This window comes from Salvelinus namaycush, chromosome 4 (genome assembly GCF_016432855.1).
Source record: "Salvelinus namaycush isolate Seneca chromosome 4, SaNama_1.0, whole genome shotgun sequence".
NCBI lineage: Eukaryota > Metazoa > Chordata > Actinopteri > Salmoniformes > Salmonidae > Salvelinus > Salvelinus namaycush.
Window position 1 is genome coordinate 33,147,841 of NC_052310.1, and position 72,089 is coordinate 33,219,929.

The window sequence follows — 72,089 nt, forward strand, 5'->3', positions numbered from 1 at the left end:
GGTGTAGAGGTCCTGGATGGCAGGCAGCTTAGCCCCAGTGACGTACTGGGCCGTACGTACTTCCCTCTGTAGTGCCTTGCGGTTGGAGGCCGAGCAGTTGCCATACCAAGCAGTGATGCAACCAGTCAGGATGCTCTTGATGTTGCAGCTGTTGAACCTTTTGAGGATCTGAGGACCCATACGAAATATTTGTAGTTTCCTGAATAGGCTTTGTCGTGCCCTCTTCACGACTGTCTTGGTGTGTTTGTGGACCATTCTAGTTTGTTGGTGATGTGGACACCAAGGAAGTTGAAGCTCTTAACCTGCTCCACTACAGCCCCATCGATGAGAATGGGGGCGTGCTCGGTCCTTTTCCTGTAATCCACAATCATCTCCTTTGTCTTGATTATGTTGAGGGATAGGTTGTTATTCTGGCACCACCCGGCCAGGTCTCTGACCTCCTCCCTATAGGCTGTCTCGTCGTTGTCAGTGATCAGGCCTACCACTGTTGTGTCGTCTGCAAACTTAATGATGGTGTTGGAGTCGTGCCTGGCCATGCAGTCGTGGGCCATGCAGTCGTGGGTGAACAGGGAGTACAGGAGTGACACTGTGTGACACCTCAATCAATATATTGTCCATTGTTCTTTCATCGGCGTGGTGTCATCACTGTGTTAATGTCCTCCTGTTCCATAGGCAATATAAATAATAACAAAGTCCAATACTCAGCAATAATTGTAATAATGTTCCTTGTATCCACTTAAAGGGTCCTCATTGTCTAATGCTGAGAGCTAGGCTGTGTGAGTGTATGGATAGCATACCTGAATATTGAGCCAGTCATAATGGGGTTCCATCTGTCGACTTGTCCGCTTGTGTGTTAGGTTTGATGTAGTTTTGAGGTGATTCTAGAAGTGTTTAGCTTTCTTTGTCAGTGGAAAACGTGTGTTGTCTTCTGGAAGGTCAAGATGAGTTTTGTCGGTTGGATGAAGCCACATCTCAGATTTAGCTTGCATAGCTGGGATCTCAGCTCATTGTAGGTCACCCTCTGTTTTAGCAGTTCGGCACTCAAGTCTGGGTAGATGCTGATCCTCTTCTCCGCATAGGTCAGAGGCCCCGATTCTGCTGCAAGGCGAACAATTTGCCGTTTGACTTCAAAACAGTGGATTCGTTCGTACAATCATACAGCGAGAACCATTCCGGAGAGGACCGCGTGGTGCACAATGTTAATTAGCGGCATGGAACCCAACTTCTCCTGCCCGAACAGTTAATAGAAAATATTTCCCATGAATGAATTTGAGTTGCCTGCTTCCACGCAAGTTTCAAGTCCTTTAACCCGCACATTGAATTTACGGGAATGAATTTCAAGTGATTCCGTTTTATCTTTTTGTAGATTGATTGCCCCTTCTAGTTTAGCTCGCGCTGTTTCCAGGTCACGGGCCGCCTTCTCCAGACTTTACACTTTAGTTGAATAGGCATCCACTTTAGAAGAGAGCAATGTGAGTGATTCATTTACCGGTTTTAATTGCAAATCGAGGGCAGAGATAATCTCCTTACGAACAATCTATCGGATAGTAGCGGGCAGCTCTTTCTGTTGTCTGGTGAAAGCCGCCATGTTCCCACAGGTGAATTGTGGACGGGCAGATTATGCTATCTGTGGAGCCAAAAAGACCTGCAAATTTTTTTATGTTAAAGTCCTACACCTTAATTATGGGGTTAACAATTTACATTTTTAGAAAACAATAATTTTGCAACAGAAAGAAACGATAAGGCATGTCACCGGAACCGGAAACCTGCTTCACTTGTGGTCACATTTATGGTTTCCCTCAATGCTAGTTTTCTTACAATTACAATATGAATGCATTTACTTTCCAGTGCCTGCACCCTTTCACAACAATCTCTTTACTTGTGTGTTTCCACTCCCACCCCAATGTCTCTGCTTTGTGTTTGCAGGCCCATCAATACAGAGATAGTGCCACTCTACATTCTCCAGCCTTACCCTAGCCCACCTTCCAGTCCTATCTCTAGTTCCAGTGATGGGAGCATGTAGGAGTGTTTGGAGGTTGGGGGGCTGCGCCAGGGTGGTGTTGGCCTGGATCGGGGCTCTGTTGCTGGGGTCCAGCTTGGCCCTGCCTCTCCCTGCCACCTGTCCTAAGGGTGTCTCTCCCTTGAACCTGATCCAAACACAGTACCAGTCAATCCCAGGAGCAGATACAGGCTTCATGTCCGGGGTCGTCCAGTCCTTCCTCCACACCGTTCAGCCCAACCCCTTCCCCAAAGGTCAGTCTCGGTGCATCCATCTGGTCAAAAGTAGTGTACTATATAAAGGGAATAGGGTGCCATAGGAAAAAAACTGTAGCATAATCGGACAACGCTGCTTTTCTACAGCAGTGTTTTGATCATTTTGAGCTCATTTTGACCTAGCCAGGTGTGTGCAGCCACTATGTAAATCTCATATAAATACCTGGGCTTTCACCCATTTGCAGAGGGATTTCTGCATAGAGCATATTTAAGTAGTGAGTGGACAATATTCCACTGTAGTCCAGAATCTTTGTCACCTTTGTTATCGATCCTAAATTACTATTATTTCAGAGCTGGCTCAGTTTATTTGTGACTGCTTCCTTGTTAGAGCTAGTAGTGATTCTGATGGACAAACAACAGTGAAGGCCCCTTAGGTACACAGAGACACACAGAGAGAGAGAGACACACACACACACACACACACACACACACACACACACACACACACACACACACACACACACACACACACACACACACACACACACACACACACACACACAAAGTGTGTGTTAATTAGCCATTGACCTTTGCTCAGGTGAAACTCATCCTAGATCAGAGAGCTCTTGAGTTGCTGAGCAGATTGCAATGCACAGATTGGATAGTGATAGTCTCTTTGATCATGGCTTCTATCCAATCAGGATTGGAGGATGTTGTTGAAGCAACCCTTGTTTGCTCATGTTTTGGTTGAATGTTTGGCTAATGACACTAATATTTGTGTTGTGACAAGAAAGGGGTGGTTTACAGAAGATAGTCCTATTTGGTAAAAGACCAAGTCCATATTATGGCAAGAATAGCTCAAATAAGCAAAGAGAAATGACAGTCCATCATTATTTGAAGACATGAAGGTCAGTCAATCCGGAACATTTCAAGAACTTTGAAAGTTTATTCAAGTGCAGTCGCAAAAACCACCAAGCGCTATGATGAAACTGGCTCTCATGAGGACCGCCACAGGAAAGGAAGACCCAGAGTTACCTCTGCGGCAGAGGATAAGTTCATTAAAGTTACCAGCCTAAGAATTGCAGCCCAAATAAATGCTTCATAGAGTTCAAGTAACAGACACATCTCAACATCAACTGTTCAGAGGACACTGCATGAATCAGGCTTCATGGTTGAACTGCTGTGAAGAAACTACTACTGAAGGACGCCAATAAGAAGAAGAGACTTATGTGGGCCAAGAAACACGAGCAATGGACATTAGACCGGTAGAAATCTTTCCTTTTGGTCTGATGAGTCAAAATTTGAAAATTTTGATTCCAACTACCGTGTCTTTGTGAGACGCAGAGTAGGTGAACGGATGATCTCCGCATGTGTAGTTCCCACCATGAAGCATGGAGGAGGAGGTGTGATGGTGTGGGGGTGCTTTGCTGGTGACACTGTCTGTGATATATTTAGAATTCAAAGCACACTTAACCAGCATGGCAACCACAGCATTCTGCAGCGATACACCATCCCATCTGGTTTGCGCTTAGTGGGACGATAATTTGTTTTTCAACAGGACAATGACCCAACACGCCTCCAGGCTGTATAAGGGCTATTTGACCAAGAAAGAGAGTGATGGAGTGCTGCTTCAGATGACTTGGCCTCCACAATCACCAGACCTCAACCCAATTGAGATGGTTTGGGATGAGTTGGACCGCAGAGTGAAGGAAAAGCAGCCAACAAGTGCTCAGCATAGGTGGGAACTCCTTCAAGACTATTGGAAAAGCATTCCAGGTGAAGCTGGTTGAGAGAATGCCAAGAGTGTGCAAAGCTGTCATCAAGGCAAAGGGTGGCTACTTTTAAGAATCTAAAATCTAAAATATATTTTGGTTTGTTTAACACTTTTTTGGTTACTACATGATTCCATATGTGTTATTTCATAGTTTTGTGATGTCTTCACTATTATTCTACAATGTAGAAAAATAGTAAAACTAAAGAGGTGTGTCCAAACTTTTGACTGGTACTGTATATCTGGGTCCAGGATAAAGTAACTAATGGGGCAATTGAAATCGGCGAGGGGGCAACATTTTGGGGGTTCTTGCATTGGAATTATATTAAATTCTGCTTATATCACGTTATACTACAATAAACCTAAAGTTCAAATGCCCAAGCTCCAAGATCATTGAGTGCTTTTGAAGTGACAGTCAGGTTGTCACGAAATCTGTAGCCTATCTCCACTGCGCAATATCAGAACAATGGACAGTGCCTTGTGCCGTACACACTAAAGTAAGGCTGTTTTGGTAAAGAATACAGGCTACAAGATAGATAGGTTGTTTGTAATAGCTGTCTTACCAAAATAATGCAAACGAAACGCTGAAAGTAGTAGCCTAGTTATTCATGCATGCAAACAAAAATACTGAATAGCAGTTTGACGTAGAATACCGACACAACTGCGAATGTGAACGAACGAATGAATGCGAACTGAACAAAACAGTGGTACCAAGTAGTAGTAGGCCTAGTAAAACAAAATGTCAGATCGATAAATGCATGACACAATCTATATTTAGGCTAGTTACATTAACAGTAAACAAACACAGTAAAAAAAATGCGAATGGAGAGCCAAATAACCAAAACAGCCTACAACCTACTACAGTGGAATGCAGCCATGCTCATTTGTCTTCCCAAATAAATAGGGCTATAATGGCGCTTCAAACATGGAATATAATGCCGCTCGCTAATGAGTTCAGCAACACGTTGTGATACGGCAAAATATACGTCTGTAAATCAAATTCGACACACGTAATCAATTAAGCAATGGCCAGACTACCATAAACAAGTTTCCAATATGTACAGTTCCATTTACAACCACGAAAACCCTAATAGAATGTCTAGTTATTTGATTAAACATACGATCTGTAGCTATACCCTGGGGCATCATTTGGAATATTGCGTTGGAATTATATTGAATTCTGCTTATATCACGCTATACCACAATAAACATAAAAGTTCAAATGCTTTTGACCAATAAGTAACAGGTTGGCGCAAAATCTCCGCTGCGCTCTATCGGCACCATGGACAGCACTCTACACACTAAATAACGATTTGTATTAAAACTAACCAGCTAGATTTTGTCTTACCTTTTCAGAACAGTTGCTGCCTCCTTGATGCTCTGCGGATCTTCCTGAGTAATCAGTCATTCCATTCTCCCCGAAATCTTCTTGAAAGATCCCCCTCAAATACCAGTTGGCTTAGTTGAGCTTTTCTCGGGTGCATCATGCTTCTTCTGTGCTGACGGAACACATTTGTCAAAATGGAAAATGAGTTCTCGCATGTAGCTTCCTCAGTGACAATCTCACTCACGAGCCCTATGATTTCATTTTGAAAATCGCGTGATGTTTATGTGACATTGTGGGGTATGGTGCTAAACACCTTGACAAGTTCCTTGTCTATTCAGAGAGTATATTCCATCACGGACAGAAAAAGTATACTGCCCCCCTCTCCTCTTGACTCTATCGCGTCCAATACCTCCTCAGTGGTTGCTGGTTTGAAACAAGACATTCAATAATGTCCACAGTCGCCGAAACACATACATGCGATTTCTTAACAAGTGTTGACATCTCAGTACTCGCAATGCAGTGCATTTCAAACGCTCTTTGTTTGATGCGTGCCCAGAGAATCCTTTGATACTATCAATAGCATGCTTCCAGTTAGAATACCCGACTTGGGTGAAGGCCTTGTTTGCGTTAGCATTGGACCCAACACAGAACTTTCGACGTGGGAAACAAAATGTTGCATCTGCAGTAACAGAGTATTCCAGCCACTCTCTTCCTATGAACAAGTTGCTATTAAACGAACGTTTTAAGATAGAAAACTTTAGGCTATGGTAGGATTCTAGGCTAACCTGGGCTTGCTCCGCTGTTCCAAGATCGTCAGGCACAGTCTGCTGTGGAGGGGGCTGTGGAGCCATTATCCTGGCGGCATTTGTGGAAGAGAGGGAAGGCTCTGCACTCGGAGCTAGCTGGAGCTCGGCAACATCATCGCTGCTGGGCTTGGCAGCGGCGGTGGTTTGATACTGCTGCTCATTGCTCTCCATTGGCTTTGTTTGGGTACTTTGGCGCAGCCAATTTATGATATCCATTGTGGCAGTGGCAGATTAGCTGGTTCGAGCTAGCTAAATAGGCGAAGGCTAATAACACTAACGCTTTTTACAGCTGGATAAGAAGCTAAATAAAGTATGTAGTGGTGTGGGGTGTGGGGTGTGAGACAGAGTTGAGTGAAGCTGCTTCAATGGTAAACTTGACCCCGCCCTTATAAATCAAATATTACAGGCGGAGCGGTATCACTTTATTCACTTAGCCTACCACAGATGAAGCCTTTTTCCCAGCTTTTATTGAAACCCAAAGGGATCATACATAACCTGCCCCAGTGGCTTTCCATAGTCCCCCTACACACCTCAGCGCACTCTGTCCATTGTGCAGGGAGATACAGATTTTTCACCAACCTGTCAGTCAATCATTTGGAACTTTTTTGCTATTTTTTAATATAGGGACATAAAACAAAAACTTAGCTCCCTAGTGGAGGCGGGTACACCCTCCTCCCTCTGTCATTCTCTCTCCCTTTCTCTCTATGGCTGAATGCCTGGGTATCGGGATTCAGAAGTGGATTACTATTCTGTTCCTTAAGTAACGTACATGACAGTGTACCAGTTGGGGCTTTAACACGTCTTATGGCACGCCAGCTGGGTATCTGCTTTCAGGAGATTAATAAAGAAATGGAGAGAGACTATGAGAAAGCGGAATTTCCTCTTTCCCATCTAGACGATAGAGCTCCTCTGAAGTTTCTCTTCACAATGCCAGCTGGTGTTGTGTGAACAATAACCGGCCATAAGTGCAGGGTTAGACAAGACAGTGGAGTAGGAACAGTGTGGTAGTCTCAGTTCTCACATCCCTGGTATGGTTACTAATGGTTTCCTGATCCTGAACCTAGGTTACATCTAAAGAACATACAGTAGGTTTGATTTCTGCAAGTAAATTAAATAATGATAGAGAGTAATTGTTGTATTGTGAAGGTGTGAGATCTCACTGTTAGAGAGAATGAGGGAAAGAGAGAGAGAGGGCGATGAAGAAACTGAGGGCGAGAGAAAGTGAGAGGGAATGAGAGAGATACCTAGTCAGTTGTACAACTGAATGCATTCAACTGAAATGTGTCTCCGCATTTAACCCAACCCCTCTGAATCAGTGAGGTGTGGGGGGCTTCCTTCATCGACATCCACGTCTTCCGCGTGGGTTAACTGCCTTGCTGAGGGACAGAACGACAGATTTTTACCTTGTCGGCTCTGGGATTCAATCCAGCAACCTTTCGGTTACTGGCCCAATGCTCTAACCACTAGGCTACCTGCGAGAGAGAGAGATCAGAGGGTTGATGTAAAATGTGACACCTGATCTCCATACAGCCTTTGACAGTGTGAGGTCAGATCCTCTCACATGAACAAGCCAGATGATGTTTATATGTTGAATATATTTTTGTGGTGATATCCAATCATTATTGGTTGAATGTTTAATTTTAAAAATTAATTTAACCTTTTATTTCATCAGGGAGTCATACTGAGACCAAGGTCTATTTTACAGATGAACCCTGAATTACATAAATGAAAGAAAAAACACACATTAAAATATAAATACAGAATGCAAGCAGAAAGAAAAACATGGTCATAAAAAACAAACACATCCAGATCCTCCTCCATTCTTCTCTCCTAGATCTGCTGGTTAAATTAGTGGAGAAAGGGGGCAATATATACGATGACAAGAAGACCATCAACGAGGTAAGAAAAGATGGATGTGTGCATGTGTGTGTGTGTGTCATAACTTGGTCGCTAAATCCAGAGAAACTACGGACCATGTAAAAAAAAACTGTTAGTCTCTAAATCCGTCTAGAAGGACCAAGTAAAAACGGTTGGCTGGTATGCCCTCACCCGTCTGAGCGGTGGGCTGTGAATGCCCTCACCCGCTATATACTTATAACTGATTAGTTTGGTTCTGCCCTCTATAGTGCTGTCCGGTTAGAACATGATGTTGAGGCCCATCATTGTACTCTTGATAGTCACCACCACACAGACACAGCTGTTTCCATTTGAGGATGTTTATATGATTTTAGTAACCCGAAGGACTTGGAATCTTATTGTTGTGGTTCTATAAGACAAAGATATGCAAACATGTAAACAGTATTAGTTAATGTTTGTAACTATGCAATATACACATATGTACATGAATAAATGGCAAATGGCATTACCCTTACATGTCTATAAAGGGCTATAAACACAGCATCAATATAAACATAAACTTAAACATTCACCTCTTGGAGAGAGAGAGAAACTAATTACTTGGATTTACAGAGTCCAGATTTATGGCACCCTCTCTCTTCAGCCTTGTATGAGAATCTGCCAGGCTGACACCTGATCTGGCCTGGCACCACAAGGTTGGGAATTCATCTGTGCATGAGGAAGCTCCAAGAACTGTCTGGGATGACTCGAGAAGCTTGCCCATGGCAGCTCAATAAAACACCTTAATAAAGGCCACTATGGAAAATGCTGTGTTAGCATGTGCATGCAAAAGACTATGCTTACCAATACAACAATTAAACCACTTCTGCAAAAGTACTTGTGCAACCAATGCAATAATAACACTTATGGCAGTATAGCATAATACTACATAAAATAAACAATACGTAAAGCAGCATTGGCAACTCTAACATTAAATAATACTAACAGCCATACAGTAGATCATATGGCTGAAACGTATCAAAGTAACATGAAGTAATTAGTGGTAATGACCTATTGTTATACAGCATGTAAAAACCACAATAGAACACCCCTGCACCTTACATTTCGATGCACTGCGCTTGCAGTGTCCAGATGTGCATTTCCAAGTGCTCTGATTGGTTGGGAATGGCAGGGCTATAATGGGTGAGGGATATCTTAGGTAGCCTGAGCAAGTGCTCTGATTGGTTGGGAATGGCAGGGCTATAATGGGTGAGGGATATCTTAGGTAGCCTGAGCAAGTGCTCTGATTGGTTGGGAATGGCAGGGCTATAATGGGTGAGGGATATCTTAGGTAGCCTGAGCAAGTGCTCTGATTGGTTGGGAATGGCAGGGCTATAATGAGTGAGGGATATCTTAGGTAGCCTGAGCAGCCAAATTAACGGGACTTAAAAGAAACTGATGGGATCTTGAGGGGAAGTTAGGTAGATAGGAGAGGAGCAGGACAACCTTTTTTCACAGTGTGTGTGTGTGTGTGTGTGTGTGTGTGTGTGTGTGTGTGTGTGTGTGTGTGTGTGTGTGTGTGTATGTATGTGTGTGTGTGTGTGTGTGTGTGTGTGTGTGTGTGTGTGTGTGTGTGTCAGAGGTGTGTGTCAAGTTAAGCTCTGTGTACTAGCCACAGACACTCCCTCCTAAGTTACCCTTTAGGCAGTAACCTGTGAGAGCTTTATGTAAGGCACCCTACTAATTGTGTGTGTGTGTATCTCTGTGTGTTAACCTGTGTGTGTGTGTGTGTGTGTGTGTGTGTGTGTGTGTGTGTGTGTGTGTGTGTGTGTGTGTGTGTGTGTGTGTGTGTGTATGAATCTCCTCAGGTCCTTCTCTATGAAGTTGGTTTCCTAGTGTGTGCTGCTATAGGGATCGTGTACATTATCCTTATGCCCCTGGTGGGGTTCTGCCTGGCCTGCTGTCGCTGCTGTGGAAACTGTGGAGGACACATGTACCAGGAACAGACTAAAGCTGTCCACTGTCACAGGAGAGGATTATACTGGGCTACACTACTCACAACACTAGTCATACTGTAAGTGTGTGCCACCCTGAAAAAAACAGCATAGACCAGCATAGGTGGTGGTTTTGCTGGTGACCAGCCTTCGCTGTGTTTTCGAAGTTCCTTCGTTGTGCTTTCATGGTTCATTCGCTGTGTTTTCGTGTTGACCAGCCGTCGCAGTGTTTTGCTGGTGGCCAAAATATCACATAGGGCCCCCAAAATGCTAGGGTCGGCTCTGACTGCATGTGTGGGTGGGTCTACATATGGGTAAGCAGACCCGCAAGCCACTACAGCCGTTCATGATGAGTTCATATTTTCCACATCAAAGTTGCCCATCCCTGAGCTAGACCATGCTGGACCACCATACACCAGCTTGGTCACCAGTATACCAGCATCACTATCATAAACTAATATCACCATCATAGTTACATTATTGAGGAACATTTTACTTACTATGACTGTAATATGTGGTTGTTCCACCTAGCTTTCTTAAGATGAATAGCCCTTACACCTCCAGGCTGTGTAAGGGCTGTTTGACCAAGAAGGAGAGTGATGGAGTGCTGCATTAGATGACCTGGCCTCCACAATCACCCGACCTCAACCCAATTGAGATGGTTTGGGATGAGTTGGACCGCAGAGTGAAGGAAAAGCAGCCAATAAGTGCACAGCATATGTAGGAACTCCTTCAAGACTGTTGGAAAAGCATTCCATGTGAAGCTGGTTGAGAGAATGCAAAGTGTGTGCAAAGCTGTCATCAAGGCAAAGGGTGGCTACTTTGAAGAATCAAAAATATTTTTGGATTTGTTTAACACTTTTTTGGTTACTGCATGATTCCATGTGTGTTATTTCATAGTTTTGATGTATTCACTATTATTCTACAGTGTAGAAAATAGTAAAAATAAAGAAAACCCCTTTTTTTGACTGGTACTGTATAAGGCAGGGTATTTTTAGGGTATTTTCATACGTATCTGTTTTCCCGTTTAGAAACTTCTTATGGCTGCAATCCCGTTAACGGGATCGATATAACAACAGCCAGTGAAAGTGCAGGGCGCCAAATTCAAACAACAGAAATCTCATAATTAAAATTCCTCAAACATACAAGTATCTTATACAATTTTAAAGGTAATCTTGTTGTTAATCCCACCACAGTGTCCGATTTCAAAAAGGCTTTACAGCGAAAGAACCACAAACGATTATGTTAGGTCACCGCCAAATCACAGAAAAACAGCCATTTTTCCAGCCAAAGATAGGAGTCACAAAAAGCAGAAATAGAGATAAAATGAATCACTAACCTTTTAAAGATCTTCATCAGATGACACTTATAGGACTTCATGTTACACAATACATGTATGTTTTGTTCGGTAAAGTTCATATTTATATCAAAAAATCTCAGTATACATTGGTGGGTTATGTTCAGTAGTTCCAAAAACATCCAGTGATTTTGCAGAGAGCCACATCAATTTCCAGAAATACTCATAATAAACGTTGATCAAAGATCAAGTGTTATACATGGAATTTTAGATCCACTTCTCCTTAATGCAACCACTGTGTCAGATTTCAAAAAAGCTTTACGGAAAAAGCAGACCATGCAATAATCTGAGGTCGGTGCTCAGAGCCCAATCAAGACAAAAATATATTCGCCATATTGTGCAGTCAACAGAAGTCAGAAATTACATTATAAATATTCACTTACCTTTGATGATCTTCATCAGAATGCACTCCCAGGAATCCCAGTTCCACAATAAATGTTTGATTTGTTCGGTAATGTCATTTATGTCCAAATAGCTACTTTTGTTAGCGCGTTTGGTAAAAAAATCCAAAGTCACGAAGCGCGTTCACTAAAAGCAGACGAAATGTCAAAAAGTTCTGTTACAGTCAGTAGAAACATGTCAAACAATGTATTGAATCAATCTTTAGGATGTTTTTAACATAAATCTTCAATAATGTTCCAACCGGAGAATTCCGTTGTCTTCGGAAATGCGATAGAACAGAGCTCGCTCTCACATGAACGCGCATGGTCAGCGCATGTTCAGGTCATGGTAGACCTTACTCAATCCCCTCTCATTCGGCCCCACTTCACAGTAGAAGCATCAGACAAGGTTCTAAAGACTGTTGACATCTAGCAAAATGACCCATATCCAACTGTGTATTCGATAGGGGCTGAGTTGAAAATTGACCAACCTCAGATTTCCCACTTCCTGGTTGGATTTTTTCTCAGGTTTTTGCCTGCCATATGAGTTCTGTTATACTCACAGACATCATTCAAACAGTTTTAGAAACTTCAGAGTGTTTTCTATCGAAATATACTAATAATATGCATATATTAGCAACTGGGACTGAGGAGCAGGCAGTTTACTCTGGGCACCTTTTCATCCAAGATACTCAATACTGCCCCGCAGCCATAAGAAGTAAAAAATGAATGCACTTTATGTATCTAGACCCCCCATTTGAAGAAATCCTAAGTATTTTGACAAATTCAATTATTGTGTATTAACGTAGGGAAAAGTTTAGTATTTGGTCCCATATTCTTTGCACACAATGACTAAACCAAGTTTATGACTACAAACTTATTGGATGCATTTGTGGTTTGTTTTGGTTGAGTTTTCGATGTCTTGTGTGCCATTTTGGAGTCACTTTTATCGTAAGTAAGAATAGAAAGTTAATGTGTTCTACATTCTTGTGGATGCTACCCTGATTATGGATAATCATGGATGGATCGTGAATATTGATGAGTGATAAGGTTACAGAGGAACAAAGCTCATACCCTCCAAAAATCCAAACCTCCCATGTTATTGGTAATGGTGAGAGGTTTGCATGTTTTGTTGTAGCCTCTGTAGCTTTCTTACTCATTCATGGTTTTTCTTAATTATGGCCTTATCATGATTCATTTACAACCATCTTATCCACTCACTTAGAAAGAAAATGACTCCAGTCATCATTCACCATTCAGATACTATTGGGCAAAACATAACCCAAAACAAACTGCAAATGCATTCAATGAGTTTGTAGAGTCAGAAGTTTGATGTAGTTGTTGCGTGCAAGGAATATGGGACCAAATACTAACCTTTTGACTACTTTAATACCCTATAAGTGAATTTGTCCAAACTTCTTCACATGGGAGGACTAGATACATGAAGTGCTTTCATTTCTAAACGGCAAAACTGTTATGTATGAAAATACTCACAAATAAAAGGTACATTCTGTATTGTTGCTTAATATTAAACATTTGATCTGAAATCCAAAATGCTGGAGTATAGAGCCAAATAATAATGTTTAGCTTCACTGTCCAAATACATGTAGAGGGGAGTGTATTTGGATATGAAGTGAAACAAACTACATTTTCTGTGTGTTTGTGTGCGTGCATTCATGTATGTGTGTATGTGTGTGCTTATGTGTGTGTGTGTAGTGCAGGGAACATCTGCATGTTCTTCACTAACCAGTTACTGAAAGTGAGTGTCGAGGACAGCTCTGTAGAACTCAACAATAACCTGGACAACCTCCAAACCTACCTCACTGCTGTCCCACAGGTAAGTGTGTGTGTGTGAGAGAGAGAACGTTCCTATTATTTTCAGAAGGGAAAACCAAAATAATAAATGAAGTAGAAGTAAGACCAGTTTAGTTTTTTGGTTTATAAAACAATAGATATAGCTAAAAGTAGCAACTGGACATTTTTGAATGGGTACACACATTTATTAAAAACATTCCATATTCTCTTCTGTTAAGTCTCCTGTAATAAATTACTTGGATGGCATGTCACTTATCTTCTGTTGACACACAACCACCTATAGATCAGTTACTGACCTAACACTTCTATTCAGAGTTAGTACAAAAACCACCCCACCTACCATAAATCTCTCCATAGAGAACAGCCACACACACACACACACACACACACACACACACACACACACACACACACACACACACACACACACACACACACACACACACACACACACACACACACACACAGAGAGAGGCAGGTAGCCTAGTGGTTAGAGCATTGGGCCAGTAACCGAAAGGTTGCTAGATCGAATCCCCGAGCTGACAAGGTAAACATCTGTCATTCTGCCCCTGAACAAGGTAGTTGACCCACTGTTCTTAGGCCGTCATTGTAAATAAGAATTTAACTGACTTGCCTAGTTAAACAAAAGTTTAAAAAAATTGTTTGTCTCCCCTGTCCAGCCTGCACTGTGAACACTTGTATCTGATACAACAGAGGGAGATGGGACATGAGGGTGGGAGAAGGCAGGGAGGATGGAGAGAGAAAGGGAAAGGGGGATACCTAGTCAGTTGTACAACTGAATACATTCAACTTAAATGTGTCTTCTGCATTTAACCCAACCCGTCTGAATCGGAGAGACTCAGAGAAAGGGAGAGAGGGGAAGAGAGGGATAAGCTAATGGTCGGGCAGGGTTGTGTGGTAAATCGGAAGTGGCTTTGATGTTTCGGTGCATAGTTTGTCTTTCTATTTAAATGTGTTTGAGGGAGTGCAAGTCTTCTTGTTGTCGTCTCTCCTGTGTCTAAGTGTGTTTGTCTCCTGTGTCTCATCAGCAAATTGACAGTGTGCTGATAGAGAGCAATAAGACAGTAGATGAGGTTACCAGAAGCCTCAATGGTAAGTACTGTACCTGAGCTTTGAGATCAGGGTTCACGAACAGGCAAAAAAAACAGCTCCAAATGATTTTACATTTGGAAATCTGTTCTGAAGTATCCTCAAGCATCATAGAGAGACATGATTGTATACAGTCGTGGCCAAAAGTTTTGAGAATGACACAAATATTAATTTTCACAAAGTTTGCTGCGTCAGTGTCTTTAGATATTTGTCAGATGTTACTATGGAATACTGAAGTATAATTACAAGCATTTCATAAGTTTCAAAGGTTTTTATTGACAATTACATGAAGTTGATGCAAAGAGTCAATATTTGCAGTGTTGACCCTTCTTTTTCAAGACCTCTGCAATCCGCCCTGGCATGCTGTCAATTAACTTCTGGGCCACATCCTAACTGATGCCAGCCCATTCTTGCACAAACAATGCTTGGAGTTTGTCAGAATTTGTGGGTTTTTGTTTGTCCCTCTTGAGGATTGACCACAAATTCTCAATGGGATTAAGGTCTGGGGAGTTTCCTGGCCATGGACCCAAAATATTGATGTTTTGTTCCCCGAGCCACTTAGTTATCACTTTTGCCTTATGGCAAGGTGCTCCATCATGCTGGAAAAGGCATTGTTCATCACCAAACTGATCCTGGATGGTTGAGAGAAGTTGCTCTCGGAGGATGTGTTGGTACCATTCTTTATTCATGGCTGTGTTCTTAGGCAAAACTGTGAGTGAGCCCACTCCCTTGGCTGAGAAGCAACCCCACACATGAATGGTCTCAGGATGCTTTACTGTTGGTATGACACACGACTGATGGTAACGCTCACCTTGTCTTCTCCGGACAAGCTTTTTTCCGGATGCCCCAAACAATCGGAAAGGGGATTCATCAGAGAAAATGACTTTACCCCAGTCTTCAACAGTCCAATCCCTGTACCTTTTGCAGAATATCAGTCTGTCCCTGATGTTTTTCCTGGAGAGAAGTGGCTTCTTTGCTGCCCTTCTTGACATCGGGCCATCCTCCAAATGTCTTTGCCTCACTGTGCGTGCAGATTCACTCACACCTGCCTGCTGCCATTCCTGAGCAAGCTCTGTACTGGTGGTGCCCCGAACTTTAGGAGACGGTCCTGGCGCTTGCTGGACTTTCTTGGGCGCCATGAAGCCTTCTTCACAACAATTGAACCGCTCTCCTTGAAGTTCTTGATGATCCGATAAATGGTTGATTTAGGTGCAATCTTACTGGCAGCAATATCCTTGCCTGTGAAGCCCTTTTTGTGCAAAGAAATGATGACGACACGTGTTTCCTTGCAGGTAACAATGGTTTACAGAGGAAGAACAATGATTCCAAGCACTACCCTCCTTTTTAAGCTTCCAGTCTGTTATTCGAACTCAATCAGCATGACAGAATGATATTCAGCCTTGTCCTCGTCAACACTCACACCTGTGTTAACGAGAGAATCACTGACATGATGTCAGCTGGTCCTTTTGTGGCAGGGCTGAAATGCAGTGGAAATGTTTTTGGGGGATTCAGTTCATTTGCATGGCAAAGAGGGACTTTGCAATTAATTGTAATTCATCTGATCACTCTTCATAACATTCTGGAGTATATGCAAATTGGCATCATACAAACTGAGGCAGTAGACTTTGTGAAAATTTATATCTGTGTCATTCTCAAAATTTTTGGCCATGACTGTTACACATGCAAGCAAGGTTTGAAATGATTATGTTTAGTCAAATATTATATGTTTGGGCTTCTTGCTGTCAATTTGCAGTCTACAAATGATTTGTCATTATGTTCCGGCCCCCCGACCGCTCAAGAAAAAATTGTCCCACAGCTGAATCTAGTTAATGATCCAAGTTCTAGATATTCACACAATGCGTGCAAAAGTTCTGCAAAGTAGAAATGCACTGAAACAATTATGTTGATCATTGTTTTGACCCAGAAGAAACTGCCATCCACCATTTGAGAAACACTGGTCAACAATTACATACATCTCTACCTTCTCTCTCTCTCGTCTCTCCCCCAGACATAGGTCCTCTGCTGGGCAGAGAGATCCAGAGAAGTCTAGAGGGTCCCCTGATCCCTGCCCTGAAGTCTGTCAGAGATATAGCCAAAGGTACAACTCCATCCTGTGTGTGTGTTTGTTTGTGTGGTTGTGTGTATTCCTCTTCTGATATGCTAAACTGTGTGTGTGTCTTTGTGTGCGCGTGGGCTGTTTGTGTATTCCTCTTCTGAAATAGTTTCATTTTAATTCTCTACATGAATGGTTTAATAAAGAGCTTTCAAAAGTCAAAAATCTTCTGACATTTTAATCTGTGTGTATGTTGCATCTGTATCCTAGTGGTGAACCGTACCAGTGTCCTGCTGGTGGGGTTGAACTCTACTCTAACCCAGCTCCAGTCTGATGTGACTGTGGTCCAGGCTAATGTTTCCTCTGTCAGAGACCGCATCAACAGCACACTGAGAGACCCTGACTGTAATGGGTGTTCTGCCTATCAGTCAGAGCTAGAGAAACTAACATTTGACACCACTATCACTGTGAGTGCAATCGTGTTGTCGCCTCTCCTCTCTTTTCTCTTTGCTCTCCTCTCCTCCCTTTTTTCTTCCCTCCTTCTCATCTTTACACCATTAAATGCAAATTCCATGGTAGCTCTGATAACCCAGTTATCCCCTTGTACACACTGGTGTGTATTTTCATCTTACTGGTTTGTTCTTGATAAGGAACAATTCAGGCCTTTTGCTAAACACAATCGAGCTGAAACACCTGGCTTTCTCGTGTGTTCATGGTACAGTGTGTGTCTGGTCGTGTGGTTGTGGACAGTGTGTGTGGTCGTGTGATTTTGTGTGGTTGTGGTTGTGTGTGCTGGTCTTGCAGCAGAAGTTAATGGGGTGGATATGACACAGGCAAATTAGTTATGTGGAAATGTCTTATGACATCAGGTTTCAGGGTGTTCCTCCTCCTCCCACTCTACTGTTGCTGACGCACGCTGAGTCTGTTTGTGGGTTAACCCTCTCCCCTCCTCTCCCCCCTTTCTCAAACAAGCTACCACAAATAGAGGCTTGGGTTTCAGGAAAATGACAGTTCATAATATATATATATATATACGAACACACGCACACACACAGTATGAGGAACACAAGATAAGTTCCTTATCGAGAACAAACCAGTAGGATGGAGAACAAACAGTTAAAAAACCATGGATAAGATACCATGGTGTATGTTACTCTGATATGATTGTGGAAAACAAAGCAGTATTTAATTCACCCCTATCACTGTTCTACTTCTATAACAAGCATAAGGAAGGCAATACATGCCAAAGTAAAAACGTGAATTTGTCATCTGAGTGGATAGTTCTGGTTTTGCTGCCCCCTGCTGCCAAAGAATAAGAATGACACTTACTGCAGAGAAGTCATGAGCTGTTTGTAACCTAAAGTGTATGTGTGTGTTTGTGTATGTTCCATAGATCCCCAGTCTGAATGAGCTGCAGTCGGCTGTTGATGACGTCACCAGGGCTAATCTCAACTCAAAAGTGAAAGAGGTAATTCTGTCTGGACTAAATAGGCACACTAAACACCCCCCCCCCCCCCCCATTGAGAGAGAGAGAGAGAGAGAGAGCAGTCGAAATGGATTAGTGAAGTGTAACTGACATTCCACAGCATGTTCCTGTTTGTAAGGGAGGAATTGAGAGCCACTCTTGTTCCAACATTTTTCATCCATTGACTTCTATGCGTCATTTCTGCCGGGTACTCTGAAGTAGTTACAGAGGACGTTTCTGACCATGTGTGTTTCAGGGAGAATACTTATTTGCCAGTATTCCCCAGAGAGTGACCAACGACACCAAGGACATGGTACAGAGTGAGTATTTACCTTCAAGGTCACTACTAACTGTTATAGGAGTAGGACTAGTTCAGTTAAACTACTGGCTGTTATAGGTCATTCTTATTCACAGTGACAACTTCACGAGTATGATATCTACTAGCCGTATAGCCACATCTTATGCTTTAACCTAAATACCTTTAAAACTGACCTTGGATCAGTGTCTAGAGATATATTCATTCCTCCCCCTCTCCTTCAGATGTGAAGCAGCAGCTTGAAGTCATCAAGAGACAGATCTCTTTGGTGAAGGGATACATCCCTGTCTCTGCCCTCAGCAAAATCTCAGACACACTGGGAAAGGCTCAGAGATACATCGACATGTACTCACCACAGGCAAAGTGGGTAGAGATGATCAGGTAATGAGTACACACACATAGGCACGTGCACACAGTGACAGCGCTGAACAGATAAGGTAATTATCCCTCTGTGTTTTTGTCTCTCTAGGTGGGGTGTGGGTATTATCCTGAGCTGTGTAGTTCTCCTGGTCGTAGTGTGTAACCTTCTGGGTCTGTTTTTGGGTCTGGTGGGACTGAGCCCTCAAGACGACCCGACAGAACGATCCGGCACCGCCAACTGCGCAGGAACCTTCCTAATGGCGTAAGTACTGTCACTGTGTCTGTCTGTGTGTGTGTGGTTGGGTATGAGGATGGGCATAATTGACATTTGGTAAAATAATTATCTCAACGTATTTGTCTGTGTGTGTAGGGGTGCAGGGCTAAGTTTCCTGTTCTCCTGGCTCTTTATGCTGGTGGTGTTTATACTGTTTATACTGGGAGGGAATGTCTACACACTGGTTTGCCAGCCCTGGCACAGTGGACAGCTACTACAGGTAAGAACACACACTCTCATACATGCACAATTAATTAATTGACTCACTGATTGATTGATTGTGTCTCCCCCCTCCACAGTTTGTTGACACTCCGGGCCTGATACCTGGATTCGATTTAAGAGAGATACTGGGCCTGAAGAGCAACCTGCCTCTCATTGAAGTATACAAGTGTGTAGCAGCATTATAAAGGGTTATGTAAATTAAATATCTTCTTTCTGGTTTTCTAAATTATTATTATAAGTCACTTTGGAAAAGAGTGCCTGCTAAATGTAACTTTGTTTTTCTTCTGCTATTATGCAATGTAAGGATTAATGGTGCGCGGGTCAGCTGTTTGTTCACCGGCACCCGCCAGTAAAAATGTTTTTTCTCCAACCCTATTTAATGACGGCCTACACTGGCCAAACCTAGACGACTCTGGGCCAATTGTGCGCCGCCCTATGGGACTCCCAATCACGGCCGGTTGTGATACAGCCTGGATTTGAACCAGGGTGTCTGTAGTGACGCCTCAAGCACGGAGGTGCAGTGTTTTAGACCGCTGCGCCACTCGGGCTAATAACCCATTCGCAACCGCCTGCCAATATGTGATGAAGTGAAAATCTGAGGCCCGCACCCTAATCCGATAATATAGAAAATGCGCTGTAGGCTACAGTTAGAGACGGCAGACTTTTTTTATACGGTGTTCAGGATTTTTTTTGCCTGATTTAAATATGTTTCTGCTTATAATTTCCGACATTTTGGTAGGCTATTTTTTAGTCAACTTGTCCATCAGTGGAGGCTGCTGAGGGGAGGACGGCTCATAATAATGGCTGGAATGGAATCATTGGAATGGTATCAAACACATTCACTCCATTCCGGCCATTATTATTAGCTGTCCTCCCCTCAGCAGCCTCCACTGTTGTGTATAATTAGATAAATGCAGCTTTACTTCTGTCATTATATGTTGCCCTAGAAGACTAAATAAACACTTGCTCACCAGAATAATGTAATAAATCGATAGAATGAATGCTTCAATATAGTTGACAACGGTAAAGTTTTTTCTATCATCTCTGCTTCTTTCGCGGAGCAAAGACGTTTAGGGACCGGGTAGAAAATGCAATAACTCCAAAACAAAAAACTAGAACGTTTTTCTGTGCAAAATTTCCAAAATACATAAGTTTGACCGGCTGTGAAAATGACCCAATATGTTTCTGACAAGATTTCATTTCGGGCTTGGATGCATATTTTATGTGGTTGATAAAGATAGCACCTCTACAGATGGTAGGTATCTAACTGCGCATTCGCATTCTCTCAGGCTGCTGAAAGAAATAAATCATATTTCCCCACTCCTGTACCTGAGTCAAAATTCTGCCTACATTTGGTGTATAATTTTACTGCAAGAAATACTTAATTCTGCAGGAGTTCATATTAAGGCTATATGAGAGGTTACAGTTGGTGTCCAGAATTCAGTTTCCATTTAACCCATCTGAACAGTAGGCTCCAGTTCGTATTTGAAGTCCCCGTCTTGTGACTGTCGAATTTGTATAGCGCCTCACAATCATCACACATCTATCTATCTGCTATCATTCTCTTTTACCACTTCCCAAACATTTGTTATCTGGCACTCCCTTCTCTTTATTTTCAACTCTCCATTTTGCGTTTCGCAGCTTTTCTCTTATTGAATTAAACTCCAGCATTTTCCTTTTTTGCCTCCATGATCGACTTGAACATGAACTTTTTCTGCCCGTTTCCAAAAGCATTTGGCGGTTGGCGTGTTGGCTATTTGGCGCACGTACGGTAGGGTCCTAAAGCTTAGGCATTATGCACTAATGCCAGATAGCCTAAAATATTGAAAGAAAAACGTCAATGTAGCCTATAGATATACATTTCACAAGATGAATGATACATTTATGGATATTTAAGGTATTATTTTCTCTTCATTTAACCCACCCGCCCTTCATCCACACAATATTTCATGACCCTAAACCCGCCACACCACGGATGTAACCGCTGGGACTGCGGGTTATTAGTCAACCTCCACATCACTAGTAAGGATGTATTGTTGTGCGTGTGTTTGTAGTGAATGTGAACAGAACAGGCCTCTATGGACAACCCTCCACCTGTATGAGCTCATAGACCTCAATGATCTACTCAACGTGTCCAAAGTAAGACTGTCACGCTACGGTTTCTACTCTTATCACATGTGGTTTTGACTTTTTCTGTCACCATACACTGTCTACTGATGATTACTGGGAATCACTTTATATGGGTGGTTAATTCCCAAATCATGTCTTATGTTTCCACTTCCAAAGTCCATATTTCAAACCATTTGCTATACTAGCACAATGTTTCCGCTACTCCTTTTAATTATGTGTCCACCTCTCGCCTCCCAGTACAGAGAAGAGATTCAGCAACACTTTGACAGTAATGAGATCAAACTGCCTACCATCACCCTGCTCACACCTGAGATACGCAAACAGCTACACGGCTTCTCCGACATGGTCCATGATGCTGACTTAAGCTCTGTCACACAGCAGGTACAAAGTGTGTGTGTGTGTGTGTGTGCGTGTACACGTAGATGTGCTTGTGCATTTATGTGTGACCTTTGGTCTCTAATAGTTTGTAACGTGTTCAATTGGAGTGCATATTAGGACAACATGTAGCGTCACGTCAGTATGGTTACAAAGTCTTATCATAACTATTTCTATACCGGTTTCAGATCAACGTTATTTCCAGCATTAATCTGACAGAAATAGCAGGCATGTTAGACCAACTTGCTACTGTTCAAGTGAGTAATAAAACATGTAACATGGTTACAAACATATTCCCTCCCTCTGAGCACGCTCAGCCTCTTCCATCAATGAGACGATGTGAACATCAGTGTGTGCACTAGTCATATAGATGTTTGTATAAAGACAGTACTGTGATGCATGTCTCTCAACAGATTAATACAGGTATTCAAAATCAGCTGACACAGGAGGCTGGAGGCCTGAGAGGGATCCAGTCAGGCATTGTCACTGCCATCATCCCACAACTGGTACGTCTGACTGGCCTGGTGCTATCTGTTTCTGCTCTGGACAACTTCAGCAAATGTGCAAATGTCACATATGTGTGTTTGTACTAAATATGCAGCTATCTGAATGTCTGGATTATCTATGACTATTTTATAAATCCTTAAGAGGTCATTATACAGAGCAGAGTCCTATATATTGTAAATAGATATATTACCTGTCTGACTTTTGTGTTTCAGACTCAGTTGAACTCCAACATATATGCCCTCAGTGTCATAGCATCAGAGATCAATGTAAGTAATACTGCAGAATGTTCAGAAAGCATGAGCTGCAAGGGTTCTTTCATGAAACAATGAAAATATGTAGCTATGCAATGCATGCTCATCCCTCTCCCTCCCTACCTCTTTCTTCTTTAGGGCACAGTAGGAGATGTGTTGAATAAAGTGGGAACAGCTCAAGACTTCCTCAACACCAACACTACACAGATAGTCAAGGCCGTGAGTAACCACACACATGCACGTTCAAACGGATGCACAAACACAAGCATATCTAGTCACGAAAAAAAATCCTTTACAACCAGAAAATGACACCATATGCCACATTTCTCTCATTTGGGTTTCTTTCCTAGAAAGATAAACCATTTCATCTGGTTCATGACCTCAGGTGTTCTGTACAGTAAAGAAGGAGAGATGGTAGCACCACAGCCATTACTCACATCTTAGCCCACAGTCACACGGCACACTTCACATAGTTATAGGGAATTCCACCTGATTTTCTGCTGCAAAGCTCCACTGATTCTCATGACTTCTGAGTCAATAAATGTATGGAATTTACACTTGTTTTTCTTTCTTTTTCTCAGGCAAGTAGGGAGTTCCTAGACTGTCAGATGGGGTACTTCACGACGTATGCTGACTGGGCTAACCTCACGGTGGGTTCACTTAACATTCTACTACTACTGTATCATTGCATTGCTGTATCTTGTGTATGCGGTTTAATTTTAGGTTCCTATGTTTGTTTGTGTGTGTAGTTTAGCCTCAGCCTTATGTGTAAGAATGTGTGGTTGTGGTTGATGTAAAAAGGGCTTTATAAAATACATTTGATGAAATTTGATTGTGTGAGTGTGTGTGTGCGTGCGTGTGTGTGGGTATGTAGATCACTCAACAGATTGGTCTCTGTGGCCCAGTGGCACAAGCTGTGGACTCAGCGAAGGTTGTAGTCTGCTCAAATATGATGGAGTCTCTGGTAAGAAAATGATTTCACGCATGCACCCACGCACAGAAAATGATACACTGCGTTAATCTAATATTGTTTATTAACCTACATCTGTGTTTGTGTCCAGAATGCGTTCTGGTTCAGTCTGGGCTGGTGTATGATCTTCCTGGTCCCCAGCATCATCTTCTCCATCAAACTGGCCAAGTTCTACAGGAGGATGAAGCACAGCGATGTCTACGAGTGAGTAGCAAACATATTTACACACATACATCAGATGATTGTACTTAGGTACTGGGCGGGAAATACTCATTCAGAAATAAGACCAGGGCCTGGCTATACAGTACCAGTCAAAAGTTTGGACACACCTACTCAAGGATTGGACACACCTACTCAATAATTTTTCTTTAGTTTGACTATTTTCTGCATTGTAGAATAATAGTGAAGACATCAATACTATGAAATAACTCATACGGAATCATGTAGTAAGCAAAAAATCTAAATATCAAAATAATCAAAATATATAATCAAAATATATTTTATATTTGAGATTCTTCAAAGTAGCCACCCTTTGCCTTGATAACAACTTTGCACACTCTTGGCATTCTCTCAACCAGCTTCACCTGGAATGCTTTTCCAACAGTCTTGAAGGAGTTCCCACATATGCTGTGCACTTGTTGGCTGCCTTTCCTTCATTCTGCAGTCAAACTCTTCCCAAACCATCTCAATTGGGTTAAGGTCGGGTGATTGTGGAGGCCAGGTCATCTGATGCAGCACTCATCACTCTCCTTCTTGGTCAAATAGCCCTTACACAGCATAGAGTTGTGTTGAGTCATTGTCCTGTTGAAAAACAAATGATAGTCCCACTAAGCGCAAACCAGATGGGATGGCGTATCGCTGCGGTAGCCATGCTGGTTAAGTGTGCTTTGAATTCTAAATAAATCACTGACAGTGTCACCAGCAAAGCACCATCACACCACCTCCTCCATGCTTCATGGTGGGAACCACACATGTGGAGATCATCCGTTCAGCTACTCTGCGTCTCACAAATACACTGGGTTGGAACAAAAAATCTCAAATTTGGAATCATCAGACCAAAGGACAGATTTCCACTGGTCTAATGTCCATTGCTTGTGTTTCCTGGCCCAAGCAAGTCTCTTCTTCTTATTGGTGACCTTTAGTAGTGGTTTCTTTGCAGCAATTTGTCCACGATGGCCTGATTCACGCAGTCTTCTCTGAACAGTTAATGTTGAGATGTGTCTGTTACTTGAACTCTGTGAAGCATTTATTTGAACTGCAATTTCTGAGGCTGGTAACTCTAATGAACTTATCCTCTGCAGCAGAGGCAGTCCTCATGACCTGTGGCGGTCCTCATGTGAGCCAGTTTCATCATAGTGCATGATGGTTTTTGCGACTGCACTGAAGAAACTTTCAAAGTTCTTGAAATATTCCCGGATTGACTGACCTTCATGTCCTAAAGTAATGATGGACTGTCATTTCTCTTTGCTTATTTTAGCTGTTCTTGCCATACTATGGACTTGGTCTTTTACCAAATAGGGCTATCTTCTGTATACCACCCCTACCTTGTCACAACACAACTGATTGGCTCAAACGCATTAAGAAGGAAAGAAATTCCACAAATTAACTTTTAACAAGGCACTCCTGTTAATTGAAATGCATTCCAGGTGACTACCTCATGAAGCTGGTTGAGAGAATGCCAAGAGTGTGCAAAGCTGCCATAAAGGCAAAAGGTGGCTACTTTGAAGAATCTCAAATATTAAAATATATTTTGATTTAACACTTCTTTTGCTTACTGCATGATTCCATAGGTGTTATTTCATAGTTTTGATGTCTTCACTATTATTCTACAATGTAAAAAGCATTACAAATAAAGTAAAACCCTTGAATGAGTAGGTGTGTCCAAACTTTTGACTGGTACTGTATATACCAGACTTCGTGTGCTGATCTAGCATCAGGTCCCCTGCCCGCCCATAATAAAATGATTATCTTATTATTCGTTATGATCTAAAAGGCAAAACGGATCTTATGTCAGCACTCCTACTCTATGACTTTTTGTGAACATGTGCCCAGGACACTATGACTCTGATTGAAACGTTGTAATGAAGCTGGTATGGGAACAATATACAATCTCTCTTTCTGTCTTGTCTCATCTCTCTCCCCACAGAAACCACATAGCCATGAACATCCCCCCCCGAGCCAAACCCTACTGAGCTGGTGGAAAGAGAGGACTGACAAGGGCTGTTACTGCTCTCAGGGAATAGAACCAGGGCTCTGCCACCCCACCCTGACAGAGGGACATGAATGGGTCTAATGCTACATGTACCACCTGAATAGTGATATATCAAATAGGGTAGGTACAAGTTGCCGGCTTCAACATAACGTCTATAATCATGTCATTGTGTTGTTTGTCTACAATGTCATTGACTTTTTGTTATTTTTGATATATTTATTTTCTTCTAATGAATGATATTGATTGAAATATTTGATTATGCAATGATACAATTTTGTACCAGACAATGAGTAGGATATGTGTTACGAAGCACTTTAGTAGGTCTGTTTATATATGAAAAACATTTCTGACATGCATTGTGCAAACTACTGTGATTAAAGATTTGCTACAAATAGAGACTACTGTTTGTGTTAGCTAATTCTTTCTCAAATATATTACTGATATAGTACTTGTAGTATAATATGTTTCTGATAGGATAGCACTAGCAGCAGTGGCCAATAGAAACGTGTTCTGCATGTGATTGATTGCTGTTTACAGGATGCAGTCTAAAAATGGTACAAATCAATCAATGCGTTTAGGTTTACAGCACAGATCCACCTGATTCAGTGAAGACAACCTCTCAGCATCACGATGGGGGAAGTAGGGGAGCAGAGGGAAGTGTGGGTATCGGGTTGAATTTGACCTCAATGACCGATATGAAGTGTTCTGCAGTTTTCTAGCCTCTGGGATCAGCCTCATTCCCACTCTCTCCCTATGCAGCAGGATTATCTGAGACAGAGATAGTGAGTCCCCATTGTCTTCAGCTAGGTGACGTCACTCCAGAGAATCCTCGATCAACAGTGCAGATGAAAATCCAGCGTAAGACAATAAGCGGGGCCCTCCACCACCCTTTTCCACCTCTTCTCCCCCCCCCCCCCCCCACTCCATGGTTAATGATAATTCAACCTACATGATGATATCCTTCTCACACACCCCTGGGGAACCTGCCTGTCTGCTGTGAAACAAAAGAGACGCACGCACACAGTTCCGTGGCATTGTTTAGTAGACAGGCTAAGGAAGGACATTTTTCACACACACTGCATATATGCACATTAATCCTTTGACTGGTGCACACACTAAGCTGTGTGCAGCTCTAAAGAGATTTAGGCCTAGATTCAATCAGATCAAGTGTTAACCGGCGATTGCAGACATGCGCATAGCGGATGTTTTGCCGGTGTGAACACATTCCAGTGTTCAAACTTTTAAACAAGGCTGCATGGGATTTATCTTAATGCTACGGCATGCAGCTAATGGCAATGTCCGTTTTTTAGGTATAATGCTGGGAGCCACTTGTGGATTTGACAGCTCCACCTCAGACACTATCCACTAAGTTGGCTAAAGCAGATCTGATTGAATTGAGCCCTTGGTCATAGCTGGGCTATGGCCATATTGAGCTTAAATCCCAAAGCTATGGGAGCAGTGGGTCATCATGTGTCCTGAATGTAACTAGTAAATGTAGTGTTTCCTCGACTATAATGGGTTTAAACATAGCAAGACGGCACAAACAGACCTGGCTAACATATGGGACCAGGCTAGTTTAAACAAAAGGCAAAAATCACAATGTTTTTGTATCTAAGAGTAAGTTGGCAATGCCAAGGGCCTAACAAACCAGAACAACGTGTGGGAGCCATGCCTTATGGTGAGGATGAGAAACTATTCACAGAACAGAAACACAGGTAAAAACACAAGGGCATTTCTCAGTGACATACATATTGGGCACATTCTGCTCAGACCTGCATAGAATATCAGCTCTTTACCACATCACTATGATGTAATGATCTCGTAAACTGTACAGTCTTGCACATAATATGGCTATCTGGAATGCACCCAATTACACTCAACGAGTTAGCCTGGGTACCTGACTGTTTCTGATGTTAGCAATACTACATTGTTGCCTTAGCAGGACAACGACCAGTTAGCTAAATTAGAAATAGACTGGGTAAATACAACAAAATACTATCAAACAGTATATTCCAAAATAGCAAACAAACACCACCAAACAGAGACCATGTAGAAGTTTTAACTTGGGTTTAATAACACATGCATTTTGCATTCAATCATATATCCAAACATTTGATATCTGTGTGGCTGAAAGTGAAACACTGCAGAAGGCTGAAGTACTGTACATGGAATAGTCATCACAGCTGACCGGAAAAGACACAATTTGATAACAGGCAATAAAAAAGGGGAACTCCACCTGTCAAAGTGGAGCAAAGGCAAATTAACAAAGACTTCCTGTTCTGAGCACATTCACCTGTTCGGATTGAATAGGAGGATGCTTGGCAATGGTGTTTTATGTGATTTTCTTGTTATGCTAAGGCTTTATACATCCATCCATTCCCACATACTGCAGGGGTATCAAACTCAAGTCGATGGGTGCAATCCTACTGGTTTAAGTTTCACATATTGATCACCGACTGGCCAGAGAGAGTATACAGTCTGTGATTAAAAGTAATAAAAAAAACTGCCATTGCGGCCCTCCAGGACAGTAGCTGTGCACCCGACATACTAGGATAGTCTCGTCAGTTATCATATGCACAGTGAAACATCAAACTAACAGAATGTCATCACAAGTCACAGCATCCCAATTAGCAACCCTTTTCACTGGAGTGCACTCCTCCGCAGATTTAAAAGCATAGGGCTGGTGTTAGTATGGGTTATTACACCGATCCCATGCTCGGTTTGATGACATTCTGTTCTGTTTGTTCTACGTGCGGGATTTCCTTGAATCACTTCAAGGAAATGGGTGGAGAATTCCAGCATAGAGTAAGTCATCTTTGGCTCTCAGAGCATGCGACCAGTTTTAACTGGCCGAGTCACATGATCAGGCTAAACAAATTACCCCATGTCACTCACTCACACACACAACATCCCATGCTCCTGACGGCTGTATCTATAACAGCGGTGGTGACTGCATTAGAGCAGATATGTGACACTAGGTTGTGAATGAGGAGCAGCAGCTCCCTGAAGGAACTCAGTCATTCCAGTAGCATTCTGACTGTGTGCCTTAGCAGGCCGTATTTTGTGAGCGCAGTGTTCAGTCGGTTTTAACCAGGTTAGGCTTCACCAACTTCACAGAATATATCTGGATAGGACTACAGAAATGAATAATTTCATAAACAAGTTATATTCTTTAGAGGTGGTTCCACAGCTGTTAGCCTGAGTCCAAGATTTGTCTGTACTGTCATTGGCAAGACAGCACAAACATATCTGGGACTCAGACTACTGCACTGTGTAAAACATTTAAAGAATCAGTTTGATTCTAAATCTAAATGCTAAAGAACACTTTCTATAAAATAAAAATGTAGGCACTTTAAAACAATCATCTTTATCCATAGAGCTTAATTTACGAGGTTTGATCTCCAGACTTAAAATTTTTACTCAGACATGACAAGTAAACAATAGTAGGATGTTCTGTAATACTGACAATTGGGAAGCTACACATACAGCGTGTAGAGAATGAACTCCTCTGTGTGTGTAAATCATGGAGCAGAAAACAGAGGAGAAAGAGAGCAGAGGTGAAATGGAGACGGGGAATGTTAACAGGAGAAAGCGAGAATGCCAACAGTAGATAGAGAGAGAGAAAATGTTAGGAGAAACAGACAGAGGGTCTAACATCCATAACGACATTACAGTCATTTGGCCCATGCAGGGAGACGTGACCTGGTGCAGAGTGCCGTGTGTGTGTGTGTGTGTGAGAGAGATGTGCTTTGGTTTTGGCCTACCCCATCCCTACTAAGGACATAACAGCGTTACCCCAAATTAAATTACAGGAACTCGAAGACAGTGAGTCACCTCTCCTCTACAGGGCAGTTTGGTAGGAATGTACTGGGTGGAACTGGAGAAAGAGAGACTGGAGTGGACAGGGGAGAGACTGAAGAGAGGGTTGAGAAGATTATGAAAAGAGAGAATGCAACAAGGGTTTAAAGAAGTAGAAAGATATAAATATTAATCTACCCCTGAAAGAAAATGTACACTTTTTTACTGAACATTTTCCTCCAAAAGCAGCTATATATCTCTTCAATATCGTGTTTCACTATAGAACTTTTCCACTGCTGCTGGAAAAGGTGTCATTACATCAATGTTATTTTCAAACAGACACGTTCAGTAAAATAGTTCATGTTTGAGCGTGACGGTTGACTGACTTTATGAGGAACATACACTAAACCCAGAAGTCATGTCCCAGAGACGAAACCTTTACCCCCTAGAGCCAAGGGTTCAAAATATTCTAAACAAATAAACATTCAACACAGAGGTTCGTGGGTCAGGGTCCGATAACTGTATCACTATGGGCTGACAAAGGGCTTTCGATTCTTAGTAGGTTTAAAGTACAGTAAACCACCTGGGATATTATGACACACAGAGTTGGCGAAAGCAAAAAAAGATCCAGGTTGTGTACAGTAGGCACGAATTAGAAAATAACATTTTGAAGCACAAGAGGCACTGCCTGAACATGACCAATGAGAATGTTCACTGTAGCTTTTTAAACATTTTCTGTTGGAAAACATGTTCTGTTTTGTGCCTGCTGAACAAGACCCACAACAATGAATGAATATTGAGCAAGTTGATGATAATATAAAAAAAAGAGGACAGTTAATGGATTTCTACCATATTACATACAAGAATGGTAGCTCTGCGACATGCACACTTAATAATATGTTCATAATATCAATATATACTGTATATTAGTCTATTAATGTTCTTTCCATTAAGGCTGAGTTTATCGAATGCAAGGCAACTCTTAGCTAGCATTCTACTCTGTGTGCATTCCTGATCACACAATAACACTTAAATAACACCACATATATACACATTTTAACATACAAAATGAAAATCAAAAGAGAGGTATGTACAATGGTAAGATTTAGTAGTCATTTAATAACCTGGAATAACTTTAAGGCAATATTTTGTTCGGAAAGTAAACTGTCAGCTATGGTTATTCATCTGCTTATGATTGACAACAGAAAAGAGCCTCAAATGAAGCCTGCCTAAAGGAGGACATTTTGTTTTGTTGACTGATTTTGTTGTTCAGGCACAGTCCTGGTCCAGTGTAGAGGAAGCACTTAAGATATGCTGTTCAATAGCAGATTAGACCAATCTCAATCTAACAACCCACTACTACCTATACCAATCAACTGAAATCTCAATAATGGTATCAATAGTTTTTTGTTGTTGTTTTTATTCTGTTAAAATGTTTTCGTAGCCAACACTGCACATCAAGTAGAGTAACATGAAGATATCACCGCAGCCAAAGAGCACTTTTCCCTACAGAGCAGAAATAGACTGTGCATGTTTTGAGTATGGTAGAATTGACAGGTTGTGGGAGTGTCAGAAGAGGGTTATGGGGTGAGAGTCCAGTGTGTGTGTGCGCGTCTCAGTTGGGGTTCGGAGTGGAGGTTACCCTGCCCCCGGGGACAGTCCTGTGTTTAGATGGGTCGTGTTGATCCAAGATGGCCGCCATGTTGCCGATGACATCATTGTGCTGCTGATCTAAGCCTATGCTAGGCTCGGTGGTGGACCTAGGCAGTCCTTTAGCCCGACGAGGGGGCGTTGGAGGGGGGAACGAGGGCGACTGGAGGATGTCAGCATATCGCTGGTTGGGCCTGGTCTCTCTCTGTAGAACCTTACTGAGCAACGGCTTCAACAACCCAAAGGTCAACTGGCTGGACTGGGGGTCAGCAAAGGGAGAGGAGGGAGGGATATTTGAGGAGGGGGAGAAGGATGTAGATAAGGAAGATGATGGTATATTTTTCAGTACAATGTTAAGTATGGCCGTGACCGTGAGATCTTCAGGACACAGAGCCCAGAGGAGGTCTAGGTATGGATCCAGGTCTCGATGCTGGGCCACCTCACACAGTAAGGTAGTAAAGATCTCTTTGTTCAGTAAGGGACTCTGCCTGCAGAACCTCTGGGCCACTTGGGTTACCCTCTCCCACTGCCGTCTCCCCATCAAGATCCTCAGAGCCTGGAGGACAGCGTTTGGCCTACCACTCACCAAAAGGAGATCCACCTCCAAGTCCTGGTTTTGTTCATAATCTGGGTATTGTTTCAGGTCTGATCCGGGGCCAGGTAGAGGCAGAGCTGAAAGGGCGCGTTTATACAGGGGTAGGCTCTCTCCGTTCTCCGCAAATCCCCTACCTCCAGAGTAGCTCCAGGTGGAGCCACCAAGGCCTAGACCCATCCCCAAGCCTGCAGAGGTCTGCTGCTGCTGGGCTAGCTCCAGGAACCTGGGCAGCCAGCTGGGCTGGAAGCAGAAGACGGAGTGGCACAGGAGCTCGAAGACAGGCAGGGCCGAGTTAGCGGCAGGGGGGCTGGAGTTGGAGCTAAGGCTGGGGCTAAGTTTAAAACTAGAGCCAGTGCTGGGGCAAGGTTTGGGTGACTTGTGCTTAGACTGGCTGTTGCCATTGGTGTAGGGCAGATTGGCAGTGACAGTGGGGGCCTGTACAGGGCTGAGGACAGTCTTCCAGACCTCCGGGGACACTTTAGAGGAGATAGAGCCCTCTCCGTTGCAGCGTAGTTGCAGAGCGCTCTGCGTGGCCCTCCAGGCCTGACCGGGAAACAGGCTGAAGATGGAGTTGAGGTAGAGTAGAGAGTCTCGGTCGAGCTCTGACGACAAGAGGAGTCTCCCCACCTCCTGCTGCACTAGACTCTCACACACATCCTCCACCTCCCTCTCCTTCACCAATCCCCCCTTCACCTCCTCTAGGGAGACCAGCCCCTTCAGTTCAGCCTCCAGGGACTCGAGCAGCTTCTCTTGTCCTCTCCTGCCTCCTCCCTGGGGTAACTCCACTACCCTCTCCCCCCTGCTCTGGAGGTAGTCTCCGACGATGTTTGCCAGAGTGATAGGAGCCTGGAACATCCCTCCTCTCTTTAACTTCTCCACAGTGAGCCGAGTGCTGCTGAGACTTCTCTGTTGGTAATACTTACAGGCTTCCTCGAACACAGCCTCTACCAGTAGAGCCGCAGGGCTGATGCTCTCCCCTGTACCCAGGGACGGGGTCTTCTGCTTTGGGTCGGAGTCGTGGCCCCGGGGGTCGCCCTCCCGGAGCATCACTACAAATAGGCCGGTCTCTAACAGCAGGTGTGGTGCCTGCCTCTCGGTCCTGTTCACGTAGAGTAGCCCCTCTCTCTTCAGGGCTATTTTCTCCAGCTCCACACCACACTTAGTGTCAATCAGGTAGAGGGTCCGTCCGATGGTCAGAGCCAGGGTGTCCTGGTACACGTTCAGGCTGTTATGGGCACTGCTGCTGGCCAGGCAGTTGTCAGCTAGTTTGTAGATCTGTCGTAACACCCCATCCTTCTGTAGTAGACTGACCCAACCTGTGCTGAGCAGCAGTAACAGGCCTCCACTGCCAGTAGGGGAGTAGCCATAGATATCAGGGGGGCTAAGGGCTGATAGGTATCCCGTGCAGTCTGTTATCAACCTTCTAAAGTCAGATTCTTTAGTAGAAGGTGAGTCTTTTCGGAGGAGATTACCTTTACTGGTGCTGCTCACTCTGAATGTGTCATACTGGGGGGACCACATGAGAAAGAATTTGGAGAGGGACATGGTGGATTTGTCTTTCAAATCAGGTAGTAGGTAAACATTCTCACCTGAGCTGATGACGTTGTAGCGGGGGTTGTTGTGCAGAGCAATTTTCATGCCCCCTAAACTGACAGCCATTTCCTCCACCTCATAGGTTCGTTTGCAGATGCAGTACCTGAAGTTGTGGGTCTCATTGACAGGTGATGAGCTCTCCGACGGTGGCCTCTCCTCACACCAGAATATGTAGTTTTGACTGGCCGAGACAGAGATGACTTTAGCCCGGGGGCTGTTGCAAAGGTCCGCGGTGTGCAGGGGATGCCATCCCCCTTTGAGTTCCAGAAATTTCCAAAACTCTGCTTTTCCATTCTCGAATATGACAGCTAACAGCGCAACACCGCCGTCTCTGTTTTTGTCGTCAAAATATACAATATCCACAATGGGCACAGCCCGAGTCAGCCCCAGATCTAGGTGCTTTTGGCTCTGGATCTGCTGCGGTCTCTGATATTTGTCAAAAGTCATGAGACCAACCTTGGGTTTGCGGAGAATGACGTGAATGTGGCGTCCATCTGGGCTCACGCGCACATCTGATAGATTGTTTTTGCAACTGTTATTCGAATACGTCTGTTTTAGATACTCGTTTAAATCTGTACCTCTAGTAAAGTCCACGAAAGCTGTCACTTGTTCCAACATTCGTTGCATCATGTCTACAGAGCAGAGAAGGTATTCGATGCGGCGCTAACGCTAGCACAAATCTCAACTCAGACTGCCGATGTTGCTAGCTGGAACCCGTCAGCGGTTAAATCAACCGATTGTCGTGGGCTTTAGTAATCCCACTTCCGTCGATGAAAACCTCTCTAACCATGTAGCTAACTGTCGACATTTCAAAACAGTTTAAATCTTATGCGTAAAAGTAGTTAACTAGCTAACAAGCTAGTCATCTGGATGCTTAGCTACCTCCTGACATCACGAGTTTATTAATTTCCGGATACAAAGATTTTTTTCCTGAAAGGGGAGGAGTGGAGAGGGAAAAGACGTAGCATCAAAGACTGCATCACAGAACGTTGCACTGTGCAGGTTTTCCATCTTCAGCTTGACTTCGCATGTGAAATTGTTTAACAGCAGTACAACTAAATAAACGCAAATGGGTGGCATACAACACTTCTAAAATGACTCCTAAAATGTGTATTCGAAAAACGTTCATCAAAATTGTGATTATTAAGTGACTGAATGACAAAATCGTTGAAGTTGACTATCTTCTGTTCTTAAAAAGTATTTTATGAAGCTTTGAACTGTCAATCAAGGCACAACCGCAAGCTATCTTTCAAAGGGGGCTTTCGTCTGCCCAGGCGTTGCTAACGCATGCCAGATGTTACAGTGCATTTCCACATAACATGTTGGGGTGATAAAACAACGGAGCCCCATTCATTTTCAATTGAGGGAGTCAGTGAAGTGGGCGGAGGGACAGTTGGGCGATGTGAGCATGTGTGAGGGAGGGTGAACAGGGTAGGTTTTGGTAATACTCCAATACATTGTGGCACTGTCGACCAATCGAAGGTCACTATAGCTTCCACTCCCTACTGTAATGGCTGTTCATACCTAGCCTGCTTGCTAGCACCCACATGAGGACGAAGCTAATGCGCTATCCAAATGATCGTGTTACGTGGAAATTGGGCATCACCGTCCATTTACACTATACAAGCGGCACTCGCATAACCGCGCTAGCCTCGTCTTCATGTGGGTGCTAACAAGGTAGCAAGCTAGGTAGTGCTATGCATCAACAGCCATTGTCAGCCAATCCAGTAGGAGTTGGAGGTTATGGTGAGCTTCGATTGATCACTTGCATTCAGAGTATGTGAGCGGAACGGAGCTGGAGCAATTTATCTGGAGTGTGGAGTGAGTTTCCACTCCAGTTTCTCTCCAGTACCACTCCAGTAGCGCTCACTTCATGAGCTCAGGGCATGGCATGCCCTGCCCAGTATGCATTTGTATGCAACTTGTGTGCTGCTATAGCCCCTTGCTGTAGCTACTGTCATGGAGTTCGCAAAATATTTTTTATAAAGAATCTGATAAAACACACAGGTGCAAAATCAAGGTGACTTACAAGATGAGGAGGACCAAGCGCAAAAGAGGGAGTGCGGTGATATAGTGTCCAAAATTAAAGAATCGTTGTGGAATCTGAAAAGACAAATATCCCAAAAGCATGATGTTGTAAGTGAACATACAGAATGTAAGGAGGTGGGTTGCTAGCTAAGTATGTCATTGCAGAAAAGTATTTTGAAACCAAAAATCTGATCTCTTAAAAGTTTCATTAATTTTCGTTCTATTATCTATGCAATAGGCTATCATTTTGTTTTGGCCCAATAGGCCTGACATATTACCTCTTTCAAGGAGCTTTCCGTTTTGATAGGGTTATTTTGCCTAAAAACATTTAGGCCTACCTTCAAAATGTTTAAAAACAACTCCGCATCCCATCAAGCATGGCAAGAATGTCCCGAAGGGTGTATAGCATCCTCAGTTGCTCTGCAAGCACGGAGAGGGTCTATTCTCCGCTGCTGGCATTCTTTCCAGGCACCTTCGCATGAGCCTGAAGCCACAGACTCTGGCCAAACTCGTGTTTCTAAAAGTGAATTCAAAGACACTGTAGACTGAGCCTAATAAGGCATTTTTAGTTACATTTGTATTTAATTCTAAGTAAGTCACAGCCTATATGCGCAATGTATAGGCTATAATGATTTAATACAACAAAATGTTGTAAGGATCTCTACAGGATCAGTGTCCCACTCTCGGGACGGTTGAGCTAACATGTGCTAATATGATTAGCATGACGTTGTAAGTAACAAGAACATTTCCCAAGACATAGACGTCTTATATGGACAGAAAGCTTAAATTCTTGTTAATCTAACTGCACTCTCCAATTTACAGTAGTGATTAGTGAAAACATACAATGCTATTGTTTGAGGAGAGTGCACTTGTACTTGAAAATGTATATATTGACCAATTAGGCACATTTGGGCAGACTTGATACAACATTTTGAACAGAAATACAATGGCTCATTGGATCAGTCTAAAACTTTGCACATACACTGCTGCCATCTATTGGCCAAAATCTAAATTTTGCCTAGAGTCCTAAGTCAGATAATGGCCTTTCTCTTGCATTTCAAAGATGATGGAAAAAAAACAAAAAAACAAACGCATGTTTTTTGGTGTGTATTCTCTTTTACCAGATCTAATGTGTAATATTTTCTATATATTATATTATTCAATATATTATTGGTATCAATAATATACATATCCTTGCTTCAGGTCCTGAGCTACAGGCAGTTAGTTTTGGGTATGTCATTTTAGGCAAAATTGAAAGAAAAGGGTCCGATCCTTAAGATGTAATGCTGAGCACTTACTGTTCCTGACAGACTTTCAAATCCTTCACATTGTATTTCTTTGTAGGCTATAGCCTTGAAATAATAGGCTAATAATATAGCCTAAATAACTCATTTTCGTTCCTTCTTAGGCTACCTGTCTGGCTCCTGACCTATTTAGAGTGTTTATGTGCTGTTTAATATTACATGTAGCCTATTGGCCTATTAGAAATGATGAGCTCTTCTTACAGTAAACTTTTCATGTTGTTTATTAAAATACTTTTCATTTAAATAATATGGTTTGATTTCAATACTTAAAAACCAAATGGTAGGTCCACGTAGTCCCAAAAATAGATGGTTGTTGGTTAAATGGTGATTTTAACGAACGGACCGAATTTGAATAGTCCGTTTTTTTCCTGTGAGCAAGGAGCGTTTTTTAGCGAAGCGTTGAATGTGGAGCACATGAGCAGTGCAGGAGCAGTGCGAAAGCATCGCTCCATGATCGATGATTGGGATTTTCGACCACTCAACTCTGCTCACATACTCTGCTCGTGTAGCGATATCGCAGAGGATTTGCATAAAGTTCAGCTTTCCCCAACTTTAGTCCCGCCCTGTTCAGCTCCCTCGCATATGCTCGCATCTCTCAACGGTCCCCCATCCACTCTTCTCTCTCTTTCTTTTCATTGAAAGAATTGCTTCAGATGTTTCTCTGCGCTGCTGTTTACTATAGTGCAATTTGACTTTTTACAACACCTGGATATTTATTTTAAGTATCAGCTTACCAAATATTATGTTATAGCAATCTATCAGTTGAAGAGACAGTCGATGACGTTGCACGCAACCATTGCTTGATGCATGCAAAGTCTGAGCAGGGGAACACAACCAAAAAGAGCTGTGGGTCAGTGAGATTCTGTTAATTTTGTAATGACAGTAAACAATATTCCATTCTCATGCTGTGTTCATAACATATTTGTCCATATTATCAGGCAGGTGTGGTATTTAGCTATAAGCATTATCACCTGACGTAGTCCACCTGGTGCAGCATAGTGGCTATAAATAAATAGACTGAGGGTTGCCCATCTGAAATTATTACATTGGGCTAATCATTAGCTAGATCACAAACTCTAAAGTCTAAACACCAGGCTATCTTGTTGTTAGTTACAGCAACATATAGCTTAATAAAATGAGTCCGGAGAGGATGGCTGCCGTTTCATGGGCTCTTAACCAACCGTGCTATTGTTTTTGTTTTTTCGCATTGTTTGTAACTTATTTTGTACATAATGTTGCTGCTACCGTCTCTTATGACCGGAAAGAGCCTCTGGACATCAGAACAGCGATGACTCACCTTGAACTGGATGAAGAATTTCTCTTTAATGAGTCGGGCGAGAGGGATTTACTCCAGACACCCGAACAGGCCCTCATTCCCGTCATTCGCAGGAGAAAAAGACGGAAGAGGTATCACGGAAAGAGTTTGGGGTGCCTTGTGAGGATCCGCCGAAGAGTGGCTAATCTGCCTTTGCCATCCATACTACTGGCCAACGTACAATCGCTGGATAATAAATTGGACGAACTAAAAGCACTTATATCCTACTAACGGGACATTAAAAACTGTAATATCTTATGTTTCACCGAGTCGTGGCTGAACAACGACATGAATAACATACAGCTGGTGGATTATACACTGTATCGGCAGGATAGAACAGCAGCCTCTGGTAAGACAAAGGGTGGCGGTCTATGTATATTTGTAAACAACAGCTGGTGCACGATATCTAAGGAAGTCTCGAGGTTTTGCTCGCCTGAGGTAGAGTATGTCATGATATGCTGTAGACCACACTATCTACCGAGAGAGTTTTCACCTATATTTTTCGTAGCTGTCTACATCCCACCACAGACCGATGCTGGCACTAAGACTGCACTCAATGAGCTGTATACTGCCATAAGCAAACAGGAAAATGCTCATCCAGAGGCGGTGCTCCTAGTGGCCGGGGACTTTAATGCAGGGAAACTTAAATCCGGTTTACCTAATTTCTATCAGCATGTTAAATGTGCAACCAGGGGGAAAATAACTCTAGACCACATTTACTCCACACACAGAGACACGTACAAAGCTCTCTCTCGCCCTCCATTTGGCAAATCTGACCATAATTCTATCCTCCTGATTCCTGCTTACAATCAAAATTAAAGCAAGAAGGACAGTGACTCGGTCAATAAAAAGTGGTCAGATGAAGCAGATGCTAAGCTACAGGACTGTTTTGCTAGCACAGACTGGAATATGTTCTGGGATTCTTCCGATGGCATTGAGGAATACACCACATCAGTCGCTGGCTTCATCAATAAGTGCATTGACGACGTTGTCCCCACAGGGGGTACATACCCCAACCAGAAGACATGGATTACAGGCAACATCCTCACTGAGCTAAAGGGTAGAGCTACCGCTTTCAAGGAGTGGGACTCTAACCCGGAAGCTTATAAGAAATCCCGCTATGCCCTCCGACGAAACATCAAACAGGAAAAGCATCAATACAGGACTAAGATCGAATCGTACTACACCGGCTCCGACGCTCGTCGGATGTGGCAGGGCTTGCAAACTATTACAGATTACAAAGGGAAGCACAGCCGAGAGCAGCCCAGTGACACGAGCCTACCGGATGAGCTAAATTACTTCTATTCTCGCTTCGAGGCAAGTAACACTAAAACATGCATGAGAGCACCAGCTGATCCCAAAGGACTGTGTGATCACACTCTACGCAGCCAATGTGAGTAAGACTTTTAAACAGGTCAACATTCCCAAGCCCCAGGGCCAGACGGATTACCAGGATGTGTGCTCCGAGAATGCACTGACCAACTGGCAAGTGTCTTCACTGACATTTTCAATCTCTCCCTGTCTGAGTCTGTAATACCAACATGTTTCAAGCAGACCAACATAGTCCCTGTGCCCAAGAACACTAAGGTAACCTGCCTCAATGACTACCGACCTGTAGCACTCACGTCTGTAGCCATGACATGCTTTGAAAGGCTGGCCATGGCTCACATCTAAGCCGTTATCCCAGAAACCCTAGACAATTTGCATACCGCACCAACAGATCCACAGATGATGCAATCTCTATTGCACTCCACACTGCCCTTTCACACCTGGACAAAAGTAACACCCATGTGAGAATGCTATTCATTGATTACAGCTCAGCGTTCAACACCATAGTGCCCTCAAAGCTCAACACTAAGCTAAGGACCGTGGGACTTAACACCTCCCTCTGCAACTGGATCTTGGACTTCCTGACGGGCCGCCCCCAGGTGGTAAGGGTAGGTAACAACACATCCGCCATGCTGATCCTCAACACAGGGGCCCCTCAGGGGTACGTGCTCAGTCCCCTCCAGTACTCCCTGTTCACTCATGACTGCACGGCCAGGCACGACTCCAACACCATCATTAAGTTTGCCGATGACAGTGGTAGGCCTGATCACCAACAACGACAAGACAGCATATAGGGAGGAGGTCAGAGACCTGGCTGTGTGGTACCAGGACAACAACCTATCCCTCAATGTGATCAAGACTGAGGAGACGATTGTGGACTACAGGAAAAGGAGGACCGAGCACGCCCCCATTCTCATCGACGGGGCTGTAGTGGATCAGGTTGAGAGCTTCCTTGGTGTCCACATCACCAACAAACTAACATGGTCCAAGCACACCAAGACAGTTGTGAAGAGGGCACGACAAAACCTATTCCCCCTCAGGAGGCTCAAAAGATTTGGCATGGGTCCTCAGATCTTCAAAAGGTTCAACAGCTGCATTCTGATGGGTTGCATCACTGCCTGGTATGGCAACTGCTCTGCCTCTGACCGCAAGGCACCACAGAGGGTGGTGCGTACGGCTCAGTACATCACTGGGGCCAAGCTTCCTGCCATCCAGGACCTCTTTACCAGGCGGTGTCAGAGTAAGACCCTAAAAATTGTCAAAGACTCCAGCCACCCTAGTCATAGACTGTTCTCTCTGCTACTGCACGTCAAGCGGTACCGGAGTGCCAAGTCTAGGTCCAAGAGGCTTCTTAACAGCTTCTACCCCCAAGCCATAAGACTCCTGATCATCTAATCAAATGGCTACCCAGACTACTTGCACCCGCCCCCCCACCCCTCTTTTACGCTGGTGCTACTCTCTGTTATTATCTATGCACAAGTCACTTTAAAAACTCTACCCACATGTATATACTACCTCAATTACCTCAACTAACCGGTGCCCCCGCACATTGACTCAGTACCGTTACCCCCGGTATATAGCCTCGCTATTGTTATTTTACAGCTGCTCTTTAATTATTTGTTACTTCTATTTTTATGTATTATCTCTTTAAATTGCATTGTTGGTTAAGGGCTTGTAAGTAAGCATTTCACTGTAAGGTCTACACCTTTTGTATTCGGAGCATATGTGTAACGGCAGCCTTCCCTCTCTTCACGAGAAGAGAGAGTGTAACAGGGATCGGACCAACACGCAGCGTAGCCAGTGCTCAACATGTTTAATTAAACGATAAACAGTGAACACTTACAAATACAAAATAACAAAATGTGGCAAACCGATACAGCCCTATCTGGTGCAGAGAAAACACAAAGACAGGAAACAACCACCCACAAACCCCAACACAAAACAAGCCACCTATATATGATTCCCAATCAGAGACAACACAAAACATCTGCCTCTGATTGAGAACCATATTAGGCCAAACATAGAAACAGACAAACTAGACACACAACATAGAATGCCCACCCAGCTCACGTCCTGACCAACACTAAAACAAGCAAAACACACAAGAACTATGGTCAGAACGTGACAGTACCCCCCTCCTGAGGTGCGGACTCCGAACGCACCCCCTAAAACTCTAGGGGAGGGTCTGGGTGGGCATCTGTCCGCGGTGGCGGCTCCGGCGCTGGACGAGGATCCCACTCCACCATTGTCTTTGTCCCCCTCCTTAGCGTCCTTTGAGTGGCGACCCTCGCCGCCGACCTTGGCCTAGGAACCCTCACAAAGGGCCCCATCAGACTGAGGAGACAGCTCCGAACCGAGAGGTAGCTCAGGACAGAGAGGTAGCTCAGGACAGAGAGGTAGCTCAGGACAGAGAGGTAGCTCCGGACAGAGAGGTAGCTCCGGACAGAGAGGCAGCTCCGGACAGAGAGGCAGCTCCGGACAGAGAGGCAGCTCCGGACAGAGAGGCAGCTCCGGACAGAGAGGCAGCTCATGACTGGAGGGCAGCTCATGACTGGAGGGCAGCTCATGACTGGAGGGCAGCTCATGACTGGAGGGCAGCTCATGACTGGAGGGCAGCTCATGACTGGAGGGCAGCTCAGGCAGCTCCTGACTGACGGACGGCTCTAACGGCTCGGGACAGACGGGCGGCTCTGACGGCTCGGGACAGACGGGCGGCTCTGACGGCTCGGGACAGACGGGCGGCTCTGACGGCTCGGGACAGACGGGCGGCTCTGACGGCTCGGGACAGACGGGCGGCTCTGACGGCTCGGGACAGACGGGCGGCTCTGACGGCGCTGGGCAGGCAGGCAGCTCAGACGGCGCTGGGTAGGCAGGCAGCTCAGACGGCGCTGGGTAGGCAGGCAGCTCAGACGGCGCTGGGTAGGCAGGCAGCTCAGACGGCGCTGGGCAGGCAGGCAGCTCAGACCTGCTGAGGCGCACAGTAGGCCTGGTGCGTGTTGTCGGAACTGGTGGTACCGGGCTGAGGGCACGCACCTCAGGGCGAGTGCGGGGAGAAGGAACAGGGCACACTGGACTCTCGAGGCGCACTATACACCTGGTGCGTGGTACCGGCACTGGTGGTACCGGGCTGAGGGCACGCACCTCAGGGCGAGTGCAGGGAGAAGGAACAGTGCGTACAGGGCTCTGGAGACGCACAGGAGGCCTGGTGCGTGGTGTAGGCACTGGTGTTACTGGGCTGGAGCGAGGAGGTGGCGCCGGATATACCGGACCGGGAAGGCGTACTGGCTCCCTTGAGCACCGAGCCTGCCCAACCTTACCTGGTTGAATGATCCCTGTAGCCCGACCAGTGCGGGGAGGAGGAATAGCCCGCACTGGGCTGTGCTGGCGAACCGGGGACACCATAAGTAAGCCTGGTGCCATGTACACCGGCCCGAGGAGACATACTGGAGACCAGATATGTTGAGCCGGCTTCATGACACCTGGCTCAATGCTCAATCTAGCCCGGCCGATACGTGGAGCTGGGATGTACCGCACCAGGCTATGCATACGTACAGGAGACACTGTGCGCTCTTCCGCACAACACGGTGTCTGCCCGTACTCTCGCTTTCCACGGTAAGCCCGGGAAGTTGGCACAGGTCTCCTACCTGACTTCGCCACACTCCCCTTTAGGCCCCCCCCAAGAAATTTTTGGGGTTTCTTCTCGGGCTTCCAGCCACGCTTCCGTGCTGCCTCCTCATACCACCGCTCCTCGGCTTTAGCTGCCTCCAGCTCTTCACGAGAGCGGCGATATTCTCCAACCTTAGCCCAGGGTCCTTTACCCTTCAGAATTTCCTCCCATGTCCAGGAGTCCTGTGTAATGGGCCGCTGCTGCTGCTGCTGCTGCCCGTAGCCACGCTGCTTGGTCCGAGATTGGTGGGTGGTTCTGTAACGGCAGCCTTCCCTCTCTTCACGAGAAGAGAGGGTGTAACAGGGATCGGACCAACACGCAACGTAGCCAGTGCTCAACATGTTTAATTAAACGATAAACAGTGAACACTTACAAATACAAAATAACAAAATGTGGCAAACCGATACAGCCCTATCTGGTGCAGAGAAAACACAAAGACAGGAAACAACCACCCACAAACCCCAACACAAAACAAGCCACCTATATATGATTCCCAATCAGAGACAACACAAAACATCTGCCTCTGATTGAGAACCATATTAGGCCAAACATAGAAACAGACAAACTAGACACACAACATAGAATGCCCACCCAGCTCACGTCCTGACCAACACTAAAACAAGCAAAACACACAAGAACTATGGTCAGAACGTGACAATATGACAAATAAAATTTGATTTGAATATCTTGCATTTCCCCCAAAAAATGTTCCACTGGCAAACCAAGGATCATGTACTGTGAATATTATTATATTTAACCTGTATTTAACTAGGCAAGTCATATAATGTAGGCCTACCTGTTACACCTGACCCTTTTTACATTTAGCCCTGGTCTTCCCAATGCGTTCAACGCCATTGGCTCTCCCTGACACGCATAAACCATGCTGCTGCTAAAAACACTGGTTCAAAAATTTAGCATTTCACTAATTCTTAAGGTTTGACAAATAGGCTGAGTGTAACCTAGTAATAGTATAAAGCTAAGTGATCCTCCTCTTTTAACAATGGCCATCAAAACTACTTTCAAAGGTATGTTTTCCTGCAACTGCAATAACAATTTTGGAGTCTACTGACTGGGCATGCATATTTCTCTCCCTTTGCGGCACGAGCAATTTGAATGCTCCTCCAGAGGAATATTATTTTCTTGCATAGAATACGACAGGCTGAACAATTGAACAGGTAAACTATTCTACTATGGGGTTGTCTGATGTAGCTGTTGCTTACTCGTGTTGTTGGCTGTGGAAAATTACATGTGGACAACATTTTTCATTAGATAATTTGAATAGGCTCACGAAAGGGACCAGGTCTCAGCTCGGCCTGGCTCTCATTTGGATCATAGGTGCCAGGTCACGGACCCGGCGGGACCCGGACCAATTTAACCCACTAGTAATTACCAGTTGGAGGGGCGTTTAAGTGTTTTTTCCCAGTCGTATGCGGTAAATATCACCTTCCCACTAGGTTATGAATGCAGCATCATTCAATACAGTTTGCTTTGTAAATAAAACATTTTTGGGTGAGGATTGCTGATTCTACTGTTGCTGCCTGATACAGTTATTTCCAATCAAGTTGTTACACACATGGTTAGATACATTATTATATATATTTTTTTTAAATGTTCAAGATTTAACTTTTGTAGTCAGCTATATCAATAACATGTAAACTAAATTGTTTATATTACATAGCATGCCTACAGAAATGACCAGGTAGCTTACTAAAACATTACATTGTATAATTCAGCAGTAACAACATATGAATTGTTTGTTTGCTTTGCATTTGGGTAACTGAAACAAGGAGCACCACCAGGCATAGGCAGTGGCGATTTTAGCATGTAAAACTTGGTGGGTCAAAATTACCACCGCTACACCTGGCTATCAGCGGAGCCTTGTCTGGCAGCGAAACAGTTCATTCAGCCTTATTTACTGCCTTTTTAAAAACATAGCTGACACGGCTGACTTGCTTAAAAATCATTTTTTTTGCAATTTTCGCCTAAAATGACATACCCAAATCTAACTGCCTGTAGCTCAGGACCTGAAGCAAGGGTATGCATATTCTTGATACCATTTGAAAGGAAACACTTTGAAGGTTGTGGAAATATGAAATAAATGTAGGAAAATATTACACATTAGATCTGGTAAAAGAGAATACACACCAAAAAACATGCGTTTGTTTTATTTATTTTGTTCCATCATCTTTGAAATGCAAGAGAAAGGCCATAATGTAATATTGCAGATTAGGCGCAATTTAAATTTTGGCCACTAGATGGCAGCAGTGTATGTGCAAAGTTTCAGATTGATCCACTGAAGCGTTGCAATACTAGACAATATTTTGTATCAAGTCTGCCCAAATGGGCCGAATTGGTCAATTGATACATTTTCAAGTACATAACTATAGAGAACATACAAAAATGATATGGTATTACACATTTTTAGATTACACACTCCCAGGAATGTCATACATGATGCATCATTATCTTATACACTAACTTTCACACATCTAGATGGCCGGGCGGGGTGGGTGTGGAGCCAGACACAGCAGGGGTTCGAACTGTAGAACCCAGTTCCTACATTTGAATAGGGTTGCACAATTTGGGGAATATTCAGAGATGGAAACTTTCCGTGGGAATTAACGGGAATTAACGGAAATATATGCAAATTAATATTAATACCATTTAAATGTAGATGTTTTTTTGCATTGGATATATTTACAATATCATATGGAGACAGAAACATAAAACCTTTTACCTTATCATAAGTAGACAATTGCAAATGATTAAATCGTTCCAATAGAAATAAAAAAACAATTTAGTTAAAAATTTAACTTGAATTAAATCAGTTGACTCTTCACATGGGATGATTTCACTGAACAACAAAAGAAAGGGAATATTGAATGATCCCCAATGATCCATTGCATCTCCCAAAAACGTTTTCAACATACATCTGTAAAATGATAGTCTAGAAACTAAAGCTTTGGTTGTCTTCCTCTCAGGCTTCCATGTCTTCTCCCTGGACCTCCTCAATGTCCACCTGTTGATCATCAGACTCTGAGGCCTCATCTTTACTGTCACTTTCCAACCTTGTTGAGGATGGCTCGTTGTCAGGCTCAAAGAGCCTCAACTTTGCCCAGATGGCCACAAATTTTTCAACCCTTGTATTGGTCAGCCTGTTGCGTGCTTTGGTGTGTGTGTTCCCAAAAACAAGGACCAGTTGTGCTCTGAGGCGGCTGATATTGGTGGGATTTGGAGGATGATGGAGGCAACAGGGGAAAGAGCCTCAGATCCACAAAGTCCCTTCCACCAGGTGGCTGAGGAGATGTGTTGGCACGGCTGCCATATTGCATCTCCATCCCAAAGGCCTTGCTTGGAAGTCTACTTCGCAAGACTGCCAAGAACATTGCCCTCATCCAGGCCAAGGTGGCGAGACACGGTAGTGATGACACCATAGGCCTTGTTGATCTCTGCACCAGACAGGATGCTCTTTCTAGCAGACTTGGGGTCCAACATGTACGCTGCGGCGTGTATGGGCTTCAGGCAGAAGTCTTCACGCTTTTTGATGTATTTCAGAATTGCAGTTTCCTCTGCTTGGAGCAACAGTGAAGTGGGCAGGGCAGTATGGATTTATTCTCTTACATCTGCAAGCAGAGTCTGAACATCAGACAGGATGGCATTGTCTCCCTCAATCTGTGAAATGGCTACTGCTCCATGTTTCAGGAGTTCCCGGCTGATTACCACTCTCTCCCAAAGTTAAGCAGTTAGATGAAACAACTTTTTTGTAAGATACCTGTTTTAAAATGAAACATGTATGGAAACAGGTGAATTAACACTCCTCAGTTAGCAGGCTCAAGCAAGCTAAAACCCACATGGTAGCAAAAACTAACAAGCAGAAATTGTTAAGGAGTTAGAAATGATTTAATGACATTTCAATGAAACATGGTGAAGCCACAAAATTGCCCTCGCTAGAAGCCTGTGTTTCAGACATAAGGAAGTGGATGGCTGAAAACTTTCTACTTTTAAACTCGGACAAAACAGAGATGCTTGTTCTAGGTCCCAAAAAAAGAGATCTTCTGTTGAATCTGACAATTAATCTTGATGGTTGTAAAGTCGTCTCAAATAAAACTGTGAAGGACCTCGGCGTTACTCTGGACCCTGATCTCTCTTTTGACGAACATATCAAGACTGTTTCAAGGACAGCTTTTTTCCATCTACGTAACATTGCAAAAATCTGAAATTTTCTGTCCAAAAATGATGCAGAAAAATGTATCCATGCTTTTGTTACTTCTAGGTTAGACTACTGCAATGCTCTACTTTCCGGCTACTCGGATAAAGCACTAAATAAACGTCAGTTAGTGCTAAATACGGCTGCTAGAATCCTGACTAGAACCCAACATTTTTATCATATTACTCCAGTGCTAGCCTCCCTACACTGGCTTCCTGTTTTAGGCAAGGGCTGATTTTAAGGTTTTACTGTTAACCTACAAAGCGTTACATGGGCTTGCTCCTACCTATCTTTCCGAGTTGGTCCTGCCGTACATACCTACACGTACGCTACGGTCACAAGACGCAGGCCTCCTAATTGTCCCTAGAATTTCTAAGCAAACAGCTGGAGGCAGGGCTTTCTCCTATAGATCTCCATTTTTATGGAATGGTCTGCCTACCCATGTGAGAGACGCAGACTCGGTCTCAACCTTTAAGTCTTTACTGAAGACTTATCTCTTCCGTAGGTCATATGATTGAGTGTAGTCTGGCCCAGGAGTGTGAAGGTGAACGGAAAGGCTCTGGAGCAACGAACCGCCCTTGCTGTCTCTGCCTGGCCGGTTCCCCTCTCTCCACTGGGATTCTCTGCCTCTAACCCTATTACAGGGGCTGAGTCACTGGCTTACTGGTGCTCTTTCATGCCGTCCCTAGGAGGGATGCGTCACTTGAGTGGGTTGAGTCACTGACGTGATCTTCCTGTCTGGGTTGGCGCCCCCCCTTGGTTTGTGCCGTGGCGGAGATCTTTGTGGGCTATACTCGGCCTTATCTCAGGATGGTAAGTTGGTGTTTGAAGATATCCCTCTAGTGGTGTGGGGGCTGTGCTTTGGCAAAGTGGGTGGGGTTATATCCTTCCTGTTTGGCCCTGTCCGGGGGTATCATCGGATGGGGCCACAGTGTCTCCTGACCCCTCCTGTCTCAGCCTCCAGTATTTATGCTGCAGTAGTTTATGTGTCGAGGGGCTAGGGTCAGTTTGTTATATCTGGAGTACTTCTCCTGTCTTATCCGGTGTCCTGTGTGAATTGAAGTATGCTCTCTCTAATTCTCTCCTTCTCTCTTTCTTTCTCTCTCTCGGAGGACCTGAGCCCTAGGACCATGCGTCAGGACTACCTGGCATGATGACTCCTTGCTGTCCCCAGTCCACCTGGCCTTGCTGCTGCTCCAGTTTCAACTGTTCTGCCTGCGGCTATGGAACCCTGATGTCACGTTCTTTCAAGATCGAACCCAGAAGCAGACCAGGACAAGGAGCGTAGGAAGAAGGTGAGTATTTATTTACAATTAAATGTGAAAGGGTAGATATATCCAGATGGCGTAGCGGGCAGCGGTGGTGAATTGATGAGAGGAAATAGGTGAATCCAATGGAGTAGCGGAATCCTCCGTCAACCAGGCGGGAATGGGGTGAATGATCCGGGTGAGTAACTGAAGGCAAAACAAACGGAGGTAAGTTCAAGGCAAGCAATACGTAAACAAAAACAACAAAACAAATACTATCCAACTTGAGTCTGGTACTATGGCACAACATACTGTTCATGGCTAACGATCCGGCAGGGAATGGAAGTCAGGTCAGAGCTTTTGAAGGGGAGAGATGATGATCAGGACAGGTGTGCAGAATACTGATGGGACACAGGTGCGGGTGAACATCAATCTCCCAACAAGCTAATTCGCCCGGCAACCAGACAGGGTGCGTTCCAGGACACCTGAAACACACTCCAGGACAGACACACAGGCAAACCCAGACTCAGGAAGCGGGATTCGTGACACCTGACCTGTTCACCGGACGTGCTACCTGTCCCAGACCTGCTGTTTTCAACTCTCTAGAGACCGCAGGAGCGGTAGAGATACTCTTAATGATCGGCTATGAAAAGCCAACTGACATTTACTCCTGAGGTGCTGACTTGCTGCACCCTCGATAACTACTGTGATTATTATTATTTGACCATGCATTTATGACCTAGAAATACCAATTTGGAGCTTTTCTCAAACCACCAACCAGCTACTTTTAACCATCTATATAACACGTCCAGTCACAGTCACAGCTCAGAGGCGTGGCAATGGGATGAATTCACACACCTCAACCTCGCTTTAGACTGAACATTCTGTTTCTACAGGATCTCTGACCAGACCTGTGGTTGCTAACTACAGTAAGGTTTCAAAAACGTTGGGTTTTGTCATCCTTTTGTGTTTAATCACATTTATGAACATTTGAACATCTTGGCCATGTTCTGTTATAATCTCCACCCGGCACAGCCAGAAGAGGACTGGCCACCCCTCATAGAATGGTTCCTCTCTAGGTTTCTTCCTAGGTTTTGGCCTTTCTATGGAGTTTTTCCTAGCCACCGTGCTTCTACACCTGCATTGCTTGCTGTTTGGGGTTTTAGGCTGGGTTTCTGTACAGCACTTTGAGATATCAGCTGATGTACGAAGGGCTATATAAATACATTTGATTTGATTTGATTTGGTGTCCTGTGTGAATTTAAGTATGCTCCCTCTAATTCTCTCTCTCTCTCCCTCTCCTCCAGGAGAACCTGAGCCCTGGGACCTTGCCTCAGGTCTACCTGGCCTGATGACTCCTTGCTGTCCCCAGTCCACCTGGTTGTGCTGCTGCTCCAGTTTCGTCTGTTCTGCCTGCGGCAATGGAACCCTGACCTGTTCACCAGACGTGCTATCTTGCTGTTTTCGACCTGCTGTTTTCGACTCTCTCTCTCTACCACACCTGCTGTTTCTAACTCTGAATGCTTGGCTATGAAAAGCCAACTGACATTTACTCCTGAGGTGCTGACCTGTTGCACCCTCCACAACCACTGTGATTATTATTATTATTTGACCCTGCAGGTCATCTATGAACGTTTGAACATCTTGGCCATGTACTGTTATAGTCTCAACCTGGCACAGCCAGAAGAGGACTGGCCACCCCTCGGAGCCTGGTTCCTCTCTAGGTTTCTTCCTAGGTTCCTGCCTTTCTTGGGAGTTTTTCCTAGCCACCGTGCTTCTACATCTGCATTGCTTGCTGTTTGGGGTTTTAGGCTGAGTTTCACTTTGTGACATCGGCTGATGTTAAAAGGGCTTTATAAATACATTTGAATGATTGATTGATTGATTGAACCCTTCATGAGTGACAGAACACTAAACCAATCACAGCGCAACTAGAGAAGATTACCAACCCCTACGCTCTGTATTTTCCACTGGCTGCCTCTCCACCACAGAAAGGACTGAGCTAGGCTGAAACCCCTGCATTTTGGAGCTGCCTTACTCAGTATGCAAACTGATATATGACACGTATTAATGTCAAAATAACATGCAAAACTGGCAAACAAAATGACTGGTCTGAATGACGGGTCACCACTGGGCATAGGCTATTGTGAACTATTCCCTAAGTTTAAGATCAATGTAATAACCCACAGCACCACAACAATAGGCAGTAAGAAAGAGGGGGGAGAGAGGGGGGGAGGGAGAAAGAATATAGAGAGACAGAGAGAGAGAGGGAGAGAGGTGGTAGAGGTAGAGATGATTTTTGACTTTGTCCCTGAAACCCAGGTTAAAATCCAGAGCAACAAGACACAAATGTAATGTTTGCTGAGATAATGCTTTTTAATTATTTGCTCATAGCCTGACAGAGGCTGGTAGTATTCAGAAATACACAGTACAATTTAGGGCCAGCTATAGTAGATTTCACCACCATTCTTTATCTTATCATCAGACTCTTGTGAAATGCCTATATGATTGCCACAGAGTGACATACGGAAACGGGCTTCCGTAAACTTTGTATATCTATGGTCAACAGTCGACATTGTCCAACTCTCCTATCACCTCCATGATCTGTAACCATTGTAATGGTTCTTAAAGCGATAACTCAAAGTTTGATTGAGGCTTGCCGATTTCTCACACAGATAGGCTTACCGCAGCAGTAGTGTTGGTGAGATCATGTTGCGGATCTACACATCAAACATGTCTGTCTACTCTGGGTTTTGACTGTGCATTGGTGTATTCATGCACACAATGCAGCTATCAATAGCCCTAACAGACGTCTTCAGGACAGGCAGGTCGATACAGTGCTATTCTAGTCCCAGCTCGGGATCTTTTCATAGAGATAAAGGCCTGATAATAGTATGGATTTTTCTCTGTGGTTCATATATGAGGGAATGATGGAAGAAATTATTGATGCTCAGTAGTAATACTGATACCTTTTTAGATAACTTTATCTCAGTAGTCCTCATTTCCCTCCCTTCATCTGATTCTGCACTGATGTAAGAGAGCTGGAAAGGTGACCCTATTGCTTTCACATCTACTGGTATTTCAAATCAGTGAAGACAAAAGGAAAGGTGACGGAAGAGGAGGTTACTGTAGAGAATCCCCAGGAGTATTGGGAGGTTTGTGAGTTGGTAGACTTAATATCTAGGAGGTGGCAGTATTGAGTAATATCCTTCCTCCCCTGTCTCCTCTTTGCAATAGCGATCCATATTGGCAAGGGAAGGAATGGCAGGCCATGGGGATGTTTTACTTCTCTTTAATGAGATAAGAAAGGTGATAGATCTATACGAGGCTAAAGTTCTCAGGTAGGAATAAAGTTCAGAACTATGACCAATTTCTTCTTTCTACACTACATGACCAAAAGTATGTGGACACCTGCTTGTCGAATATCTCATTCCAAAATCATGGGCATTAATATGGAGTTGGTCCCCCCTTTGCTGCTATAACAACCTCTACTCTTCTGGGAAGGCTTTCCATTAGATGTTGGAACAATGCTGCAGGGACTTGTTTCCATTCAGCCATAAGAACATTAGTGAGGTCGGGCACTGACGTTGGACAATTAGGTCTGGCTTCCAATTCATCCCAAAGGTGTTCAATGGAGTTGAGGTCAGGGCTCTGTGCAGGGAGTCAAGTTCTTCCCCCTCGATATCAACAAACCATTTCTGTATGAACATGGCTTTGTGCACAGGGCTATTGTCATGCTGAAACAGAAAAGGGCCTTCCCCAAACTGTTGCCACAAAGTTGCAAGCATAGAATCGTCTAGAATGTACGTGTATGCTGTAGCGTTGAGATTTCCTTTCACTGGAACTAATGGGCCAAGCACGAACCATGAAAAACAGCACCAGACCATTATTCCTCCTCCGCCAAACTTTACAGTTGGCACTATGCATTCAGGCAGGTAGCGTTGTCCTGGCATCCGCCAACCCAGATTCGTCCATCGGACTGCCAGATGGTGAAGCGTGATTCATCACTACAAAGAATGCATTTCCACTGCTCCAGAGTCCAATCTCGTCGAGCTTTACACCACTCCAGCCTACACTCGACATTGTGTATGGTTATCTTAGCCTTGCGTGCGGCTGTTTGGCCATGGAAACCCATTTCATGAAGCTCCCGACTAACAGTTCTTGTGCTGATGTTGCTTCCAAAGGAAGTTTATAACTGGTGAGGGTTGCAACCGAAGACAGCCTATTTTTACGCACTTCAGCACTCGGTGGTCCCATTCTGTGAGCTTGTGTGGCCTACAACTTTACGGCTGAGCCGTTGTTGCTCCTAGACTTTTCCACTTCACAATAACAGCACTTACAGTTGACCGGGGATGCTCTAGCAGGGCAGAAATTTGACGAACTGACTTGTTGGAAAGATGGCATTTTATGACGGTGCCATGTTGAAAGTCACTGAGCTCTTTAGTAAGGCCATTCTACTGCCAATGTTTGTCTATGGAGATTGCATGGCTGCATGCTCGATTTTATACACCTGTCAGCAATGGGTGTGTCTGAAATAGCCAAATCCACTAATTTGAAGGGGTGTCCACATACTTCGGTATATATAGTGTTTATTTAGAAATGTTGAAGCGTTACAGATTCCACTCTAGAAATGTAAAGGTAATTTCCGATTGAACCGACATATGCAGCATTTACCATGAATGCAGTCTCCGCTAAAGCGGGAACATTGCCTTTAAATCGCAATCATGCTGTAAATAAATGTATATGCTCCAGTGGTGGCAGTTGAGAGAGACATTATCTTTTTAGAGACATTATCAAATACCACTGATACATATAATGCTGAGGATTATTTATTTCTTGCTCAGGATTTTAACTGCACAGTCAGTGATTTAAATAGAAACCACAAAGAACCTCATATAGCCTCAACGCCTTATTGTAACACATGAACTGTGTGATATTTGGCGGAGCCAACATGGAGGCACGAGACAGTACACATGGGCCCATTTGAGAGAGAACACCATCTCTCTTGCCAGGTTAGATAGGTTTTATTGTTTTGAGCATCAATCTCAGGTCTGTAAATCAAGTGTGATAACCCCAGTGGGATTTTCTGATCATTGTTTAATAACAGAGGTGGTGTTCATTAACGTTGCAAAACCCTAAAGCACATACTGGCATTTTAATATAACTTTATTGAGTGATGCTTACTTCAGGAAATGTTTTAGTTTTTTCTGGGAGAGGTGGAGGTCTTAAAAGGCGAGTTTTGTATCCCTTCAACAGTGGTGGGATACAGGGAAAATCCAGATTCAACAATTATGTAATCAGTACCCGATCAGTACCCGATGAATGTCACCAGAGATGTCACCAGATCAATGAATGCCCTAGAGTCTGAAATAGTGGAACTCCTGACATTGGTTGAGACCACGGGAGATCGAGGCCATACTCAGGCCCTCAAGAGGAAAAAAAGCTGCATTGGCAGACCTGCTGGGTATCAGAGCACAGGAGGCATTGGTGAGAAAACATTTTCAGGGAATATGTGAAATGGTGGCCTCAACCAAGTTTTTCTTTGGTTTAGAGAAAACGAATGGACAAAAATGAATTATTCATTGCCTCAAATCAGCTGTTGGACAAGAGATCACTAGCCTAGTGAAATTAGAAAGAGGTCAGTATAGTTCTATGCTGAGTACAAAGAGGATAAAACAGTGACACAGCAGTTCCATGATGGGCTTCCACAGGTGGCTGCAAAAACTCTGGTTGAGCTACAGCAACCATTGTCTTTTGCAGGAGCTATACACTGCATGGAAAATGGAAAGGCACCAGGCATTGATGGGCTTCCCGTTGCCTTTTTAAAGTATTTTTGGGCCATGTTGGGAGAGGATTGGGTAGCAGTAGTTAACGATAGTTTGACCGGAGGGTTACTACCGATAAGCTGCAGGAGGGGTGTCCTCACCCTACTGCCATAAAAGGGTGACCCTAGTGAAGTGAAGAACTGGAGGCCAGTGGCATTATTGTGCACTGATTATAAGATCCTGTTCAAGGCTTTGTCCAACAGGCTGAGGGAGGTGATGGGGCAAATCATACATACGGACCAGTCCTACTGTGTTCCCGGCAGGCATATAGGGGATAACATTTCCCTGATTCTGGATTTTTTGGACTTCTCTCGGGCTATTGGGTTGGATGCTGGTCTAAAATTATCCTTACTGTGCAATACAGGGTGCGCCAAAGCGAAGCTACCCAAAAAAAAATGGCGACATGCGTTTAACATTTTTCAACAGAACAACGATTTATCATCATAAATAGTTCTTACTATTAGCTGAGCTTCCATCAGAATCTTGGGCAATGTATCCTTTCTCCGGTCTAATCGTCTTTTGGTCGAAAGATGTCCTCTTGTCCTGTCGAAATGGCCACTAACGTTCGGCATGTACCGGAAAAGTGCCCAACTCTTGAAAGTGCGTCACATAGAAATGCCAGAAAATCGCAATAAACTGCTATAAACTGCTATAAGTCGGTTTAAATTAACTACCTTATGATGTCTTTAACACCTATAACGAGTAAAAACATGACCGGAGATATATTACTGGCTAAACCAAAGCTTGGAAGGAGGCCAGTCCGACGTCCATCTTGCGTCAAGCGCAGGGCAGAAAAGAAAGGTACTTCCGCATTTTGGTCTTTTATAAAGTCCCAGATTGCGCAATCGACCCCATTCAAATTGTCACCACTTACTGACATCTAGAGGAAGGCGTAGGCAGTGTTTGTAGCCCCACAGCATTCACAGGGACTTATAAACTGACCTGGGACCAGAGGCCAAGATTTCTGAAATCTCACTCCCTGGCAGGAAAAGTGCTGTAGAATGAGTTCTGTTTCACTCAGAGACATAATTCCAACGGTTTTAGAAACTAGAGAGTGTTTTCTATCCAATAATAATAATAATATGCATATTGTACGAGCAGGAATTGAGTACTAGGCAGTTTAATTTGGAGACCAATTTTTCCAAGATCGAAATAGCACCCCCCATAGGCTCAAGAGGTTAACTAGGCAAGCCAGTTATGAACAAATTCTTATTTACAATGACGGCCTACTCCGAACAAACATTAAGAGCAAATTCTTATTCACAATGACGGCCTACTCCGGCCAAACCTGGACAACTCTGGACCAATTGTGTGCCGCCCTATGGGACTCCCAAACTCCCACAGCCAGATGTGATACAGCCTGGATTCAAACCAGGTACTATAGTGATGCATCTTGCAGTGAGATGTAGTGCCTTAGACCACCGTGCAACTCGGGAGCCACTCGGGAGCCACTTGGCATTTTGAACATCAATACTTATGGCACACTTTTGAGGCGTTTTGTTTCAGCTCTGGTTTTATTTTCATGATCAGTGTGATATGTGGTGACATTGAAAGTGTACAGAAAGTTAACGGTGCTCCTTTTAAAGTGTGTAGAGGAATTAGGCAGGGGTGTTCTTTGTCAGGAATGTTATATGCCATCGCTATAGAGCCACTACTAAATAACATTAGAAGTCACATTGAAGGGGTGCACCTTTCAGAGGATATTCCTCCTATTCGTCTCTCAGCCTATGCTGATGATATAGTTATTTTTGTGAAAAATCAAACAGAGGTCGATCGTTTGAGTCTCATGGTTGATCGGTTTAGGAGAATATCCTCTGCAAAGGTAAATTGGGAAAAAAGTTGTGCTTTACAGATTGGAAAATGGTCTGGAGGGATCATGGTTTTGCCAGGGTGGCTGGAATAGTGTAAGGGAGGTTTTAAGTATCTTGGAGTGTACCTAGGGGATAAGGGGACAATGGGAAAAAAATTGTAATGGGGTGCTTGAAATGGTGGAAGGGAGGATGAGGAGATGGCGTTGGTTGTTATCTCATATGTCATACAGGGGGCGTACTATTATTGTTAACAATGTGGTTACCTCTGCACATTGGCATCGGTTTTCATGTTTAGAGCCACCTTCTGGCCTTCTGGCTAAAATACAGGGGATTATTGTAGATTTATTTTGGGATAAATATCATTGGGTTCCACAAAGTGTTTTGTATTTGTCAAAAGAGGAGGGGGGCAAGGTATTGTACATCTTGCTAGTAAGGCTGCTGCTTTCTGGTTTCCGTTTATTCAAAGGTTGCTTTATGGACCGGAAAATGTGGTTTGGAGAGGGGTGGCAGGTCTTGTATTACAGAAGGTCGGGGGATTAGGTTTAAGAAGGCTTTATTTTTGGTTGACAGTGGACATATTTCTAGGGAGGGAGTACATCCATTTTACAGAGGCCTTCTTAGGGTTTGGAGCATAATGAAGGTGTCCAGCTGAGTCAGTGCATTGGCTGCTGGAGGAACCTCTGGTGTATGGGGAAAGACTGTATTGTACAACTAGAGCTGTTCCACATTTGTCCAAGATTCTAGTGAAGGGCAAAATCATCACCCTAAAGCAGTTAATGGCCATGGCTGGGCCCACCTTAATGGATGGAGGACGGGTGGCTGAACATTTGTGGGTGAGGTCAGAAAGGATTGTTGGACAACTGCTGGGAAGCTGCAGGAAGGCTCTGTCAGTAGAAGAGTGGTTTATGCTTAATAATCACAAGAAGAAGGTTCAAGATGAAAATGTCCCATTTCCAAGACTTGGGATTACACCTAATATCCCAGAGTCAGAAAGAAAGGCGTTATTACTGGATTTGAGAGGGTTGGAAGAGTTGGGTTTGGATGAGGTGAATGGGACTTATATAGGGGTGTGTCAAGGTTTTGAATAAAGATAAATTGAAGATTAGAAAAGACACTCCTTGGAGGGTAAAACTGGGTATTGGTGACATGGAGAGCATAGAGAGCACTGTACAAGCCACTGTTACAAAAGGGCACTGGTGACATGCAATTGAGGGTTTTGCATGGTATCATTGCAGTTAATGCTTTTGTATCTGTTATTAACTCAGATGATGGAGATGGATGTCCTTTTTTGTAATATAAGAGAAACCATTTTCACTGTGTTATGGAGTGTGAGAGGATAAAGCCTCTCTTTGAAATGCTGGAGTCTTTGTTTACAGCTGTATTTTGGGGTTTTAATACAGTAAGCAACAGAAAAGAAAATGTCAACTGTTCAATTTTATTAAGCTAAGATGTCAATTTTTCTGAGTAGGAAATAAAATATTATTTTATTGAATGTATTTTTATTTAAGAATTACAAATTTGTTGTTTAATTTCTTAAAAGGCACAGTGTGGCATTATTTGTGTTAACTTCTTGTGGCTGCAGGGGCAGTATTGAGTAGCTTGGATGAAAGGTGCACAGAGGTGCCCAGAGTAAACGGCCTGCTCCTCAGTCATAGTTGCTAATATATGCATATTATTATTCGTATTGGATAGAAAACACTCTGAAGTTTCTAAAACTGTTTGAATTATGTCTGTGAGTATAACAGAACTCATATGCAGGCAAAAACCTGAGAAAAAATCCAAACAGGAAGTGGAAATTCTGAGGCTGGTCGATTTTCAACCAAGATCCCATTGAAATCACAGCGAGATATGAATGTTTGCACTTCCTATGGCTTCCCCTAGATGTCAACAGTCTGTAGAACTTTGTCTGATGCCTCTAATGTGAAGGGGGGCCGAATGAGAGGAGAATTAGTCATGTCTGCCATGACCTGACCATTCTTTGACCATGCGCGTTCACATAAGAGGGAGCTCTGTTCCATCGCTCATCTGAAGTCAATGTAATTCTCCGGTTGGAACGTTATTCAAGATTTATGTTAACAACATTCTAAAGATTGATTCAATACATTGTTTGACATGTTTCTACTGACTGTTACTGAACCTTTGGACATTTCGTCAGCTTTTAGGGAATGCGCTTCATAACTTTGGAATTGTTTACCAAACGCGCTAACAAAAGTAGCTAATTGGACATAAATAACAGACATTATCGAACAAATCAAGCATTTATTGTGGACCTGGGATTCCTGGGAGTGCATTCTGATGAAGATCATCAAAGGTAATGGAATATTTATCATGTCATTTCTGGTTTCCAACATTTGTGCTTTTTGTGACTCCTATCTTTGGCTGGAAAAATGACTGTGTTTGTCTGTGATTTGGCGGTGACCTAACATAATCGTTTGTGGTGCTTTCGCTGAAAATCCTATTTGAAATCGGACACTTTGGTGGGATTAACAACAAGATTACCTTTAAAATGGTATAAGACACATGTATGTTTGAGGAATTTTAATTATGAGATTTCTGTTGTTTGAATTTGGCGCCCTGCACTTTCACTGGCTGTTGTCATATCGATCCCGTTACCGGGATTGCAGCCATAAGAAGTTTTAATAAGTAAGTATAAAATAAAGGTCTTATAAAAACTCAAAACTCTCTCTCTCCTCTGACCTGTGGTACATTGAACAACCACAGGTGGGCAGTATATTCATTACAGATGAGGATGAGGTGATGTTAGTTCAGGTCACTGTGTGTGTGTGCTGCACCTGAGGTTGTTAGCTAATAGCAGACTGCCTTGTGAGGCCTTAGCAGAGATCAAAGGACAGGATTTAGCCCTGTCTGAGTGTGTCTTCCCCATCTCCTGTTAAAACAACCTCTCTGTATTACTCAGCCCTAGAATCTACCTACAGAGCTGCTCTCTTCTCTCTCACCTTTACAAATATCTTCTCTCTCTCTCGCTTTCTGAACCTAAATCCTCCGAAGCGATTTCTCATTTTCTCTTCTGAAATCACATCTGTTCTCCCCTCCTACCAGTGAACAGTCATAGCTGTAACCAGGGCCTCCTTTGATCATAGAGAATATTCACCAATAGAGACAGATCTCCTTCTTGTCTCCTCTTCCTTCCCTTTTCGTAATTTTGCGTTCCATTACCCAGAAACACGTTGATATTGTCACTTAACCCCCTCCCCCCGTGTCGATGTGGAATTCTGACTCAGGTTTGACAGAAACTCAGAGGAGATGTGTGTGCATGCGTGCGTGTGTGTTTGTTCATGGTAGTCATGGTTACTTGTCATGTCTGGCCCAGATTCCACTTGTGAGGCACCTGGAAGGTAACTGCTCACATGCACGAATACATGCACACACACACAGTCCATGCCTATATTTAAACAGAAACCTGATCATTATCCTTTCCTTCTGTTTAGAAGATAAACTAAGTTTTTTTAATTGACTAGATCTGCTGATGTATAGACAGTAAGTGTGTAGATGATAAACAAACTCACCATCCTGTCTGATTCCTCTACATTATTTAATTAATTATTACCTTGAAGAGCATCATCTGCCTTTATCGTAACACATCTACTTAGAGAGTGTATGTGTGTGTGTTCGTGCGTGTGCGTGTTTTCCTAAACGCAGAAGTAGTGACAGCTTATTAGAGCCCACCAGCCGTTGTGACTCATCAGAATGAACAGCCACGGTGAAGAATATATACACTAACGAAGCTAGTGTATTTTTCCTTCTTAGCTGAAGTAAATTTATGCAGCCCATCTCCTGTCTTTAGATACCTCTCTCATTACTCTCACAAGAGAAGACCTTGAGAAGGATAAGTGTCTAGCTGTTGCCTAGTCTGGGGGAAGATCTCAATTGTATACACCTAGCATACTCTCTCCTCTTTCCTTGTCTCCTTCTCAAAACCCATTGCAGGAGAAGGTCAGAGGGGCGGGACCTTCTCCTGCAATGGGTTTTGAGAAGGAGACAAGGAGAGAGGAGAGAGGAGAGGAGTATGCATTTGAGATCTTCCCTGGGAGTGAAGTCTTCTTAGCAAGAGTTTTTGACTACTAGTCAGTAGTCTGAAGTGCCTTCCTCTCTTCGTCTTCTTTCCTCCATCTGCACTGAAAAGGAACTGGACAGGAGAACAGCAGGGTCATGTTTGTTAAGGCCGAAATGGAAAGCGCTTTAAAACATTTTGGAATGGGAAGTGAAAGGGAACGTTTCTTATTGGACAAGTCTAGATAGTCTCTCCCTGTTTCAGTCCACTCTTCCGTTTGTTGCCTATCAGTGGAGGTTCCTCAGAGGAGGAAGGGGAGGATAATCCTCCTCAGTGAATTTCATAAAAATAAAAATTGTAAAACATTTAAAAAGCTATCCTTTTTAGATAAAACTATACTAAATATATTCACGTCACCAAATAATTGATTAAAACACAATGTATTGCAATAAAGGACTACAGTAGCCTCAACAGCACTCTGTAGGGTAGCACCATGGTGGAGCCGGAGGACAGTTAGCGTCCGTCCTCCTCTGGGTACATTGACTTCAATACTAAACCTAGGAGGGTCATGGTTCTCACCCCCTTCCATAGACTTACACTGTAATTATGACAACTTCTGGAAGACGTCCTCCAACCTATCAGAGCTCTTGCAGCATGAACTGACATGTTGTCCACCCAATCAAATGATCAGATAATGAAACTAGTACTGAAAGCATAAGCTACAGCTAGCTAGCACTCTAGTGCTTAAAATGTGGTGAGTAGTTGACTCAAAGAGAGAGAAAGACAATAGTTGAACAATTTTGAACAAATTAATTTCTTCCAAAATGAAGGAGATTCAAGAGAGAGAGATAGATTGTCATTTTTCTTTCAGTTTCACTTACTTAGCTAGCAAATACAGCTAGCTAGTTTAGCCTACTCAAACACCCTGCCGAAACAGAGTAATGCTATGTTAGCTAGCTGCCTATCCAACATAACGCTGGAACTCTTTGAAGTCAAGGTAAGCTTTTGGTTTTACTAATTTATTGCCACCAGGGCCCACTGGTGTAAGTGCTAAACTGTTTACTGGCTGTACACTGTAACGTTACTGCCTGATTGTAGTGGGTTAACTAACTTGTTAGTTCTATTAGCTATGTTGACTATGACGCTACTTTAGCTAATACGGTGACAATGATGTAGGCTGTGTGTAGCGCTTATGATATGTTTTTTTCCCACCTGGTCACATACAGCTGATGTGTTGTGCCTTGAAGTACACAAGCGAAGGGAAAAGGTGAGAGGAGGAAAGCGCTTAGATACGAGAAGGATACGAGAAGGAATACAACGGGGCTGCTATGAAAGTTAACTGTGTTTATGTGTGATCAGGAATCACATTCATTCTGCGGATTCTGTTGAAAAACATTTCTTAAATGGAACAGGGATAAACATACCTGAATTTGTCTAGTAGAAACTCTCGTTTGCAACTGTTGGACTAATGATTTTAACTTTTTAAGAGTGTGTAAGAGTGTGCAAGGTGGTATTGAATGTGTCACTGTCTGTCCATGTGTCCCTGTCTGTCACCTCAAATTTTTCTCTCGACTTTCAGTCTCATAGGCTAGGTTGTAGCAACCTCATAATAAGTATAGGGAAAATTTGATTATCATGTAGTAGCCTAAACCTATCACTGTTGCTGAAGATGGTCCCTCTACTTGTTCGGGCGGCGTTCGGTGGTCGATGTCACCAATCTTCTAGCCATCGCCGATCCACTTTTCATTTTCCATTGGTTTTGTCTTGTCTTACATCACACCTGGTTCTTATTCCATCAATTACATGTTGTGTATTTAACCCTTTGTTCCCCCCATATCCTTGTCCGTAATTGTTTCCTGTAGTGCTTGTGCACGATATGCTGGTGATTACCGGGTTTTGTTTGACCCATTTCATGTATTGTTCTGTTGACGGTGGTTTATGTTGATTAAACGACACCGTTGTAAATCAGTTTTCGCTCTCCTGCGCCTGACTTCTCTGCCGCTAGTTATGCACCTCGTTACAGTTGCATTGAACTGGGTGAATGGAATATGAATGACAGTCATCCAATATGCTGTAATGAAAATAAGGCCAATGCTCATGAAAAAAATGTATCGTCCTCCCTCATCTTAAACGGCACCGACCACCACTGGTACCTATAATGAACACGACCCGGCATCCACATCTCCACGGTTGTGAAGTTTGAATATTCATTTTGGGTCAGAGATGGTCAGAGACTGTACCCTCCGACCCCTGACCTCTGTTGACCTCTAAGTCAAGGCCTGTTGAGGACATTTAGAATGATGCCAGTCCAATTTTCTCCTCCACAGATTGCTGTTGTAACCCGTGCTCCTTGTCAATCAATCAATCAATTTTATTTTATATAGCCCTTCGTACATCAGCTAATATCTCGAAGTGCTGTACAGAAACCCAGCCTAAAACCCCAAACAGCTAGTAATGCAGGTGTAGAAGCACGGTGGCTAGGAAAAACTCCCTAGAAAGGCCAAAACCTAGGAAGAAACCTAGAGAGGAACCAGGCTATGAGGGGTGGCCAGTCCTCTTCTGGCTGTGCCGGGTGGAGATTATAACAGAACTATGCCAAGATGTTCAAAAATGTTCATAAGTGACAAGCATGGTCAAATAATAATCATGAATAATTTTCAGTTGGCTTTTCATAGCTGATCATTAAGAGTTGAAAAACAACAGGTCTGGGACAGGTGGCGGTTCCATAACCGCAGGCAGAACAGCTGAAACTGGAATAGCAGCAAGGCCAGGCGGACTGGGGACAGCAAGGAGTCACCACGGGCGGCAGTCCCGACGCATGGTCCTAGGGCCCAGGTCCTCCGAGAGAAAGAAAGAGAGAAGGAGAAAATTAGAGAGATCTGTCCATCCGTCCTGTATTTGCTGTCTGCTGCTGTTTTTAATTTGGCTCAAAGACTGACACTGCCTCCCCTCTTCTCTCCTCACATTTTCCTCTCCTCTCGTCTCCTCTCCTCTCATTCTCCTTTCCTCACTCTCTTCTCTCCTCACACTCTCCGCTCCTCACATTCTCCTCTTTTCTCCTCACACTCTCCTCTTCCCTTCGTTTCTCTCCTCTCCCTCTCCTCTTCTCTTCTCTCCTCTCCTCACACGCTCCTCTCCTCACATGCTCCTCTCCTCACACGCTCCTCTCCTCACACGCTCCTCTCCTCACACGCTCCTCTCTTCACACTCTCCGCTCCTCACATTATCCTCTTCTCTCCTCACTCTCCCCTTCTCTCCTCTCCTCACACTCTCCTCTCCTCACACTCTCTTCTCCTTCTCCGCCGAGACTATATATAGACTGATATAGCTCGCACTGCCAAGCCCCAGTTCAGCTGGAAACTGCCTGATAGAGAGTGAGAGATGGATAGAGGGAGGGAGGCAAGAGGAAGAGAGAGGCCAATCGTGAAGGGAGAGAGGGAGAGGGTGAAGAGGGGGAAAGGTAGAAGGGAAGGAGAGATGATGAAATAACACGGGTGAGGGAGAGAGAGACTTCTTAGCACTCAGTAGGGAAGTAGATGACAACTTCATTTTCAACCACAAGCTCTGTAATTCGAAGCAATATAAACCAATACGTCCTGTATGTAACAAGCGAAAATGCTATGTTTTTCGGACTTAAAATATAGGAAAGCACCATTGCATAGGACCCTTTAAAGTTTAATTTCTCAGAAAATGTTCAATTAACTGCAATAACAATCAAGGACTGATTGGTGAAGTAGTCAGCAAATATTCTGTTTTCTGGCAGAGACTGCCCCAGTAGTTCTCTGGTCAAGCACTAATGACTAATGCCTCTGATCCCACCACACACGCATGCGCACGCACACACACAGACCCCCCCCTCTCACACACACACACACACACACACACACACACACACACACACACACACACACACACACACACACACACACACACACACACACACACACACACACACACACGCACACACACACACACACACACACACACACACACACACACACACACACACACACACACACACACACACGTACACACACTCAATCTCAGATCAAGATTACTCCTTCACAGACATAAAATATTCACATCCTATTAAATAAACATAAATCAGATTAGAAGAGCTGCCATGTTACATTACCCTCCCTCCAGGTCTGCCATGTCTGTTCTCTTCATACTGTATGACCTCACAGAGAGGAACAGAAGGTTTCAGGGAGCAGGTTTAAACGTTTCTGCAGAAGCTGTGAGTGTTTGGCTGTGTAACGTGTGGCTGCATCTCCTGAGGAAACGACTTTGGCTCTATTGATCTTTTGCGAGTGTGTGTGTGTGACCTTTGCATGATACATTTGATACATTTGTTGTTAGACATTATACATTACATTACACATTCATTATTAGCTAACCACAAGTTCCCTGCTGAAAAATCTGTTTGTCACCGTATATGTCTTTATATATGGATATACAGTTGAAGTCGGAAGTTTACATACACGTAGGTTGGAGTCATTAAAACTAGTTTTTCAACCACTCCACAAATCCACAAGGGTCCTAACTACATAACAAATGGTCCTTTTGTTTGATAATTATATCCCCAAAAAGTCTGTTTCATTGGCGCGCTAGACTCAGTAATCCACCGGTTTCCCTCGTTCAAAATGCAAACAAATGAATCCCGTAAGTTACCAATAAACTTCTTCCAAACATATCAAACAACGTTACTAATCAATTCTCAGGTACTCTATTATGTATATAAACAATAAAATTTAAGACGGAGAATACTGGAGACCAGTACCGGAGATAAATAACGAAGTACGAGCACTCACCGGAACACTACAGCCAAAATGGGAGCCACTTAGAAAAACTACAAATTCTAGCAAATTCTAGCAAAACTCTTTCTAAAGACTGTTGACATCTAGTGGAAGCCCTATGAACTGCAATCGGGGAGGACTTCCTTTTATATTCCTATTCCCAGCCATTGTAATCAGAAGTGAGCTGAAAAAAAAAATCTGGATGGATTGTCCTCGGGTTTTCGCCTGCCATATCAGTTCTGTTATACTCACAGATATTATTTTAACAGTTTAAGAAACTTCAGAGTGTTTTCTATACAATGCTTATTATATGCATATCCTAGCTTCTGGGCCTGAGTAACAGGCAGTTTACTCTGGGCACATCAGTCATCCGAAATTCCGAATACTGCCCCCTAGCCCAAAAAAGGTTAAACAGTCTAAAGGCAATGATAGCAAAAACTAATTGAGTGTATGTAAAGTTCTGACCACTGGGAATGTGATGAAAGAACTAAAAGCTGTAATAAGCCATTCTCTCTACTATTGTTCTGACATCTCACATTCTTAAAATAAAGTGGTGATCCTAACTGACCAAAAACAGGGAATTTCTTACTTGGATTAAATGTCAGGAATTGTGAAAAACTAAGTTTAAATGTATTTGGCTAAGGTGTATGTAAACTTCCGACTTCAACTGTAAATACAGTCGTGGCCAAAAGTTTTGAGAATGACACAGATGTCAGATGTTACTATGGAATACTGAAGTATAATTACAAGCATTTCATAAGTGTCAAAGGCTTTTATTGACAATTACATGAAGTAGAAGCAAAGAGTCAATATTTGCCTTGTTGACCCTTCTTTTTCAAGACCTCTGCAATTTGCCCTGGCATGTTGTCAATTAACTTCTGGGCCGCATCCTGGCTGATGGCAGCCCATTCTTGCATAATCAATGCTTGGAGTTTGTGAGAATTTGTGGGTTTTTGTTTGTCCACCCGCCTCTTGAGGATTGACCACAAATTCTCAATGGAATTAAGGTCTGGGGAGTTTCCTGGCCATGGACTCAAAATATAAATGTTTCGTTCCCCGAGCAACTTAGTTATCACTTTTGCCTTATGGCAAGGTGCTCCATCATGCTGGAAAAGGCATTGTTCGTCACCAAACTGTTCCTGGATGGTTGGGTGAAGTTGCTCTCGGAGGATGTGTTGGTACCATTCTTTACTCATGGCTGTGTTCTTAGGCAAAATTGTGAGTGAGCCCATTCCCTTGGCTGAGAAGCAACCCCACACATGAATGGTCTCAGGATGCTTTACTGTTGGCATGATACAGGACTGATGGTAGCGCTCACCTTGTCTTCTCCGGACAAGCTTTTTTCCGGATGCCCCAAACAATCTGGAAAGGGGATTCATCAGAGAAAATGACTTTACCCCAGTCCTCAGCAGGCCAATCCCTGTACCTTTTGCAGAATATCAGTCTGTCCCTGATGTTTTTCCTGGAGAGAAGTGGCTTTTTTTAAATTTATTTTTTTATTTTATCCCATTTTCTCCCCAATTTTCGTGGTATCCAATCGCTAGTAATTACTATCTTGTCTCATCGCTACAACTCCCGTACGGGCTCGGGAGAGACGAAGGTCGAAAGCCATGCGTCCTCCGAAGCACAACCCAACCAAGCCGCACTGCTTCTTAACACAGCGCGCCTCCAACCCGGAAGCCAGCCGCACCAATGTGTCGGAGGAAACACCGTGTACCTGGCCCCCTTGGTTAGCGCGCACTGCGCCCGGCCCGCCACAGGAGTCGCTGGAGCGCGATGATGCAGTGCCCTAGACCACTGCGCCACCCGGGAGGCCCCTAGAAGTGGCTTCTTTGCTGCCCTTCTTGACACCAGGCCATCCTCCAAAAGTCTTCGCCTCACTGTGCGTGCAGATGCACTCACACCTGCCTGCTGCCATTCCTGAGCAAGCTCTGTACTGGTGGTGCCCCGATCCCGCAGCTGAGTCAACTTTAGGAGACGGTCCTGGCACTTGCTGGACTTTCTTGGGCGCCCTGAAGCCTTCTTCACAACAATTGAACCGCTCTCCTTGAAGTTCTTGATGATCCGATAAATGGTTGATTTAGGTGCAATCTTACTGGCAGCAATATCCTTGCCTGTGAAGCCCTTTTTGTGCAAAGCAATGATGATGACACGTGTTTCCTTGCAGGTAACCATGGTTGAAAGAGGAAGAACAATGATTTGAAGCACCACCCTCCTTTTGAAGCTTCCAGTCTGTTATTCGAACTCAATCAGCATGACAGAGTGATCTCCAGCCTTGTCCTCGTCAACACTCACACCTGTGTTAACGAGTGAATCACTGACATGATGTCAGCTGGTCCTTTTGTGGCAGGGATGAAATGCAGTGGAAATGTTTTTTGGGGATTCAGTTCATTTGCATGGCAAAGAGGGACTTTGCAATTTTATTGCAATTCATCTGATCACTCTTCATAACATTCTGGAGTATATGCAAATTGCCATCATACAAACTGAGGCAGCAGACTTTGTGAAAATGTATATTTGTATAATTCTCAAAACTTTTGGCCACGAGTGTACTGTATATTGTGTAGGTCTGTACATTCCTGTATAAGCAATTCTATATTATCAGAAGCAAAACAAGCTGTCAACCTTCCTCCAGTGTTTGGAAGAAGCTTCCACTTTGATATGAGCCTCTCATATCTAATATTGTAGGCCTGCCTGCTGAGCCAAGCCTTTGGGCGTTATTCACTTACACAACAGGCCTATACCATCCAGTGTCCACCATCGTATGTAGATGTGAAAGTTAGGGAAAGCTGGTCTGGAATATAATTGATTAACTGTACGAGATAACGGATTGATTTCCCCTCATATGAATTGTAGAATGCCCTGGACTCAAGAATTAATTTACATCACAAAATCTCTGGAGGGGGTTAATGTGTGTCCGTGCATGTGTATCGTGTGTGTGTATGTGTGTTTGTGTGTGTGTATATGTGTGTGTCTTTGTCTGTGTGTGTGTGTGTGTGTGTTTGAGGGTGTGTGTTTGTGAGACTGTTTGTGTCTGTGTGTGTGAGTCAGTGAATCCAATAAGACAGAGAAGTGGGTTGAATCCAGTGAGCTCAGCAATGTGGGAGAACTCCACACCTAATTGGTTGGAGGTGGAGCTCAGGTATTGGTTAAGAGTTTGACTGGAGGCGTGATGATTCCCCTTGGGCTGAACCAGATCTAATCTCTTTCTCTCTCTCAATTCAATTCAATTAAAATGGCTTTATTGGCAGGGTATTAATGGGGTGTTTGTCCCATTTGGTGAAATCTTTTTTGCAAGTGGACCACACACCTCGCTGCCATGAAGTGCAATTGGTTCAATGACACATTCAATTAGTTATGCACACATTTGAACAGGTATTTTAATTTGAAATAGTTTTTTACTGGCTTAGAATGCCCTGCTTGCTTTCTCTCCCAGTTCATTCACTGATTAATTTAGGTGTCCAGTTTAGCTTATTTTTTAAACCTAAGTAATTGTAATGTGTGCAGTACTCTATATACAGTTGAAGTCGGAAGTTTACACACACCTTAGCCAAATACATTTAAACTCAGTTTTTCACAACTCCTGACATTTAATCCAAGTAAAAAATTGCCTGTTTTAGGTCAGTTAAGATCACCACTTTATTTTAAGAATGTGAAATGTCAGAATAATAGTAGAGAGAATGATTTATTTCAGCTTTTATTTCTTTCATCACATTCCCAGTGGGTCAGAAGTTTACATACACTCAATTAGTATTTGGTAGCATTGCCTTTAAATTGTTTAACTTAGGTCAAACGTGTCGGGTAGCCTTCCACAAGCTTCCCACAATAAGTTGGGTGAATTTTGGCCCATTCCTCCTGACAGCCGGTGTAACTGAGTTAGGTTTGTAGGCCTCCTTACTCGCACACGCTTTTTCAGTTCTGCCCACAAATTATCTATAGGATGGAGGTCAGGGCTTTGTGATGGCCACTCCAATACCTTGACTTTGTTGTCTTTAAGCCATTCTGCCACAACTTTGGAAGTATGCTTGGAGTCATTGTCCATTTGGAAGACCCATTTGCGACCAAGCTTTAACTTCCTGACTGATATCTTGAGATGTTGCTTCAATATATTCACATAATTTTCCTCTCTCATGATGCCATCTATTTTGTGAAGTGCACCAGTCAGTGCTGCAGCAAAGCACCCCCACAACATGATGCTGCCACCCCTGTGCTTCATGGTTGGGATGTTGTTCTTCGACTTGCAAACCTCCCCCTTTTTCCTCCAAACATAACGATGGTCATTATGGCCAAACAGTTTTATTTTTGTTACAGCAGACCAGAGGACATTTCTCCAAAAAGTACGATCTTTGGCCCCATGTGCAGTTGCAAACCGTAGTCTGGCTTTTTTTTATTGCAGTTTTGGAGCAGTGGCTTCTTCCTTGCTGAGCGGCCTTTCAGGTTATGTCGATATAGGACTCGTTTTACTGTGGATATAGATACTTTTGTACCTGTTTCCTCCAGCATCTTCACTAGGTCCTTTGCTGTTGTTCTGGGATTGATTTGCACTTTTCGCACAAAAGTACGTTCATCTCTAGGAAACAGAACGTGTCTCCTTCCTGAGCGGTATGACGGCTGCGTGGTCCCATGGTGTTTATACTTGCGTACTATTGTTTGTACAGATGAACGTGGTACCTTCAGGCATTTGGAAATTGCTCCCAAGGATGAACCAGACTTGTGGAGGTCTACAGTTTTTTTCTGAGGTCTTGGCTAATTTCTTTTGCAAAGAGGCACTGAGTTTGAAGGTAGGCCTTGAAATACATCCACAGGTACACCTCCAATTGACGTCAATTAGCCTATCAGAAGCTTCTAAAGCCATGACATCATTTTCTGGAATTTTCCAAGCTGTTTAAAGGCTCAGTCAACTTAGTGTATGTAACCTTCTGACCCACTGGAATTGTGATACAGTGAATTATAAATAATATGTCCGTAAACAATCGTTGGAAAAAGGACTTGTGTCATGCACAAAGTAGATGTCCTAACCGACTTGCCAATTAACAAGATATTTGTGGAGTGGTTGAAAACGAGTTTTAATGACTCCAACCTAGGTGTATGTAAACTTCCGACTTCAATTGTATAATTTGTACCAATTGAGAACTTTGGTCTACTTCCCTGAGATCTGTATCTCCTCTGGAAAATCATTAGTTTTGTATTTTTGAGGTTTACTGTCAGGGCCCAGGTCTGGCAGTCTTGAACTCTTTGACCTGGTAGGGCTCCCGAGTGGCGCAGCGGTCTAAGGTCCTGTATGCCAAATACAATCAAATGCTTTTTGGAAGTCAGTAAAGCAAGTCTTATTTTGGTGGATATGTTTATCTATCAGGGTGGTGAGGGTGTACATCGGTTGTGCGATGTGTTGGTATAAATCCAATTAGGCTTTTACTCAAGACATTGTGCTTATTAAAGAAGTTTAGAATTCTTACATTTACGGTGCATTTGGAAAGTATTCAGACCCGTTGACTTTTTCCACATTTTGTTACGTTACAGCCTTACTCTATAAAAAAAAAAAATCATTCTCATTGATCTACACACAATATCCCATGATGACAATGCGAAAACAGGTTTAGACATTTTAGCCAATTTATTACAAATAAAAACAGTATTACCTTATTTAAAGAAATATTCAGACCCTTTGCTATGAGACTTGAAATAGAGCTCTTGTACATCCTGTTTCCATTGATCATCCTTGAGATGTTTCTACTACTTTGAGTCCACCTGGAGTCCAATTGACTCAAGTTCAATTGAAGTTCAATTGAAGTTCAATTGATTGGACATGATTTGGAAAGGCACACACCTGTCTAGATAAGGTCCCACTGTTGACAGTGCATGTCAGAGCAAAAAACAAGCCATGAGGTTGAAGGAATTGTCCTTAGAGCTCCGAGACAGATGCATCCATCATTCTTAAATGGAAGAAGTTGGAGCCACCAAGACTGTCCGCCCGGCCAAACTTAGCAATCGGGGGAGAAGGGCCTTGGTCAGGGAGGTGAGCAAGAACCCGATGGTCACTCTGACAGAGCTCCAGAGTTCCTCTGTGGAGATGGGAGAAGCTTCCAGAAGGACAACGATCTCTGTAGCACTCCATCAATCAGACCTTTATGGTAGAGTGGCCAGACGGAAGCCACTCCTCAGTAAAAGGCACATGACAGCCAGCTTGGAGTTTGCCAAAAGGCACCTAAAGGTCTCTCAGACCATGAGAAACAAGATTCTCTGGTCTGATGAAACCAAGAACTCTTTGACCTGAATGCCAAGCGTCATGTCTGGAGGAAACCTGTCACCATCCCTACGGCGAAGCATGGTGGTGGCAGCATCATGCTGTGGGGATGTTTTTCAGGGGCAGGGACTGGGAAACTAGTCAGGATCAAGGGAAAGATGAACAGAGCAAAGAGAGCGAGATCACACAGTTGTCTGGAACAGATGGTGCTCTCATGCATGGTACAGTGTTGCTTGACTCGAAGCGAGCATAGAAGGAACTGGGTTTCCCTTTGTAATCCGTGATAGTTTGCATGCCCTGCCACATCCAATGAGCATCAGAGCTGGCGTAGTTAGATTCAGTCTTAGTCCTGTGTTGACATTTTGACTGTTTAAATGCTCGTCGGAGGTCTTAGTGGGATTTCTTGCAAGCCTCTGGATTAGTGTCCCACTCCTTGAAAGCGACAGTTCTAGCCTTTAGCTCGTTGTTGCCTGTAGTCCATGGCTTCTGGTTGGGATATATACACGTACGGTCACTGTGGGGACGACGTCGTCAATGCACTTATTAATGAAGCCGGTGACTGATGTGGTAAACTCCTCAATGTTATCGGATGAATCCCGGAACATATTCTAGTCTGTGCTAGCGAAACAGTCCTGTAGCTTTGCATCTGTTTCATCGGACCATTTCGTATTGAGCGTGTCACTAATACGTCCTGTTTGAGTTTTTGCTTGTAAGCAGGAATCAGAAGGATGGAGTCATGGTCAGATTTGCTAAATGGTGGGCGAAGGAGAGCTTTGCATGCGTTTCTGTGTGTGGAGTACAGGTGATGTAGAGTTTTGTCGCCTCTAGGTACACAGGTGACATGCTGGTAAAAATGAGGTAAGACAGATTTCAGTTTCCCTGCATGAAAGTCACTGGCCACTAGGAGCACCGCCTCTAGATTT

At 43.6% G+C, this 72,089-nt stretch overlaps 2 protein-coding genes across 2 annotated transcripts; one reads left to right on the forward strand and one right to left on the reverse strand.

Annotated features, from left to right (window-relative positions):
• The first annotated feature begins 2,009 nt into the window (after window positions 1-2,009).
• Window positions 2,010-26,091, forward strand: LOC120045838 (prominin-1-A-like). The gene is made up of 23 exons (XM_038990770.1): window positions 2,010-2,253; window positions 7,953-8,017; window positions 9,823-10,028; window positions 13,402-13,522; window positions 14,550-14,613; window positions 16,619-16,708; window positions 16,934-17,130; window positions 18,057-18,131; window positions 18,385-18,448; window positions 18,669-18,825; window positions 18,914-19,066; window positions 19,175-19,298; window positions 19,378-19,466; window positions 21,355-21,439; window positions 21,668-21,811; window positions 21,994-22,062; window positions 22,219-22,311; window positions 22,525-22,578; window positions 22,702-22,782; window positions 23,145-23,213; window positions 23,438-23,527; window positions 23,625-23,737; window positions 25,680-26,091. The coding sequence occupies exons 1-23, from the start codon at window positions 2,010-2,012 to the stop codon at window positions 25,723-25,725; spliced, it is 2,493 nt and encodes an 830-aa protein (XP_038846698.1). The 3' UTR covers window positions 25,726-26,091.
• Window positions 26,092-27,795: 1,704 nt separating this feature from the next.
• On the reverse strand, window positions 27,796-34,287 carry LOC120046448 (Hermansky-Pudlak syndrome 6 protein). Its single transcript, XM_038991695.1, has one exon. It carries the CDS (start codon window positions 34,009-34,011, stop codon window positions 31,159-31,161), a length of 2,853 nt encoding a protein of 950 aa, XP_038847623.1. The 5' UTR covers window positions 34,012-34,287; the 3' UTR covers window positions 27,796-31,158.
• Window positions 34,288-72,089: the final 37,802 nt, after the last annotated feature.

Coding starts and splice junctions, on each gene's coding strand:
- LOC120046448 (XM_038991695.1), bottom strand. CDS start 34,011: ATGATGCAACGAATGTTGGAACAAGTGACAGCTTTCGTGGACTTTACT.
- LOC120045838 (XM_038990770.1), top strand. CDS start 2,010: ATGGGAGCATGTAGGAGTGTTTGGAGGTTGGGGGGCTGCGCCAGGGTG. Junction 13,523..14,549: donor ACCTCACTGCTGTCCCACAG/GTAAGTGTGTGT, acceptor GTGTCTCATCAG/CAAATTGACAGTGTGCTGAT. Junction 22,063..22,218: donor ACCAACTTGCTACTGTTCAA/GTGAGTAATAAA, acceptor GTCTCTCAACAG/ATTAATACAGGTATTCAAAA.